Source organism: Vipera ursinii (genome assembly GCF_947247035.1).
Source record: "Vipera ursinii genome assembly, chromosome: 6".
Classification (NCBI taxonomy): Eukaryota; Metazoa; Chordata; class Lepidosauria; order Squamata; family Viperidae; genus Vipera; species Vipera ursinii.
The window spans coordinates 62,369,011-62,441,099 of NC_139515.1; the positions used below are offsets into that span (position 1 = coordinate 62,369,011).

Consider the following 72,089-nt stretch of genomic DNA (forward strand, 5'->3'; position numbering starts at 1 on the left):
ATGAGGAAGTTTTCAGTCTTCTTTGGAGCTGTTGTTCTCCTTCCTTTTTTGTGTAGAAGCATAATAACCTAATCCTTCCTTGCAATTCATCCATATCAGTTTTGGTCCTCTGCTCTTCTGCCCCACCAGGAGAGTCTCAGTCACTTCTCTTTCCCTTCTTAGGGTCCCTTCAGTTCTCTCCTCTTCTCCATGACATCCCAGCCTGATTTCTGGTGGCTCCGGGACAGCAGCTCTTTCTGCTAACAGTAGGACCCTTGAGTGGTGAACATGGACTGGGATGGTGGTGATGGGAATGGGCCAGCTGGGAAGATGTCTCTTCCTAGGCTTTCTTTCTGGGTTGGGCACTTTGGAGTACCTCTTCCAAAGGGGTTTGATTTATAAAACAATGCAAGTTTTATGGTGGTCCCCGCCTCCAGAAATGAAAAACAGTGTTGTTTTTTTACTGTTTGCTGTGGATTGAGAATTAGGCTGTGTTCACACGAATGGTTTAAAAAATGTGCTTCAATGTTCTTTAACTCTGACATGAAGAAAGCAACATTTGAATTATCTATTCTACACTCCATTATTGCTGGAAGCCACAGAGAGTAGAAAGCTTGTTGGTTTCTCAACTTTGGCAGCTTGAAGATGTAGGGACTTCAACTCCTAGCATGCTGGCTGGAGAATTCTGGGAGTTGGAGTCCATACATCTTCAAGTTGCTAAGGTTGAGAAACACTGGGATATTGATAGGAAACATCCTCAAAGCTTTTCCTTCTAAAAAACAGTTTATGACTGATCCCACTGATGGCTACTGTGTAAATGGGCAACTCCACTCCACCTAGGATGTGATCATAAAATACATCCTGGGTTCCTCAAAGTTTGGGTACCTGTTATGTATTGGGCTCATTAGTAATACCATGTGGGTTGCTGGAGCAGCTAACGGCTCTCCAGCAACCCAGACTACAAGTCTCCAGTACTGCTATTGGCTATCCCTAGGCGGCAATGGTTGCTTCAAACCTATTGGCTGCTGCTTAGGGGCTAGACTATATATTGCGGCTAGTTACAGCCATTTTCTCAGTTCAGATTCTGCAACCATGAGTTTTTCTGAACTCACTTGCCTCGTCTTCATTCCTGCGCCAAAGAACCCGCTACACAACAGTACCCACTTTTTGTTTACATTGCCCACATTGAGCGCTTTTCTCCAGGACTTGCAAGTGCTTCTGTAGGTATTTTTTCTTGGGATCACAAGAAAGGCCACACCTCACCCATCATGGGCTCTGTCATCCTTCACACCTGCTGTTTAGAATTCAGCACTGATCTATGGATCTGAAGTGATGCATTTAGACTCATATGCAGTTTGACCCCATGGATATGCTCATCTGCTCATTAAAAGAATTCTGTGGTTACTTCAGATAACTTCATCTGACTTGTATGATGGGAGGGAACACATCAAACTTTTCCCTTTCCATCTTAGCATATGTGAACGCTCCATAGACAAGCGCTTCTCTCTTAAAAATGAAAAGGTCATCTTTCCTGTTCAGACATCACAGCGAACACATTTTAAAACTTTGCAAGTTCTGAAAAGAGGATTTATGTTTCTTTATCCAGCTTTTTAGTCAAGGAATATCTATTAAAAGACACGCCAGCAGCAGAGCTGGAAAACACTGCAGCTGTAAGACCTTGAAAATCAGTTGCCCAAGAAGGAGCAATCTGATTAAAACCACCCATTCTTCTGGAATGGGCCGCTTTCAATGTATTTAAATAAAAATAGGTTTTATAGGTCCATAACATACTTAAGCACAAAAAGTATTACACTACACACATTATGTATATTGTATAAAATTGAAAGAAGCCCCAAATCTTCAGTGCACACATTGGAAAAGCCATTACCAAAGTATCCAGTGCTGTTCATGTGAACACATCCTTGGGTGCAGTGAGTTTTTCTGAAGTGTGTATATGCATCTCAACAAAGCGAAACAAGAAGGAAGTTGCTCACATAACCAAATCTCTCCACATGGCAAGCTGGTATTTATGGCTCACCCGTGTTGTATGTGAAACCATCCTTAATTTAATCTGTCATTTTAAACATACCAAGCCCAGGTGAAGGTTGCACCCCATCCAGAAATTCCTGCTTTACTGTCCACATGTCTTTCAAAGAGAAAGGGTCCTTTATGCCTTTGTATTCCCCTTGTAAGAACAGCTGGGGTTTTTCTTTGATTTGCCAGATGTACACAAAACAAGAAAAGGGACCGGGCAGGTGTGTCCAAGTAATTCTTTTTATTTCCTTCTTCCATATGATGGTTGTGGAAGTGGCCTTAGAAAATGAAAGAGCAGTTTCCTCCTTCCTTTAAAAAATGCTCTACATCTTTCCAAAGATGAGGAAGGTCACCTTTCTACTCGAGAAAGGTCCTGTGGTCCTAAAGCTGGCCTTTAGGTGGATTGGAGATGTGGGCTGTTCATGTGCCAGACAGCTGGGAATGAAGATGGCTTGAGCAAAGTGTGTGATTAAATCAGTCCAGGGACACAGAGTCACATTGCGGATCCTTTGAGCCAGAAATAGACTGGCCTCCTAGGAAAGCAGTTCTGGAGTCATATGCGTGTATGCATTTGCTTTTTTTTCTCTTCTGAATATTTATAAGGGGATTTCCTCCCAGCTTTACCATACTTTTGATTTATTGCAGAAGCCAGCAAGATGGGATCATCCTCCAGAGCTCTTCCCCAGGTACATTTTCCTCTAAATTTGAGCGTGAATCAATGCTGTCCATTTTTTCTTGAGTCATTTATTAAGACTCAAGAAATAAAAGCCACCTTCCTAAATGCACTTTTTATATCTGATGATGGTTAAAAATTCTGCCTTCATACTATTTGCAAATGCAATTACTTTGAAGTAAACCAGGATTTAGATCATTCTAAATGATTATTTATTTAGTTAAAGTCGGTTTAATATCTTGGCTTGTTTCAAAAGGGGAGGAATGGAGAGATTGAGTACATATGCAGAAGACTTATTCAGGTCAGCCAAATTGCACTAATGTCTATTTAATGAAAAACCTTAGCTTCATTTTGCAAACTAATTTTATGTTAGTTTTTAAGAACTATTTCAGAGCTTGATTGGTGCAAGTCATTTTGCTATTTGCAAGTGAAGCAAAAGATTGGGCTATGATCCAAGGCAGCCAAGAGGCAAAAAATAAAATTAAAAATTAAAAATTCCACATGTCTTTCTCCCTTCATCTAGCAACAACATTTTATTAAGAATAAATGAAAAATCTCACAAACATACTGTCTTTTAAGTAAAGGTCGCCTGCTCTGGAGTGCTAAAACCTGGATGGCAATTAGAATGAAGCCAACATTTTTCTGTAATTCTCTGCTGCCACCTCGTGGCTGTCTAGTCTTTGGTAGCTGGAAGCACCTATATCTTGCTGCCTGAAATAGCTGCTAACGAGAGAGCTGGCTCTGTCCCAGCCTTATAATACTATCGGCACGTCACAATTCGTACAACATCCAAACCCTTCATGGATCCCCTCTCCCTACATCCTCCTGTTCATCCTGATCTACTGAAGATTGTCTCCAAGTTCCTTCTAAAATGAAAGCGCCCTGCAACAGAACAATTAGCCTCATACTTCATTTAGGGATCACCCTCCTCTTAAACATAAGTGTCCTAGTCCCACTTTCAGTCTTTGTGGATTGTATTAAGTGTTAAGTTGTGGGCTCTTGGGTGCAGGAATGATGACACGAGGCTGAGTACAGGATAACTCATACTTTATTCTTGCTGGAACTGTACTGAAACTTGGGCTGCAACCAGCCACAATATATAGTCTAGCCCCTAGGTGGCAGCCAATGGGTTGGAACCTACTCTTGCTGCCTGGGGCTAGCCAATTGCAGGACAGGAGACAGCCAGTCTGGGTTGCTGGAGAGCCGTTGTGAGTTTTTTTAAAAAAAATCAGCCTGCTCAGACTTAGCCTGTTGCATATTTTTATCTTCTGTCCTATTAAGGCTATGGTTTTGCTGGTGATTTTAATAATTCTTGGCATAACTATTTATTATATTTTTTTACTCTCTTAGAAGCTGCTGGGTGAAGGGTACTGTACGATGGCTATAGGATTGCATTGTAAAAGATTGATATGTCATGTTTTGCACTCCATTGAAAGAATAGGCCAGATCATATGTACCATTGTTTTGTATCTGTATATGCTATAATTTTATGTTGTGGGTTTTCTTTTAAAAAACAAACAAACAACCAGAACCACTTTCACCTGTTTTCTAAACAATTGTATGGCTTGCGTCTTGCTTGGTAAGAGCATCGGTTGTTGTTAGATCATTCTCTAGTCTAAGAACTTTGGGGTGTTGAAAAGAGACATGGTTGACATGATAGCAATGTTGCAATATTTGAGAGGCTGCCACAAAAAAAGAGGTCAATCTATTCTCCAAAGCACCTGAAGGCAGGACAAGAAGTAACAGATGGGAGCGTAATAGAGAACCAATCTAGAAATAAGGAGAAATTTCCTATCAGTGAGAACAATTAATCAGTGGAATGGTTTGCCTTCAGAAGTCGTGGGTGCTCCATCACTGGAGGTTGTTAACACAACAACATTTGTCTGAAATAGTATAAGGTCCTGCTTGAGCAAGGGGTTGGACTAGAAGATCTCCAGGGTCCCTTTCAACTCTGTTATTTTATTCTAAATATGCACCAGGAAAACCTTGAGCACTTATGAGCATTTCACAGCCAGCTGGTTTATAAAAGCTACAGCGGTCTCCACGAGGACTGGGTAACTGATACATTTCTTACACTTTAGTGCAGCATTTTTCAAACTTGACAACCTGAAGGTGTGACATTATCTTCTGTTTTAAGATGGCCCCAGTGATTGAATTTATTTCCTTTTTATCCTTTTAGAGGTACCAACCCATTTGCCACCGTCAAGCTGCGTCCGACTGTGACCAATGATCGATCAGGACCAATCATCCGATGAAGATAACTTCATCACAAGACTTATGCAACCATAAAATTATTTGTTTTTACTGTTATTCTTTCTTCTAAAAGATTTCACTTTGTTTTCCAAGTTTTTTTGCTTTTTTGCAGACATTTCATTACCCTAATTAGGTAACATCATCAGTGCTGGTAGGAAGTGCTGTTTTGCTGTCTGTTTATATTCTTTTATCTTGCCTGTCTCCTCTCACAAGAGAAAGCCAACACTCCATAACTCTCCACTACAGTGTCTTCAAACAATGAGGGATGTGACTATAGATGAGGATGAAATCGTGGTCTCATTTGATATCACAACCTTGTTCACATCTATAGATCCAGAATTAGCCAAAGAATCCATGACTGCATTGCTTCACAGCACACCTAACTTAATTGAATACACAAAGATCAAAACACCCAGGATTATAAATCTCATAAACCTCTGCTTAACTACATACTTCCAATTTGATGGCCAAATTTACCAACAAATTAAAGGGATACCTATGGGATCATCGCATTCAGGACTTATAGTGGCGGTCGTCATGCAACGTCTAGAAGCCATAGCACTTCCACAAATGCAACTGAAAATATGGATCAGATATGTAGATGACACCTTCACCATAATAAAAAAGGAACAATTAAATAACACCCACAGAACCATCAATAACATTTTAAAGGAATCCAGAGAAGAAGAAAACAACTCGCTATCCTTCCTGAACATCCTGATCAGCAGAGACCACAATGGCAAACTAGAAACGCAAGTCTACAGAAAAACCACCCATACTAACCAGGTGCTCCACTACCAAAACAACAACCCAACCTCCCACAAGAGAAGCTATATAAGGACTTTATTTAAACGAGCCCAAACACACTGCAACAACTCAGAACAGCAGAAAAAGGAAATGGAGCATCTATACAACACATTCCAACAAAATGGATACCCACGCAACTTTATCAAAAAGTCCTTGACCACTCAACCCAATACAGCACAACCAACACAAACCCTAAAAATAATTGCACTGCCATACATCCAAGAATATCTCAGAAACTGCAAATAGACTGCTACAACCACATGGAATCAGCGTAGCACATAAACCAACTAAAGCCCTCCAAAACATCCTAAGGAAACCAAAAGACCCAGCAACCCCAGAAGAAAAAAACAGGAGTCATCTATGTACAACATACAATGTAAAAACTGCAACAACCACTAAGTAGGACAAACAGGCAGAAGACTGGCAGAATGCATCCATGAACACCAACAGGCAGTCAAAAGGCACGATGAAAATTTTTTAATTTCACAACATATAGACAGATTTAATTATAGTTTCAATTGGGAAAATGTGACAATCCTAGACCAGGCCAAATCCAAAAATGCCAGGGAATATCTAGAAGCCTGGCACTCTGACAAATCAGCCATCAATAGACACATAGACATTAACAACATCTATCGACTATGCGAAAGAGACAAATCAACCAGCCAAAAGGGGAAAGGACTCCAGCACCTCTCCACAGCACTCAGATCAGCATAGATTAGCTCCAAGGTCAACTTCAGACAACAATCAAGTAAGCAATAGCCCAATCAAGAAACTGCCAAACAGCCATTAGTAAACAGCCCAACCAAAGAATCCCTCAGACCACCCCCACCAACCCAGATAGGCAAGACCCCAGAATATAAACTGACAGCAGACAGCACTCCCTACTAGCACTGATGATGTTATCTAGTTAGGGTAATGAAACGTCTGCAAGAAAACAAGCAAGCTCAGAGAGCACCAAGGATCCCTCATTTCAACCCTGAGCTACAAATATTCTCCTTCATTAATTTGTTTTTCAATTGAATTGTACAGCTTACCGTATATCTTATATTAAAGATGAAAAAAATCTGAAATGATTTCTCTTAGTTGGATTTTGTTTTTACATCTCAAAAATGTGGCAGCAGGAGACACTGTCTAGAATAGATCAATCCACCCTAACTCTTCTTTTCACTTCCTCTATTATTTTGGGTTGTATTTTTTTTTTCAAGACAATTACTACATTCCCAATCTGGCATCCTCCCAAATTTGATATTCCAACTTGTACTTGCAAATCTATTTAAGGATTAGTACAAGGGGAAATAACTAAAGGCATTTTATACCACTACGGTTTACACTTCCCAACTCATTAGATTCAAATTTACAAACCAACCTGGTTGCCCAAAAGCTGCAGGTTGAACAAGGAGTGGGTAGCCAATACTCTTGCTGATGCTGCCCCCCCCCCCGCCGCCTGTCCTTGCTGGCTTCCTTGTCGCACAGGGCAAATGGTCACAGGCCACCCTGAACCCTAATTAATAGGTAACCAGCTCCAGGGAGCAGGAGGAGAGCCGAGGAACTGGAAAACATGGTTTGGTGAGAGTTTTAGTCAACAAGAATCTAGGCTACACCCAAGTTTCAAGGAACTCTGGCATCTCTAATGCAAAATAGACGTTTTGTTATCATTTTGTTTAGTGAAGCTGAAGGAACCTGGCTTGGTTGCTCAACCTGGTACTAATGTGGGAATCCAATGGACTGATGCACCTTTGAGATCACTTAAATCCCCATGTGGATGGATCCTGCCTTTCTGGGGGTGAATCTTTCTAGTCAGTGCTGTGGATTTCCTGTCTATATGTTGCTGCGGGGAAGCTTGGCCCTTATGACTGGAAATAATTTTATGTTTTAAAGATACCTAAAGAATCAAAATTGTGCAAATGCATGGGACAAAAATCTGTTTGCCAAACAGACTCATCTTACTAGTGATTTTCATTTTACCATAATTTAATTCTGTATTGACAATTCTGATTTTTTCATGCTTGTGTGAATTTAACTAACACTGCACCAGCCACACTGTGGTACAACTTCAAGGTTTGTATGAATATGAAAAATGAGGGCATTTTTCCATGGAAAACCTAAGTTGAAAATTTCACCCAATATTATCAAAGTAATATTTCAACATTTCATCATGATAATTTTAATGTCAGTAATGTTGGTATATGTTTGGAAAAGAGGTGCCATATCTGACCATTGCCTAGCAGAGCTGACTTCCACGTTCCTTGTCTGGTGTTCAAGCTAATAGCCACCAGGTGGCAGCACAGGCTAGCAGCCAAAGGGTCTTGCAGTTGAGGGATTTTTTTTTGTTTTTTGTAAATCTCCTGCCTGAGCCCCATTGCTGGAGTGGATGAGTTGGCAACTATAACAGTGATGGCGAACCTTTTAGAGACCAAGTGCCCTAAAACTGCCCCGACCCCCTGCTCTGACTGCCCTGCCCCCACCCCCTGCCCCTGCCCCCGCTTGCCCACAGTGCCACCCACTGCCTCCACGGCCCGCCACAGCGCCATGGAGGCCACGCCCTCCGCCCATGCCCGGCATCATCTGCATGTGACGGGGACCGAGGGTAGAGTCTTGTCCCCGCTGCCCAGCTGCCATGTCCTTTTCTGTGCTGCTCTGTGTGGACCACGCCTGGGGGCGACTCTCCTCTGGGGGGGGCTACTGGGGGGACGGCAGACGTGCCCACTGAGAGGACTCTGAGTGCCACCTCTGGCACGTGTGCCATAGGTTCACCACCGCTGCCCTAGAATGTTGCCCTGAGTCAGTTCAGACTCTTCAGTTAAAATAACTATTGGCTTTTCTCTGGTATACAGTTTAAGTGCTGTTCGTGCCTTCTCTCCATGAGACAGTCCTCACCTAGTATTTTCTATCTCCCTGGCTAATTCTTGCCCTGCCTCAAAGTAATTGCCATGTATGGTTGCCATGACTGGTGCAAGTGTGCCACTGATTATAGGCAAGAGAAGTGCTGAGTTTTCTCCTCCAGTTTTGCTACCATCCATCTTCAGCACACCAGGGAAAACCTCCACTGTTGCCAGAAATAGGAGAGTCTGACTTTATGGCCTCTGTTTGGAGTTCCCTAGGCTTAAACATTCTATTGGGCATCTCCTAAGTTAAAATAATGTGAACTACAAATAGATATGCGAAGACATTGGGCAGAAATAGCTTCAGAGAGGTGAGAGAGCCACGTTCTGCCTCTTCCATCTGTTATTTCATTGCTCTAGACTTAAAAAATGTTCCGGCCCCTTTTGCCTAAGTAACAGTCCTCACATACTTTTGTATTCCTCTCTCTCTACAAAGCCACACTGAGGCCACAAATTTAGAAAAAAAGATAAATGGATGATGGAGCATCTCTCTCCCAAGTGCTCTTATGATAGGATGGCATTAGTGCTCTGGCATAATAAAAATATGTATCCAGACACGTAGCAAAGTATTGGTCTTATCTATGTCCCTAAACCAAGGGTGTCAAACTAGCAACATCATGTGACTTGTCACGATGTATTGTGACTTTTTCCCTATTGCCAACTCGGGTGGGCGCGGTTTCGGCGTGACGCATCCGGCCAGCAGTTTGATACCCCTGCCCTAAACTGTAAGCTTAGTCTTTCACAGTCAGTACAATCCTAACCAAAACCAGGTATAAATAGTCATCCATTCAGCTCAGCAGTCTTCCTAACCCACCATTGTTTTCATACCTAGGTTAACTTCTCTTACAGATAGTCCTTGACTTACAACCATTTGAAGTTGCAACAGCTCTGAAAAAGTGACTTACAACTGGTCTTTGCACTTAAGATCGTCACAACATCTGCATGGTCACATGATCAGAATTTGGGTGCTTGGCAACCAGCATGTATTTACAATGGTTGCAGCATTCCAGAGTCATGTGATCTTCCTCTGCAACATTCCTAGTTAGTTTCTGACAAACAAAGTCAATGGGAGAAGCTGGATTCAGTTAATGTTCGTGTGATTCAATTATCAGCTGCAGTGATTCACTTAACCACAGCAAAAATGTTATAAAATCAGACTGACACACTTAACTGCCTTGCTTAGTGATGGAAATTCTGGTCCTAATTGTGGTCATAAATTGAGGACTACCTGTATTCACTCCCACCCATCCAAAACCCTGCAGCAGAATTTCCACTGTTTTCTATTAATTGCAAGCAGAGAAGGGGCAATGCTTGTTGGGAATTTCTCACAACAAATTCATAGATACTTAGACATGACACAAGAGACCCTCCAGTCCCCTTGTCTGACACTGCCCCTCCAGAAATGGTCTGAATCACCAGAAACATCATGTCCTAGCTGCAGGAGAAGTTCAAAAGTATCTTAAAGGATCCAGCAGCGTCAGCTAAAGTGCATTTTCCCATTCTTCCACCAAAGTGGGACACACTATCCAAATTGACAGTTCAGATGGTGAACCTATTTACATTGGAAAAGACTATGGTAGGGACAGCAAAGCTATTTTAATCTGAAAAGATGGTTGGAAACTAGGGAGCCATAAATCCAAATATTATTTCCAATATTTCAGAGACCACCCCTTTCTCAAACGACGATGCTCAAAAATGCTATATTAGAGTGAGAAAATTAACCAAAACAATAAAAGACCTAACTCGATTAGCAGCTATTTTCTTCAAAGGAAATTAGATAGATAATAGATGGATAAATGATAAATAGATGGATAGCCAGATAGATGATAGAGATAGATGATAGTCAGACAGATGTGTGTGTTGTGTGTGAAGAGAGACAGAAAGATGGCATTTACCTCCCTCTGCCCTCTCTCTTGTCACACGAGCATGTCCCTTGTCCATCCACCTGAATGGAGTTTGGTTTCTACTTCAATTGGGTAGAGTAAAACACCTGTCAGTCACCTTTTAAACCTAGTTTAATTGAAAATATGCCTGGCTTTTATGGTCAGGGGTTGCTCATTTTCATCAGGAAAGCTTGTTTTGCCTTCCCCAGAAAAGTCTGCATTTCAAGGCCTCATGTGGGCCTCCACATAAATGCAGCATTGTTTCAGGAGCTTGCATAGGTGGGAGGGAAGAGGGGAGGCAGAGAGACCTCTTGTGGCTCTTTCAGCCGATTAGCCTTATTAAGAGAAATTAAGCCCAGTTTCCAGGCTGCCTTCCCTACCTGGGCTCTTAGTCCTTTTCTGTGACAGGAATGTTTGGATAAAAGAAGGGGGTGAAGGTGAGGATGAAGTTAAGAAGCTTAGCAGCTTAAAAGCCAAGACCTTTCACTTCTGGGAGGGCAGGTATTGAAAGTCCCCGGGCTCACCGGTGCCAGGAGTGCCAGTTTATAGGAGAGATCTAGTCTCACTCCCACTATTTACTTTCCCACTACTTTTCCCTTTTAATATTGTGCCCTCAGAGTCCTTTCCTAAGTATTTACTTGAGGAATAGAGCTCTCCCTCCTGTCGGCTCAATTGATTACGTACCATCAAATTGGTATCAACTCTTAGTGATCATATAAATAGATTTCCTCCATAGTGATTTGTCCCTAGCCTTCCACTAGTACACCCTCTATGGTTTTATTTGATTCTGTCCCTGTCAATGCTGGTCATCCACACCTCTTAAAGTTGTCAAGACTGAGAAGCACTGGGACCGATTAAGGCCTGCATGAGTCACAAGCTAAGAGAAAATGAAGAGAAGTTGGGGCAGAACAGGACAATCTTTCTGCCCCAATCAAAACAGTCTCTTCTGTGATGTTGTTCTTGGAAAGAGGTGAAGATTTTCGTCTTTCACCAGACTTAAGGAATGCAAATGGTTGCATAGGATGCTACTGCACCTTGGACCAGGTCATTACTCTTTTGCTGAGCCTCTGTTAAATTTTATGGTTTTTAGGTTGATTTTATGGTTCTTATGTTTGGAGACATTGTTTTCAATTACCCAGGGGAAGGAAGGAAGGAAGGAAGGAAGGAAGGAAGGAAGGAAGGAAGGAAGGAAGGAAGGAAGGAAGGAAGGAAGGAAGGAAGAAAGAAAGAAAGAAAGAAAGAAAGAAGAAAAAAGAGGGAAAAATAATTTAACAATTCTCAAAAGTGAAGCATGACTAGTGTGCTTGAGCCTAATTAAATTTAAAAAATCCTCTAAATTTATTATCAGTCTTATAAATTTCTTGTGATTGTTTTCATTAATAGGATCTTTAAGTAAATTTAATTATCTAGCATAGCAAGGTGCACTGTCCTATAATATGAAAGAGTTTATGTGTTGGTAGAATCATTACTTTACTTGCCTTGGCTTTAGCCTTTAGTTAAATGGGGAAAATCAGACTAAAAATGTTTAGAATTATTATTTTACTTATCTTTCTTTTAATTGAAGGGGCAGGGAGGAAGGAATGGAATAGAGCTGGAAGGGACCTAGCCCAGCCCCCTGCTCAAGCAGGAGAACCTATACCAGGGGTAGGCAACCTTGGCTCTTTTATGACTCGTGGACTTCAACTCCCAGAATTCCTGAGCCAACCAAGCTGGCTCAGGAATTCTGGGAGTTGAAGTCCACGAGTCATAAAAGAGCCAAGGTTGCCTACCCCTGACCTATACCATTTCAGACAAGGGGCTGTCCAGGCTCTTCTTAAAAACCTTCAGTGATGGAGCACCCACAATTTCTGAGGGCAAGCTGTTCCACTGCTTAATTGTCCTCACTGTTAGGAAGTTCCTGCTTAATTCCAGGTTGCTTCTCTCTTTGATCAGTTTCCAACCATTGTTTCTTGTCCTGGCCTCTGGTGCTTTGGAGAATAATTTGACCCCCTCTTCTTTGTGGCAGCCCCTCAAATACTGGAATACTGCTATCATGTCACCCCTAGTCCTTCTTTTCTCTAGAGTAGCCCAAATCCTGCAATTGTTCTTCATATGTTTTAGTCTCCAGGCCTTTGATCATTTTAGTTGCTCTTCTCTGAACCTTTTTCAAAGTTTCAAGGAAATCAATGGTTTGGAAGTGGAGTTGTGCCTTGGGGTGATTATCTGATGTTTCCTGTAATCAGCTAATAGATATGAATTCCTTTGGTAATTCAACAGAGCACTGAATTTGAGTTCCACATCCTGCCCTTATTTCCATTTCTTTTACTCTGGGTTTATAGCTTGTTGTTTCCTTTCAGCACCATATTTACTGCATCATATTAGCAGCGCTAGTGCAACTTCATTGTATTTCATTAGTTTATCCTAGTCTGATGAACCCAAACCAATCCCCTTCCTCAAATATTGCAGGAAGTCTTCCAGAGCAGAAATCTTTAATGGGTCCTTGCACCTTCTCCTGCTTCGTCTTTTTGGGGAGAAACAGAATTCCTCAGAGGATTCTGGCCCAATTATAAATCTTTTCATTCCTGTTGGCTGGGAAAGCCTCTTAAAATAATGAAGTTGTTTCTTTCTGCTAAAGCAACTTCTTTAGCACTTTCACAACATACCGGTAAGCAGCTGCTGACCCACATCCATGCACTTTGAACAGCTTGGTCCTTGAACTCCAGGGCAATCTGGAGGATCCAGACTAGAAAGCATGATTGCTACTTTTGGCCATTGAAACTTTGAGATCCCACCTTGAAGAAAACCTTTTTCTGGCTAGGAAACTGTAAACAGAAGGCTTCTTCCATGAGTTATATTGTCATGGTCTGAGCCAGTTAAAGAAACATCCTTTCCTTCCTTCCTCAAACTGTACCTGGCCGAAAGAGGGGATTCTCAAAGGTGTTCGTCTCCTTGGAAAGGAAAGCCACAGAGTATCCAGGTCTGTATATTATATGGACAACACTGTATTATTTCACTGTAAGATGAATGTACTTATCTGTTGTCTTGTTAATTTTGATTTTTTTAAAAATTGATTATGTGGCATCAAGTTGGTGTCAACTCTTAGTGACCACATAGATAGATGTCCCTACCCTGGCCTTTCAGGACTTACAGCTGTGCACTTACAGCCACAATAACTGAGTCCATTTCACCTTGCTGAGCAATGGAAGATGCCCAACTAGTATTTATTAAGGCTAAGTACTGATCTGATACCTTAGTAAACTGTTCAAAGTATGTCAGGAAGGGCCAAATTAATTTACCCTAAAAGCTTTTGAATCTAGTTGTTGTTGCCTTATTAAACTTAGAAAAAGAAAATAATTTAATAACAGCTCGCCCCAAATTAGTTTTACATATTGCTGCTGTATGACTTCAAATGCAGAGCTCTCTAATTTTCTTGGGAGTAAGAATGAAGAACTTCTTTAGCTTGTGGATTCTGGTGTACAGAAATGTGTACATATATCATTTATTGATCTGAGACTAAATTCTCTAACTTTTGAATCCATTCATTTTTAGATCATTTAACCTTTTATCTACAAGCAAACCATGTAGGTACAAGCCAGCAGCAAAGAGAAGCCATGCAAACCATGCACTCCCTAAAACTATAGCTATGTGCCCATTAATCAATCCTGTTGTTCTGAATTAGTGTCACTAAGCTCAGAATCTTCTTTATCTGCTTATTCTGATGATTTGCCTTCTAGTTGATTTTATAAATTGTACATATATATAAATGCAGTAACAGGTTTAGCAGTGGAAAAAACCTCTGTGCACTGATATTTGAAGTTATTGAAAATATATGACTTACAGCCCGAAAGAAAAGCTTGTATATGTGCTTGTGTGTATTTGTTTAGAAAGATGATATAGGGAAGGAACATAGCTCAGTAGTAGGATCTACACTACTCCCAGGTAGTAAATATTGAAAAAGGTTATTGAGAAATAGACGGACAAATGGATTGATGTTGTATAATGAGATCTGTTTTCTGAAAATGCCAGGCTAACTATCTAGTTACATTCCTGCATTATGCCAGTATATGGAGCAATCTCCCTATTTATACGGCTAATTCTCGACTTACAACAGTTCATTTAGTGGCCATTCAAAGTTACAATGGCACTGAAAAAAGTGACTTATGATGGTTTTTCACACTTATGACCATTGCAGCATCCCCCCCGGTCACATGATCAAAGTTTGGATGCTTTGACTATTGTAGTGTCCCTGGGGGTGTGTCATGTGATGACCTTTTATGAACTTCTGACAAACAAAATCAATGGGGAAGCCAGATTCACTTAACAACCGTGTTACCAAGTTAATAACTGTGGTGATTCACTTAACAACAGAGGCAAGAAAGGTCATAAAATGGGACAAAACTTATTTATCAAATGTTTCACTTAGCAACAGAAATTTGGGGCTGAATTGTGGTTGTAAGTCGAGGACTACCTGTATTTATGTTCAATTGGTTTTTATTGTTTTAGATTTGTTTTTAACTGTATGTTTAATGTATATTCATCCAGAGTCAAGCCTGTGAGATGGGTGGCTATATAAATTTGATAAATAAAATATCAAGACGAAGTCCAATGCAGGCATCAGAAAGGAAGGCAAACAAAAAAAAAACAACTAACAAAACCCCCAGAATCTAAATGGCTGCTGTTTTTCTTCTCCAGATACTGCCCTGTTTAAAAAAAGACTACGCGTGATAGAATTTTGTCTTCGGGGTCAGCTCCATAAGTATTGGAGCAACTTAATACTTAAAAGTCGCTGGAAATCAAGTTTGAAGATCTGAACATCCACTGTCAAAAGAAAAAAAAAACCCAAAGGCCATTTAAAATAGTACTAATGGAGCCAGGAATGTTTCTCAAGACCAATTTCCATGACAGACAGACTGTCACTGAGAAGATTCTATCTTTACTGTGGGCAGCATTACTAATTTAATTTTTATGTCTATTTTTTCAGTCTATTGGTCTTGATTTAGAATCAGTTCAGGAAAAGGCAAACACACAATAAGAAAAAAAAGAAAAAAATAAGCAAGCAGACAAAACAACACCCAACAGAAAAAACTAGTATGTAACTGAGGGCTTTTTGTACTATGGGTAACCCGTGATTTATGTTCACAATTGAGTCCAAAATTTATGTTGCTAAGCAAGACGTCGTGAGTTTTGCCCCATTTTAAAATCTTTTTTTTTGTCATGGTTGTTAAGTGAATCCCTGCTGTTGTTAAATTAGTAACATGGTTGTTAAGTGAATCTGGAGTCCCCATTGATTTTGCTTGTCAGAAAGTCACAAAAGCTGATGACATGACTCAGGGACACTGCAACCATCCTAAATACATGCCAGTTGCCAAGCGTCCAAATTTTGATCACATGACCTTCGGGATGTTGCAACCGTCATAAGTGTAAACATCAGAAGTCACTTTTTTTTTTAGTGCCATTGTAACTTTGAACGATCACTAAACAAATGGTTCTTAAGTCAAGGACTACCTGTACAATAATCTTGATAGTGGTCAGCAAGGTTTGTGATATAATTAGATACAGATTGACCATGTCAGATTATTTAAAGTACTAGTGAGTAATCTGTGGCTCTTGTAGGAGTTTTCTTGTAAGCCAACTGATCAGGAGAAAACAAGCAGTCAAGCTCAGTTGACCAAGTGATCAATCAGATAGAAAAAAATCACCCAGGCCCAGTGATGGGATTCAGCCAGTTCGCACCAGTTTGGCAGAACTGGTAGCTAATTTTTTGTTGCCCAGGCCCATAATGGACTTCCGGAAGCAGCATCCACACAGAGAACCGGTTGTCACATATTTGAATCCCACCACTGCCGAGGCCTAAAATCACTTTTAAGCCTCTGTACTTAGCACTGGAAGCCTGACACAAAGTCAACATTCTGTGAGTCATACAATCCACTGAACCACTGGTTCGTCTTCATGCCTAAGTAGAGACAGGTAATCTGAAGAAAAGGTTCTGAAACCTCCAAGAGGTTTGTTTTGGGGCAATGACGCACACAAAGGTCCTCAGCTGGAGTATTTTGGAGCTTCTTATTGATAACCAGAGTATGAACAATTAAAGGATTAAGGTAAATATCTTTGCAATCAGACCCTTTAACTGGGCATGCTGTTACATTGGTGATAGGTACGGTCATTTGTATTTACACAGGCTATGGCATAGAACAGGGGTCGGCAACCTGAAAAAGCAAAAGAGCCACTGGGAACCGGTTCCATCACACATAAAAAAAAGGAGCTGCGCACGTGCATCCACGCACGCGCATGCGCATAAAACAAAATGTTTTGCGCATGCGCAAAATGTTTTTTGCACATGCGCACACGTGGATACATGTGCGCGTTTCCACTTTTTTTATGTGGACGCACCTGCACGCCAGCGGCGACGGGTCTCCGTGGTGACGGGCGCTGGGTTGCGGCGCCACCCCCGGGACCTCCAAACTGCCGCCCAACCTCCACCCGAACACCAGCAGGTCTCGACACGGGTGTTCGGGCGGAGCTGCGCGCGCACCTCTCCAAAGGTTTGGAGAGGTGCGTGCGCAGCTCCGCCCGAACAGCAGTTTGGAGACCTGCTGGTGCCGGTTTAGAAAGCTGCTGCGGGTCGCGGCAGCTTTCTAAACCGGCACCAGCAGGTCTCCAAACCGCACCTCTGCCCGAACACCAGCAGGTCTCCAAACGGGTGTTCGGGCGGAGGTGCGAGAGACGTGCGCGCGCAGCTCTCCAAACCTTTGGAGTGGTGCGCGCGCACCTCCTCCCGTTCGGAGTGGTGCGCGCGTACCTCCTCCCGTTCAGAGAGGTGCGCGCGCAGCTCCTCCCGTTCGGAGAGGTGCGTGCGCACCTCCTCCCGTTCGGACAGGTGCGCGCGCAGCTCTCCAAACCTTTGGAGTGGTGTGCATGCACCTCCTCCCGTTCGGAGTGGTGCGTGCGCACCTCCTCCCGTTCGGAGAGGTACGTGCACACCGGGCGACTGGGAGCCGCAGGAAACGGCTCAAAGAGCCACATCCGGCTCCGGAACCGCGGGATGCCGACCCGTGGCATAGAAGGATATGGCCAGAACACCGTTTGGGGGCTATCATTAGCTCAGTGGCACCTTACGGAGCTGTTTGACACATTTTTATATCCTATCCCCGACGCAGATTCCCCCCTCCCCTATTGCACTCAATGCCCCTTCCCTAGTCATCCGATAAACTGTCCGGACCGCCTAAAACCACTGTCCTTCCCATGTTCCAGGAAGCCCCTTTGTACACATCCTATCTATCACCATCTAATTTTCTGTTAACAAAGCTCGGCTCCTATAGTTATTTCTGTATTTCCTTTGCTTGCGGTTTAGGTTAGCTAGCGTTTTCAGCTTGTCACATTTGTACTTGTCAACTTTTAGATGAGATAGAGACACAATCGTTATTACTTAGGATTTTCTGGTGGCTATTTCTAATGTGCTTTAGACTCATTAGAAATTTCTGAATAATATTTTATTATTTTTATTCACAGCGGGTCTTCTTTGGGAATTATTTTCCACTCTTTTGGCTCCACCCTTTTTCTTTCTTTTGAACTGCTGTTTCAGTTGTTAGGAGGACTTGGTAGGGACCACCCCAGGCTGAAGTAAGTTTTTCTTCACACTAGCTTTCTATCAGGACCCAATCACCAATCTGAAACTTGTGGGCAGCAAACTCCAGTGGAGGTGTCTGGGTTAGCAATCCTTGCTTGCTGAGAAAAGACAAAGCAGAAAACAGCCCCAGTATCTAATTCTTTATAAACATGTCATTAGTTTCATATTGTGGAATTTCCCACTTGAGGTAATTTAAAATCAACTAGACTGCACTGAAATAGCCTCACCACTAGATATTATAGAGCATTTTATGCATTTGTTTACATATCATACTTATCATATAACCAACCATATATTAACCATAGAAAAGTATCAACCATCCCTCCTTCAGTGGCTGCTTCTGTGTCCGAGTTATTGCTTTATTCCCCCCAACTACTTTGCTATGAACAAGTGTTTACACCAGACATGTCAAACACAAGGCCCGGGGGCCGGATCCGGCCCGCGAAGTGGTTTCATGCGGCCCACGAAGCCATCCTGGAAACAGTGAGGGAACGGCCCCCACTGCCTTGGCCCTGGCCCAGAGACCCTCCTTCTGCCAGAGACCCTCAGATCCGTCCCAGTCCTGCCCAGGCCCCCATAGGCACCTTTGATGCGAATGAGGTAGAGCTGGTCACGCCCACCCAGTAGGCCATATGCACTCTAGCCACGCCTACCCAGTAGGCCACGCCCACCCTGGCCATACCCACCCGGCCCCCTGAGGGCAACCGCAATGCTGATGTGGCCCTCAGTGAAATTGAGTTTGACACCCCTGGTTTACACACACTTGATAAGAAATGCTAACCACCAAGACTTCCCCAAATGTCAATTTTAGACAAAAATGCCACTGGATGCCTCTTTTCCTCCACTTCTGGGTAAAAAACCCCTTTCCCCTAGCCATTCCTTTGTCCGTATTTACAAACAAATTGCTTAGTAAAGAGCCAACAAAGGAATGCTCACCAAACTCTGCTTGAGTTTGTTTGCACTCAAATCTTTACTCAAAACAACATAGCTCATATATAATCCCCAAAATTTTCTCAACTCCTCTCTTTTAAACAAGGGTTGAATTACAATTCCTTCAATTCTCTTAGGTATTATTTTCTATCAGTGTGTCTGCACACAGACATAAAAAATAAAAATAAAAACAACAACAACAACAAAAAGCAACTCTACAAAAATAAATAAATAAACGAGCTTAATAAGATATTGAGTTACTGAAATAGTTTTGTATCAAACTCATCAGCTCTTTGCTCTTAATATATAAATTTAGTCAAATTCCAATTTAATCAGATTCCATTCAGATGGAAACACATTTCCATTAAGTAGGTTTAAATTTTACATCCACCCCACCTTCCTCAAACCAGAATTCTAAGCAGAAAAAAAAAGTTAAAAAGATCAGAGCCCCCCTCCCCTTTTCCTTTCTGCCTCTCTTGCTCTTAAAGCAACACAGCCAGCTGGGGGGGGGGGTTAGAGAAAGGAAAAGAAGAAGAAATTACACAAAAATCTCACCACTAACAAAATAGTTTTCTCTTTTTCACTTGCATTTTCCATGAATTCTCTCACACATCCTCCATGGGATTCTTCTCATGCAAATGCTTACTATTGCTTTTCCATTTCACTTTTACAGCAACAAGCAAACAAACAAACAAAAATCTGAAGTTTACTGTTTCTTTGACAGTCGGGGTGGGGAGAACTCAGAGAGAGAGAGAGAGAGAGAGAGAGAGAGAGAGAGAGAGAGAGGAGAGAGAGAGAGAGAGAGAGAGAGAGAGTGGGGATCAGCATATCCACACATTCACTTCCATTCAAACTGCTTGCATAAACACTTTCACATACAGACATTTCATTTCATACTTTCTCCTGACAAACACAGTGCTAGGCTGCATTAACAGAGGGATAGAATCAAGATCAAGTGAAGTACTAATACCACTTTACAATGCTTTGGTAAGGCCACACCTGGAATACTGCATCCAGTTTTGGTCACCACGATGTAAAAAAGATGTTGAGACTCTAGAAAGGGTACAGAGAAGAGCAACCAAGATGATTAGGGGGCTGGAGGCTAAAACATATAGGGAACGGTTGCTGGAATTGGGTATGTGTAGTTTAATGAAGAGAAGGGTGAGGGGTGACATGATAGCAGTGTTCCAATATCTCAGGGGCTACCACAAAGAAGAGGGAGTCAAGCTGTTCTCCAAAGCGCCTGAAGGCAGGACAAGAAGCAACGGATGGAGATTAACCAAAGAGAGAAGCAACCTAGAACTAAGGAGAAACTTCCTGACAGTTAGAACAATTAACCAGTGGAACAACCTGCCTCCAGAGGTGGTGAATGCTCCAACACTGGAAGTTTTTAAGAAGAGACTGGACAGCCATTTGCCTGAAATGGTATAAGGTTTCCTGCCTGAGCAGGGGGTTGGACTAGATGACCTCCAAGGTCCCTTCCAACATTATTATTATTATTATTATTATTATTATTATTATTATTATTATTATTATTATTATTATTATTATTATTATTATTATTATTATTATTATTATTTTATTATTATTATTATTATTATTATTATTATTATTATTATTATTATTATTATTATACCAATAACTATTATTATAATTTCAAGGAGCTGTTCAAAAGCCAATGGGTTCTTCTTCTTTTTAGCAACAAATCTCTTTCTTTGTTTTAAAGTAAGGCCTTTTTATTAATTATTATTATTAGACACAACACAGACAGACACACATACTCTACCTCCACACTCCTCTAACAAAAATGGACTATATATTGCCTGGGATCCAACAGGCATATAAACTTCTTTTATTAACCTATATGTTTAGTGCTTGACATAGCCAATTTTTAAAACTTCCATATTTTGAGCAAAATACACTAGTGCTTTTAATAGGATTTCTTGGCCACTCAAAATAACAATATTGAGTCATGGTACCTTTACTCTTATCCCAGGTTTATTTTCCAGATGAATCCATCCCATCCTGCTAGCATTTAAAACAGCAATACTTTATCATAATACTTTTACTTTTACCTCAAGTATATAGTTTATTCTGCCAACCTTGCCCTCAAATGAAGTAATTAAAACTACCTAACTGTGGCCACTGAGTTCCCTCATCTATTTGTTTTTGTCCCCAAATAAAATAACAATATTTAATCATCAGGTCTTTATCTAAATCTTTTACCATTCTACTATAAGGAGGATGATTCCATCCAGCCAGGATCTTCCCCAGGGGACTGTGAGGAGGGATGAATACATTTTCTCCCTTTCCCTAGTCTAGGGAGTCCCCTTTTTTATCCTTTTGTGGTCTTTTGGAAGGTTTATTTCCCATCACTGGTTACCGTCTGGATCTTCTATCATTACAGACCTAATAAGACCACATTATGCTTCACCAAGTCACTTCCTCCTTTTCCGGCCAATCTCCTCGCGGAGGAATGGAAACACGTACTCAGGAGTCTGCACTCACTTCGCCTTGCCAGTCTTTATGACTCTCAGGGTGTCTCATTCACCTCTCACAGTTCTCAGATTCACACCAGCCTACCCACCCAGCCGCCCAGGTAACTATGAAAATGCCCTGATTTTCTTACCTGGGTCTGTGCACAGAGTTTCCTGGCAATTGGTACTTCACCCTCCTCCTTGCCTTGCCAGTCCTTTCAGACCCTCGGGACATTCACACCTTGCTGGGTGTGTATGTCTTGCCAGTCTCCCAGGAACCTTGGGGCATTAAAAAAAAAATGACCTGACTTCTTTTGTTCCTAGCATCTGGTTCTTCATGGGTACCAGGCCGGGGGTGGTCACCTTTCAGGAAACTGTCAAAATCGACGTGGCACATGTCCCCTTAGGGGTGACCACTCCCGGGGGTCCGGGGATGGTTTGGATATCCCAGGACGAGCCCCCAAGTTGTTTGGAACGTGGCTCAATATCCCAAAACAAACAAAATCACTTGGGATTCCAGCAACAAAGTTTTATTTAAAAAGAAGCGTTTGCAAAGGCTTGGTGAACTGAAACACACACAGGAGTTCAGTCACACCTTACAGAACTGTTTGACACATTTTTATATCCTATCCCCGACGCAGATTCCCCCCTCCCCTATCGCACTCAACGTCCCTTCCCTAATCATCCGATAAACTATCCAGACCGCCTAAAACCACTGTCCCTCCCAGGTTCCAGGAAGCCCCTTTGTACACATCCTACCTATCAACTCTTAATTTTCTGTTAACAAAGCTCGGCTCCTATAGTTATTTCTGTATTTCCTTTGCTTGCGGTTTAGGTTAGCTAGCGTTTTCAGCTTGTCACATTTGTACTTGTCAACATTTAGATGAGATAGAGACACAATCGTTATTACTTAGGATTTTCAGGTGGCTACTTCTAATGTCCTTTAGACTCATTAGAAATTTCTGAATAATATTTTATTCCTTTCATTACTATCCATGATTATTAAGATTAGCCAGGACTGAACTTTTTAGTCTGGACCGCTGAGATGACCAAGGCATTTTCCAAGATGAATTTTACTACCTGAGGAAGACATTTATAAAGGCTGATTCATCCATTCATTCCCAATATTTGGTTTTAAAAAGCAAAATTTTAAAAATGAAATTGTTTTGTCTGTGCTCTGCTTTTTAAAAAACAACTATATTATCAATTAATAATACTAATACCCAACCTCTCGGGGGGGGCAACAGGTTGGAAAATACTGTCCTAAATTTAAGTGGCAAGAAAATGATGTACATAGACAAAAAAGGATGCTCCTGTAATCATTCTTGTTCTGTTTTTGCTCTGTTTGCTTTCAGGTTTCTTCTCTTTGTTTGGGCAATGGACAGAGATGATGTGGAACAAGGGCAACTGCCTGAGAAAGCAAAGGCTCCTGATGGTGGCTGGGGCTGGATCGTCTTACTAGGCTGTTTCATCATCACTGGCTTTTCTTATGGGTTTCCAAAGGCAGTGAGCATTTACTTCAAGGACCTGATGCATGATTTCCACGTGGGATACAGTGACACAGCTTGGATCTCATCCATCATGCTAGCCATGCTGTATGGAACAGGTAGGAATTCCACAGGTATCTCCATATCTTTGGAAGAAAATTTCATACTGCCACACTAATGTCATCAAAGATTTAGCTATTTATTGAGAATGGCTGTGCAAAAGTCAGTCCTTCCCATCTCTCTTCCCTCATTCCCATTCACAGGCCATTGCTACTGTTACCTCAAGCTTGGCAAAGACCTATGGTATCCACTGAGCTTTTTAGAAGTCTTCAATCCCGATATTTATTCATTTTTTGTGGGGGAGGTGGGAAATGTTAAGAAAGAAAATCCCTACACCCACCAACATTGCATATACTACATATATATATATATATATATATATATATATATATATATATATATATATATATATATGTGTGTGTGTGTGTGTGTGTGTGTGTGTGTGTGTGTGTGTGTGTGTGTGTAAATTTTAGATTGCTAACAAAGAATTAAAGGGAGACTGATATAGATAGATAGATAGAGAGAGAGAGAGAGAGAGAGAGAGAGAAGTTCAACTCTATTTATTCTACACAGTGCATGCACACACAGACGCACGCATGTGCGCGCACGCATGCGCACGCACACACACACAGAGTGAACCCCATAAACTAAAAATAGCTTCCCGAACCATGCCTTAGATCATGGGTGAGGAAGGCTACAATCAAACCGATAGCGAAATCACATTGTCCTTTCCCTAGAATGTATGTGTAGAAAGAAAATGAAAAGGAAGACTATTTCAGCAAAATAGAGTGAAAAAGAAAAGTGTGTGACATAAGTGTTTAGGTGGCTGTACCCATTGCCACATTCAATGCAGCTCCTAACAATTTTTTCTGTTGGAATGCAGCCCACGACAAACAAAGCTGACATTCTTTATCACAATTTAAATATATCCAAGAAGTTGGATAAGATACAATCAAACATTCCAGGAAGCTCTGTAACAAACTAGACCCTTTTGCAGTTCTCCAAAATGTCTTACTTTTTAATATTTTAGCACAACACTACATTTTAAAGCTTGTAGTTTTTCACTCTTCCTGAACTGATTGACCTGCAATGATGCCAGTCTGCAACACCCAGGCAGCTGGGACTTAGAATCCCTCTGGCAGCACCTGGTTGGGGAAAACTCTTACCCACAATCATTGCTAATCATGAAAGCAAAAATCTGTATCTGTTACACAGTCATTCCCTCCCCACCCCATTTGTCAATCTCCAGAAAAAACTTGTAATGGCAAAGGTACCTTAATAATTTTTAATTATTTTGGGGCTATTTAATTTAATTTTATTTTAACCTGTATATATTGTATTGTTTTAATTTGCCCTGTAAACTGCCCTGAGTCCCTCAGGAAAAGGGCGGTATATAAATCGAAATAAATTAAATTAAATTAAATTACCTTCACTCCTCACAAATCCAAGCCAGCTTAAGATCATCTGCCATTTGGCATTAGGATGTTGCTGCAGTTTTGCATTCATTTCATATCATTCTGATCCTACCTCCTTTCTGATTTCTTGGATCCCCTGCAGGACCTTTGAGCAGCATTATGGTGAACCAGTTTGGGTGTCGGCCTGTGATGCTTGTTGGGGGGCTCCTGGCTTCCTCTGGAATGATCCTGGCCTCCTTCACCACCAACATCATTGAACTGTATTTGTCTGCTGGAGTGCTGACAGGTGAGCATTTGCAAAATGGGAAGAAGCGCCATTGTGCAAGTCTACTTCAGAAAATGATAGGTAGCATGACGTTGCTGAAATATTGTCAGGATGATGTATGCCATAAAATGTTGCCTTTGAGAGAAGCTCCTATGTGCTCCTACTGATTGTAAAGAGAAATTGCTTTAAGTAAGTGTGGAAAGCAGACATGGGGACTTATGGTTCCCTAGATATTTCTAATACTGCATACAGTTCTCAGAAGGTTTGGTATGATTAGTGAGAAATGATTCTGAGAATTGTAATTCAGCATCAGACACTGGACTGTACAGGCAGTCCTCAACTTATAACAGTTCTTTTAGTGACCGTTTGAAGTTACAGTGGCACTGGAAAACATGACTTAGGAATGTTTTTCACACTTACAACCACTGCAGCATCTCCATGTCACATGACCAAAATTCAGATGCTTGGCAACTGGTTCACAATTATGACGATTGTCGTGTCCCGAGGTCATGTAATCCCCTTTTGCAGCCTTCTGACAAGCAAAGGCAATGGGGAAGCCTGATTCACTTAACAACCAGGCTATTAACTTAACAACTGCAGTGGTTCACTTAACAACTGTGGCAAGAAAGGTTGTAAAATGCCGCAAAATTCACTTATCAAATGCCTCGCTTAGCAACCAAAATTTGGGGCTCAGTTGTGGTCGCAAGTCGAGGAGTACCTATGGTTTTTTCTGTGTCCATGTGTTAAAGGACAACTTGCACTGATTAAGTTAGATTAAATAGCATATTTTCCTGGGTGGCGGGGAGAGAACCTTTCCTTCAAATATAGGAACCTTGAAATCTTTGCGTCTGTTGAGAGCCGATGTCTTTGCATCAATTGCTCCCCTTGTAATTTTTTTCAGGTTTAGGAATGGCTCTGAATTTCCAGCCTTCTTTGATTATGTTAGGATCCTATTTTGACAAGCGCAGGCCACTAGCCAATGGGCTAGCTGCAGCTGGAAGCCCAGTCTTCCTTTCAGCGCTTTCTCCACTGGGTCAAGTCTTGCTGGAAAAGTTTGGCTGGCGAGGGGGATTCCTCATCATGGGGGGGCTCCTCCTGAACTGCTGCACATGTGGAGCACTCATGAGACCCTTGGCAATTGGCATTAAGAAGACAAGGGAGAAAGCCACAGACACCTATGAAACTAAAGAGATGCTGCCAATGGGAGGAAGAGCAGAAGAGGTAGATGGCACCCTGGACAATGTTAAGAACCCCAAGAAACTCAAGAAGAAAAAGGCCAAGAAAACGAAAAGCTTATTAAATTTTTCTATCTTCAAAATCCGGGGTTTTATCATTTACACCATCGCCAAGTTCATAATGGTTTTGGGCCTCTTTGTGCCCACAATTCTATTAGTCAACTATGCCAAAGACATGGGAATACCTGACAAAGAGGCAGCATTTCTTTTGTCCATCATCGGCTTCATAGATATTTTTGCCCGTCCATCCTGTGGGATGTTTGCTGGGATGAAGAAGATACGACCACATATAATCTACTTGTTCAGTTTTGCAATGCTCTTCAATGGCCTGACGGATATCTTTAGTGCCAGAGCCAACACCTACACATCCCTGGTTATCTTCTGCATTTTCTTTGGTATTTCCTACGGAATGGTGGGAGCTCTGCAGTTTGAAGTTCTCATGACTATTGTTGGATCTCAGAAATTCTCTAGCGCAATTGGGCTTAACTTGCTCATTGAGGCCATTGCTGTGCTCATTGGACCACCCTCAGCAGGTAAGTGTAACCACCTTTCTTTTGTAGAGCTTACTTTGAATAGGGCATATCAAGGCTTAGTCCTATGTATTTGTTTTGTTTCTCACCTATAGAGCTACCCATCTCACAGTAAAGGTGACTTACAATAAAATCAACCATATATTTCAAATTTAAAAACTACAATTAAAAACATTAGCAATATTATTATTATTAACAAGAGAGTGAAGAGAATGTTAAAAATAATGCAGCCATCCCATCTCTAGTGTACCTCTTCTGCCAGACCTAATGGGATGGGCAGATGTCAGTGGGTGGACATGGCCCTCAAATAATGTGGAAGTCAAAGCCAACACCTTGAATTGGACCTGGAAACAAACTGGCAACCAATGCAGTTTGCAGAGCAAAGATGTGGCATGTGCCACTCTAGGAACACACATAACTCTCATTAGCTCAGGTTAATGCCCACGGTTACCTGAGGTCAACATGATTTTGAAAGCCCCATACAATATTTAGTGGGAGAGAAGGCACCAGGCTAGAAAGCAGAGGCTGTAAGTTCAAGTTCTGCCTTAGCCATGCAAGCTAGCTGGGTTAGTCATTCTCTCTCAGTCCAATCCACCTCACAGAATTGTTGTAGAGAAAACAGGAGGAGGGAGGTCTTGTTAGATATGTTCACATATATTCATATGTTGAATTATTTGTAAAACTAATAAAGGCAGGATACAAATAAATAAACAAATCTCCATGTTACAGAAATGCTATTTTTATCTCTTCTATAGTAATTCCAGTGCAGCCCTGTTAGTAATTCTGTGACTGAAAAGGGGGATGTATGAAAAGGTGTTTATGTGCATGTTTGGAATTCATACTAACTGCAGGCCATATGGAAGTTCTACATTTATAAAACTGAAAACTTACAAGCTGCGAGTTTAAGCAGCTTATATGACATCCATAGGAAACTGTTGGAACAGATTACAATGCAACTATGCTATGCCTTGTTTCAAAATCGCAGGGCGACTGGTGGATGCACTCAAGAAATATGAAATTATATTCTATTTGGCTGGCTCAGAAGTCGTGTTATCTGCTGTCTTCCTGGCTGTTGCTTCATACTGCTGCCTGAACATGAAAAAAGAAACTACTTCTCAGCTAGACAATCCTACAGTTAGAAGTAACAGTGAAACGGAAGAAGCCGAAGCAGATCTACAGGAAGTAAAGGATAGCCTTGACAATGATCAGCATCTGGCCCACAGCACTGACATTGTTGGAAGTGACAGAGCGAATCATATTGCGACATACAAGAATGGTGGACAGCCTAAAGGGGAGAATATAGCTCTGGTTCCAGATGGCTGCAGTATTGATCAGGTAGGAAAAAAAGAGCTTTAGCAACACAGAGATCCAAAAAGAAACCAAAAAGATCCAAAGACACAGTGACATCAGCACATGGGATCTGATTTACTCAAGAGGACGATATGGAAAGTATAAATTCTGGAATGGTATGAGGGCAGGGAGAGAATCCTGAGGAGTTTTATTTTATTTTATTTTTTGAATACACATAGTCAGAATGGTACTATAAGCAAAGTTATGGAATCCAAACACAGTATACCTCTTCCATGAATAAAGAATTGTATAATTCTCTTCAATATTATATGGGTTTGCACTCATGCATATATCAGCACTTACATTACCTTACATCTACATTAGTCTTAATGACCAGCTGGCTGCTAATTCAATTTAACTTTTTTATCAATCTACCTCTACAGACCTGGTGTTCAGCAAAACTAAATCTATATAATATCAAAGATGTAGAACAGAAGAAGCCTTGTAGCTAGAATTGAAGAAGGAATATTACAAACTGGCATGCAGGGATTTTAAAAGTGTGGCCAAATATCATATTCTCATTACTGATAGTAAGTAGATGATTGCATTTCTGTTGGTCAAAACTAGAAGCTTTTATCCCTTCTAAATTAGTATTAGATGACAGATGTGTTGGCCAGATTCTGTAAATTTCAGAATAAGCCTGTTCAATAAACATGAGAGGAAATTAGAAACAATTTTAGCTATGCCTTAAATAGGAGCTGGCATAATGGTGCTTACAGAAATTAGAATTTTTCTAAGCCCATTGCAAATAGATCAGATAATTTATGCTATGACTCAAGCAATAAACTGCAAATTACTATCCTTTGTGGGAACAATTTGCTACTAGAAGCTAAGAAACTATCTTCATCATCTAGATCTTCATTGGCAATATGATGCAGGACTTGGGGAACAGAAGCAAAGTAAATACTCATATTTATTGTTCACAACAGAGATCACAGGACTTGTATGCCTAATATATTTTCAGAGTTGTAAAACTGTAAGCATTTGTGACAAGCATGTGTCTAAAAGTAAAAATATGCCATAAGTATTTATCTTATTAACAGACCCAGTTTTGTATGTTTTGCTTGCATTTGGCTGGAAAAATTAGTCTTGGAATCTTTAAAAGTCTATACACAACGAAGGATTCATTTTTTAAAAAAATAAACCTTATCTGATTCATGTGTTGTTCATATATTGTATATGTTATGTGTATGTGTGTGTGTACAGACACACATAGGCATGCACGCGCGCGCACACACACACACACACACACACACACACACACACACACACACACACACACAGAAATAGTCTGAGCCGCCTTAGACTAAGGGCCATGGATTGGCTAGACTGAGATTTCTAGGACTATCTAGATGTGAATTTGGAAGGCAACATATTTTTTAAGGTTTTTTTTATAGTCTGGATTTATAGATGCTTTTAAATTATTGCAGACTTTGCAGGTCAGGTCTTTTTGGTTTGGTTTACAAAACAAAATCAGGGATAGTCTGATAGCAGCTTTTCCAATTAACAAATTTTATTAAAAGCCATAAGCTTTTGTGATCTGTTGCTCAGTTCATCACACAGGGCCACAAGATCAATGTAGGATTTTAGTTCAAACAATGCTGGGGGATGGGGGAGAGGGAGGCTGAGACAGGTTGTTTGGCAGATGTCTCCCCCTCCTGGGAGGTGATTTGAGGGGAAATGTTAAAGGGAAAATGTTAAAGGCAGAAAGGAAATGAAGAAGTAAGACGGCAGAGCATTGAATATTTTAAACCAGTAATATTTTTCTAGTCAAGCAGAAATTTATGAGTTCAAGAAGTGCCCACATGACTTTATGACTACCCATAACAACCATCTAATTTGAACTGTTATTTCCATATATTCTGAACAGTCAATGTTAATCTTCCACAATTTGGTGTCCTTCAGATTACAATAATGCCAATGTGGTTGGAGAAGGCTAGGAGCTGTAGTTCAACAGATTAGGAGTACTTTAGGTTGCACACGAGATGATGACAGAATTCCAGAGAGCAACTTTCAAGCAAGGCAATAGGCGCAGAAACTTATTTATCTGCTCTGATGGCCAGTTTTTTTTTCCTGTAATAATTTTGCACAGAAAGCAGACAGCCTGATTTGTAGGCATAAAACTGTACTGAATTTACAAATGCCACATTCGATGTGAATCCAAGAGAGAAATTCAATTGGGAAAGAATCTGCTTTTTGATCACGCAGATTCAGGATATAGCTACCTATAGCCTTATCCAACGTTGAAACATTTAATGGGGTATTGATGGAGAGCAACTGTCAGAAGGGGTCAAGCAGGAAAGTAGTCTGGGATCATCACATAAACAATAGGGAGTAGAGTCTGACCCCCTCTTGAATGCCTTTGGGCCTGATCTGTTCTTTCTCAGGCCAAAGCTACCAGCTGGGGCATTCCTCTGGAATAGACGTAGAACAATAGCTTGTTTGAACTCTAAAAGTGTGGGTCTGGTTGTTTACACCTGACAGGTGCCTATCAATAGAAGTTATTTTTGCACTTCTAGCACATTTGAGGATTTGCTGATCAAGATAGTATAGGAAACTCCACCTGTGTTCGTTTTATGGGTTTGATTTTTAGTTTGGGAACATTTCTCTTTTGGAACCAAATTATTCCTGCAATCTGGAAGGAATTTGATTCTTCCATTATTCAATTTTTTTACTATGGTGCAAACAGTAGGATTAAGGAGACACAAACCTAAAGCCTAAGTTGGAAGGAAGAAGAATAGATGCTTCACACTCTTATGAGAGAGTAAGGTAGGGTAGGGTAGGGTAGAATAGAATAGAACCAAAACAGAAATAGAATCATGGGGCTAGGGCAGGGGTAGACAACCTTGGCTCTTTTATGACTCGTGGACTTCAACTGCCACAATTCCTGAGCCAGCCATGCTGAGGGAAAAGGGAGAGGTTTCCATGCTGAGCCACGCTGGCTCAGGAATTCTGGGAGTTGAAGTCCACAAGTCATAAAAGAGCCAAGCTTGCCTACCCCGGGGCTAGGGCTTTGAGATCTCATAATTCAACCCCCTGGTCAAGGCAGGAGTTCTTATTGCATCCCTGACAAATGGTTGTCCAATCTTTTCTTGAAAACCCCCACAATGGAGCCTCCACAAATCCAGGAGACAAGCTGATTGTTCTCAATCTCAGGAAATTTCTCTTTAGGTTGGATCTCATTCTGAGTGGCTTCTGCCCAGTTTCTTGTCCAGCCTTCAGGTGATTTGGAGAATAGATACAAGCCCTCTTCCCTGTGGCAAACCTTCAAGTATTGGAAGACAGCTATCATGTCACCCCTAAGACATCTCTTCATTAGTCATTAGTTTGACCTGTAAAATCCCACTAAGATCATTCTGACCCTACCTTGTCTTTCTTTTGGTGTGTGGGGGGGGGGAGGGAGGACAGGAAGCAAAAGCAAAAACTATAGTTTTTCTTCTTGGCACAAATTGCACCATTTTAAGAAGGCACAAAAGGCCCTTTCTTCTCAGAGGCAATGCTTTATAATTAGACTATTTTATTTGAAAACTCAACAAAAGTTTGAGCATCATTCAACTTTGTTACTATGTGGGGGATGGGACTTGCAATGGAAACTGTAATATAGGATGGGGAAGATTTTTTTTCTCTCAGAGTATTAGTGACAGTGTCAAAAATATTACATTACTAACCATCATGTACAGGTAATCCTCAAGTTACAAATGTAATGGACCTGCTAATTACATTCATAACCTGAGGATTCGTAGGAGTGAATCACATACCTTGAACATGATTACTTCCTGCTTTTGTCCATGCATTTGCTGATCGAATGTGCGGTTAATTAGGTGCCCAAGGTATCTCAGGGTGGGGAAGGCTATGGGGGGGCCTAGTGCTTCTGACTACCCAAGGCCTTCACCAACCCACTATCTCAGGCTTCCTCCTTCTCCCCATCCTGCCTGACCGAGTCACTTACCTTACATAGATCTTGATGATCAAGGGAGCTGTCTCCTCTACAGCCTCTCTGCCACGGTTTCACGTTGAGCAAAGGCTTACCAAGGCCTGCAGGGACCCATGTGCCTCCCGGCCTCTGTTCTCAGTGGCAAAGATGGCAAAAGGCTTTGCAAATGGAGGGAAGGATTTGGTGCTTCAGGCATTCCCTCCGTTTGCAAAGCCTTTTGCCACATATCTCATCCAGGCCTCCTTTTGCAGAGAACAGACCAGACTAAGAAACCGAAGGCTCGCTAGATCTTCGCAAGGGCGAGTATCCACAGGCCTAGTGCCTGTGGAGACCCGGCGGGGGAAGGGGATTAGGCAGGGCAAAAGTTGCAGTGCCTCTGTGGTCGTTCATAAGGGTGAATGATCGCTATGGTGATGCAACATTTGTAACTTTGTGTCGTAAGTACTTGGGGAGGGTTATACCGTAGCTTTGAACGGTCACTTAGTGAACTGTAACTCAAGGATTACCTGCAATATATTCTATCAATGATTTCTGATAGATTGTCCCCATTGGCATAAATGTTATTGTAGACAATTTTCTTCTTTTTAATTTTATTTCTGGCTTATTTTTGTAATTGTTTTTAAATCGTATCTGAATATTGTGCTTATTCAACAAAGTATGAGAAATATTAGTAATTCTCCCCATTTACTTTGACAGTTTATTTATTCTCATTTCTAAGGCTGCCGAACTGATGATTAATGAGGGGGAAAGGGGCGCTAGGGGGATGCACATAATAGTCTTTCTGCCACAAAGGCAACATTCAAAAGGAAAAAAAATGTGTAGATGTAATGGTAGTGACTTTCTGTTAACTTCAATAATCTTATGTCTCCCTTTTAAGGGTCTTGATAATGCAGAGAAACAGCAATGTCATTCAAGATTAAAAATGTCAGAAAAGTGTGTGTGTGTGTGTGTGTGAGAGAGAGAGAGAGAGAGAGAGAGAAGAATATTTAATCACAGTCCATCTGCGCAGGAAGCCATATTGGGGAGATGCCTGAAGGCTACTTAAAAGTAATTTCAATCTCACCAGCTCTGGAGGAGGTCAGTGAGATTTTGAGAAAAGCACAAATGGACAGAGATTTTGTGTTGTTGTTTTTTTTTTTGCAAGATTACCCAAACGCCCCTATTCAACACAGAATCTTGATTCCCTACTTGGATTTGTACAAACAGAAGAGTCACTGTGGACAAGGTGTCTAGAGAAATAGAATTTATCAGTCTCTGAAGGGATTTTAACAGGATTCAGAAATTCAGGCATCATCAATGAGTTTCTCTCCATTTTCTTCCTGTTTTTTATGACATTCTCTACTTCCACCAGCTTCCTCTTCCTCCTCCTCTTCTGCTCCATCCGTGAAGACATCCTTTTGGCCGTAACTCAGTGTGGTACGTGCTAGGTCCACTTCAATTGGGAAAACATCTGCATGCCTTAGCACAGCATAACAATCATCATAGTACTTGGAAAGCGTGGACACAAAACGCTGGAGTTGGAATACAATATCTTGCACTGCAAAGGAGGGAAATTATTGAACAAAGAGGAACAAAAATATACATTATCCCCAGTTTATAGCCTAAAATGTGCTTGCCTTTCTATGCATGGCAATAATCCAGCATTTTACAAATGGCTATGATGATACTTTGGCTCTTTCAGGGTCAAACATACCGGTATTTTCTTTTCATCCAGTATTCTTGTTTCTAAGGAGCTTGATTGATTTTCTTGATAGTTTTCATCTGCAGATCTACATCACTCAACTTTCTGGGAGGTCATTTGAATCTAAAGAAAAGGCAACCACACTTACCATGTTTCTGGTCTAGCAGCTCCATCTTTTCTAGCACATCCTTCCTCATTTTGGCAAAACGTGAACGTGCCTCCTGGCGGCAGCGCAGGATTAAACGATATTCATAGTTCCCAGTTCCAACCCGGTAGAGAGGTTCTCCCATAGCCTACCAAAAATACTGTGTTACTATAACAACCGATGGGGTAGACTAGGCAACATCTCATATATGTATTAAAGCTTCTTTCATGCAAACTGTGAGCTCCTCACATGATGGTGCTACATCTTTACTTGGCCAACAGACATTAAAGCAACTTTTACTGAAGGAGCAGACGCCTAGAACCCTGAGGGTAAGAAAATAAACATTTAAGGAAGCAGAAACTCATCACAAGGTCATCACATAGTAAATGAGATCAAGGAACAAATCAGGAAGATTGTCACGTTTTTCCATTCCAAATTAATGATGAATCTATCCCATATAGAAGCTTTAATGCAAATCAATATTGTCAGACTTTTTTCAACACTCCTGGAGTCATTTGCTTGAAACTTTAATTTTAATCTTTAAACTTTAAACTTTAATTTGCATCAACTATATTTTTTCAGTTCCTGACTATATGTTTTTTCAATAAAAAAAGAAAAGTCTGCTATGAATTTGGTCCTCAAAATTTCAACTTTAGACAGCTTTTCTTTTGCTCAAATAAAAATAATGGCATACCAGATGCTTATCAGACGTTTTGGCCTTTCCATCTAAGTCTGAGAGGGGATGATGTGCTGGAAATCATAGTCATCATTATGGGAAACAAAAGTCACCAAATACATCTCTGTATTGAGTCACTAGGATATTATCTATCCCACTTCTATCCAGTGGCAATCAAACATTTCGCCTCTCTTCAGTAGAACTCATTAATACGTAAACAATCTATGTTCGTGGAATGCAAGAGAATCAATTTTGTGTTACTGCACTCAAAATTCCAATCTGATGCAATGTTTCTGGAAGGCATCAAGATGGAAAAGCTACCCTGAAAGCATGCCAGATGAAAATGATAGCTGACATAAAACATTTCAGTTTGAAAATTTGAAATAAGGTATAAGCTTAATTCGTAAGCACCTTAAGAGTTAGGGGAAATGGAGGCATCTAGAAGGTTCATTTGATAAGACTTGGCAACACGATGCAAGATTCAATACAGAATGTACACAATAAACTTCCCTAAATTTAAATCTTTGAAAACAAGCAAGTATCTGAGTATGTCTATGAACAAATCTGGGATTTCAGTAGAAATTAGAATCTCGGTACTTACACTGCAGCTGTATTCTTCATCATCCATCTCTTTCACCTTTAAACAATACGACTAAAAGGGAACAACAAGCGCAGTGTTACAGGTTACACAATAACCAACCAGCTGTAACAAAGACAAAAATAAAATGCTCCACAGTCCATTCCATTAAATTGTTAGATATATACACACACAAAATAAAAAGCAGAAGTTTGATCAGTATTCTTTGAGTGTAAATTCAAAGCATAAAAAGATTGGAATTCTCTTTCAAAGAACATGCATTTTAAGCCTCTTGTTTTTTCTAGAGGAATAATTAAAACAAAAAGAACAGCTCACCAAATACTCAAACTTGACATCCAAATACTTCTTGATAGTTAACCTGGTATCAGGAATTGCTTTGTTTAGATAGGTGTTCAAGTCAGTCAACATCTGTAAGGAAATACTGGGAGTGAAAAATGAAGATAAAGCAAAATAAAATAGACAAGCTTTTGCATACGAGAAGGCTCATCATCCAACATTAACTAGTGTATGATTTGGGGACATTTCTGCTGACTCCCAAGAGTAGTTAAGCCATTTGACACATAATAGATTAACTTTCTCATTATATGGACTAGATGACAATCTTATTTCTGAGCTAGCTCCAAGTACCAGTGCTGTATTGTTCCAATCCAAAACAATATTATTTCTACCCTGCTATCTCCATATGCTGTCCTGTCTCAATTCAAGACAAGGCAGACTAATGAAATTTATCTCAAGTTTGATATGAGAAAGTGCCTTGTCCTTATTTCTTGCTTAGCTTGTAAAGAATTGAGAAGAGGAAGCTGAATTAATAGGTCATGTGGAAAGCCTCAGATTAATAAACAAAGAGGCCATATAAAGCAAAGAGTTGTAGCTCACTGGTGTAGTCAGATGAAACCATCTCACATTCTTATGCCTTTTATCATGAATTTGCATGAATTGGCCATAAAATGCGCTCTAAACTTCATGTAAGTCACAACAATAGAAAAACACAGTCTGCTTAAAATAATACTACACAAACATTAGCTGTTGTCATGTTTTAATTGAACATAAGATGGAAACAGTCACAGTGCAGGGTGGAAAAAGTATGTGAACCTTTGGACTTAATAACTCGTTGACCCTCCTTTGGCAGCAATAACCTCAACCAAATGTTTCCTGTAGTTGCAGATCAGACCTGCACAACGATCCGGAGTAATTTTGGACCACTCCTCTTCACAAAACTGTTTCAGTGTACCAATATTCTTGGGATGTCTGGTGTGAATCGCTCTCTTAAGGTCAGCCACAGCATTTCAATCGGTTTGAGGTCAGGACTCTGACTGGGCCACTCCAGAAGGTGTATTCTGTTCTGTTGAAGCCATTGTTTTGTTGAATTACTTGTATGCTTTGGGTCATTGTCCTGTTGCATCACCCATCCTCTGCGGAGCTTCAGTTGGCGGACAGATGGTCGTACGTTTTCCTGCAAAATGTCCTGATAAACTCTGGAATTCATTTTCCCATCAATGACAACAATCCGTCCAGGCCCTGAGGCAGCAAAGCAGTCCAAAACCATGATGCTCCCTCTGCCATGTTTTACAGTGGGGATGAGGTTTTGATGTTGGTGTGCTGTGCCTTTTTTTCTCCACACATAGTGTTGTGTGTTTTTCCCAAACAACTCAATTTGGGTTTCATCTGTCCACAGTATATTTTGCCAGTAGTGCTGTGGAACATCAAGGTGCTCTTTTGCAAACTTCAAACGTGCTGCAATATTTTTTTGGACAGCAATGGCTTCCTCCGTGGTGTCCTCCCATGTACTCCATTCTTGTTTAATGTTTTCCTTATTGTAGATGTGTCAACAAAAATGTTAGCATGTGCCAGAGATTTCTGTAGGTCTTTAGCTGACACTCTAGGATTCTTCTTTACCTCATTAAGCATTATGCGCTGTGCTCTTGCAGTCATTTTTACAGGACGACCACGCCTAGGGAGAGTAGCAACAGTGCTAAACTTTCTCCATTTGTAGACAGTCTGTCTTACCGTGGACACATGAACATCAAGGCTTTTGGAGATACTTTTGTAACCCTTTCCAGCTTCATGCAAGTCAACAATTCTTGATCGTAGGTCTTCTGAGAGCTCTTTTCTGCGAGGCATGGTTCACATCAGACAGTGCTTCTTGAGACCAGTAAACCCAAAACAGGTGTGTGTTTTTAAAGGGCAGGACAGCTGTCAGCAACACATCCAATATCATCACACTGATTGGAGTCAAGGTTGGCTCACTCCTGGCTCCAATTAGCTCTTGGAGAAGTCATTAGGCTAGGGGTTCACATACTTTTTCCACTCTGCACTGTGAATGTTTACATGTTATGTTCAATTAAAACATGACAACAGCTAATGTTTGTGTAGTATTATTTTAAGCAGACTGTGTTTTTCTATTGTTGTGACTTACATGACGTTTAGAGCGCATTTTATGGCCAATTCATGCAAAACTCCACGTAATCCCAAAGGGTTCACATACTTTTTCTTGCAACTGTAAGTCAAGTACTACCTGTATCTCAGACGTAGTGATATAAAACTTCTCAACTCTCAGTTGTGTTACCTACCTAGATTATCATATTAAAATGATACCTTATCTATTTTATTTAGTAAATATGTATGGCCATCCATCTCACATGAAATGACTCCAGGCAGCATACAACCATTACTATAAAACAACAAATAGATATTTAAATTATCAATTATAGTTACTAATTGTTTTTATTAAAAATATAGTCTCTAAGCATGCATGTGAGAAACTCCATGTACAGTTTTTATATAAAGAATTATTGTTTTGAGCATAATAAAGATAAAACACATATTCTTACTGGTTTAATGGTTTTTAAAAGATGGATTCCAAACTTCTCAATACTGCGATGAGCATCAGCAAATTTTACAAAAGCTTCACTGGCTGCTGGCTGAGGTTCCCGTACACCAATAACCGAAAAAACATCACCAAATGCTGGTCATCATACAGCAAAAACATGCAATAGAAACTGGAGTCAAAAATCATAGATGTATTTTCTAGCATATATTACTCAATTTTTCACCACTTCAGACAATGACTGATACCATGAGGATTATGGAACCTGAAACCTGACATGTCAGGAGGGCACCAGAATGCAAACAGCTGATTTAGACTTTATGCTGTTCCACTTTAAATCTCATTCTAGTCAGTAAGCTAGTTCTCCAATAATTTATTATTATTATTATTATTAAATTTTTATACCGCCCTTCTCCCGAAGGACTCAGGGCGGTGTACAGGGCAATAAATATCAAAATATGAATACAAAAGTTAAAAGAAGTTAAAAAGAATTAAATAGTTATGCCCAATCTAATACAATAATTAAAACTGTGTTAAAACTAAATCCAACCCCAAACCCATCAGACCAGGCCAGATTGTTCAAATAGATAAGTTTTTAAATCGCGCCGGAAGGAGCGAAGGTCGGGGGCCATCCAGAGCTCAACCGGCAAGCGGTTCCATAGGTCTGGCGCGCCCACAGAGAACGCCCTCCCCCTGGGGGCCACCAATCGACATTCTCTGATCGGAGGCACCCTGAGGAGGCCCACTCTGTGGAAGCGCACTGGACAGAGGGAGGTTGATGCCGGCAGCAGGTACTGCCATAGGTAATCCGGACCCATGCCATGTAGGGCTTTATAGGTCATTATCAGCACCTTGAATCTCACCCGGAGGGCAACTGGCAGCCAATGCAGCTCACGGAGCAGAGGTGTAACACGGGAGTATCGGGAGACCCCCAGCACCACTCGCGCGGCTGCATTCTGCACCAGTTGAAGCCTCCGCGTGGTCCTCAAGGGCAGCCCCATGTAGAGAGCGTTGCAGTAGTCCAAACGAGAGGTCACGAGCGCATGAGTGACTGTACGCAAGGCATCCCGGTCTAGATAGGGCCGCAACTGGCGCACCAGGCGAACCTGGGCAAAGGCCCCCCTAGTCACAGCTCCTATATGATCTTCTAAGGAGAGCTGTGAATCTAGAAGGACCCCCAAGTTCCGAGCCCGATCTACAGGGGGTAATAACTCACCCCCCATATTAAGAGGTGGAATATTCTGTGTTTCCCGAGATGCACAGCCACTCAGTCTTGTCAGGGTTGAGCTGAAGCCTGTTCCTCCCCATCCAGACCCGGACCACCTCCAGGCAACGGGACATCACGTCGAGGGCATCATTGGGGTGGTTTGGAGTTGAAATAAAAAGCTGGAGAGGACCGATCCCTGAGGAACTCCACAAACAAGGGGCCTCAAGGTCGATCTCTGCCCTGCCAACACCGACTGCGAATGCCCCAGAAGGTAGGAGAACCACTGCAGAACTGTGCCTCCCACTCCCAACCCCGAGGCGCCGCAGCAGGATACCATGGTCGACGGTATCGAAAGCCGCTGAGAGGTCTAATAGGACTAGGACAGAGGAACAACCCGTCCCGAGCCCGCCAGAGATCATTCACCAGCGCGACCAATGCCGTCTCCGTGCTGTACCCGGGCCTGAAACCCGATTGGTATGGGTCTAGATAATCAGCTTCCTCCAAGAACAAAGGGAGCTGATGCGCCACCACGCTATCAACAACCTTCGCAATAAAGCGAAGGTTGGAGACCGGATGAAAGTTATTTAATACAGCTGCATCCAGGGCAGGCTTCTTGAGGAGGGGTCTCATCACCGCCTCCTTCAAGGCGGCGGGAAAACTACCCTCCCTCAAAGAAGCAGTTATCACTACCTGGAGCCAGCCTCGTGTCCCATCCCGGGCTGCATAGACCAGCCAGGAGGAGCACGGGTCCAACAAACACGTGGTGGAGCTCAGCTTCCCCACGATCCTGTCCACATCTTCAGGAGTCACAGGATCAAACTCCTCCCAGATAATATTGACAAGACTGCCCTCGTCCTCATCGTTAGACTCTGCCCAGTCGGAGTCCAAACCGGTCCGAATCTGAGCGATTTTGTCCGACAGATGTTGACTAAACTCCTCAGCACGACCCTGCAAGGGCTCCTCCCTCACCTCCTGATTAAGGAGGGAGCGAGTTACCCTAAACAGGGCGGCCGGGCGATTATATGCGGACGCAATGAGGGCGGCAAAGTGATTAGACCTTGCCGTCCTCATTGCCGCGAGATAAGATCTCGTGAAAGACCTTAGTCGCAACCGGTCGGATTCAGATCAGCTGGATCTCCAACAGCTCTCTAGGCCCCGTCTCCGACGCTTCATCTCCCGGAGCTCCATGGAAAACCATGGTGCCCATTGGGATCTGCACCGGGTCAAGGGCCGCATGGGTACAACTCAGTCGAGTGCCTCCATGGCTTCCACTAGGGCATCGGCCGAGCTGTGAGCAAAGGAGGCAGGTGGGGGCCCAAGCGCCGCCTGGAACCGCTCAGGGTCCATTAAGCGCCTAGAGCGGAACCATCTCGTTGGTTCAATCACCCCACGACGGGGAGTGGCAAAACGGAAGACCAACCGCAGGAGGTGATGATCGGTCCATGACAGGGGTATAACAATTTGAGAACCCCCACTTAGATCATGTAACCACCGTCCAGATAGGAAAACCAAATCGAGCGTGTGACCACCACCCCATGAGCTGGACCCTGAATAACTTGCGTCAGGTCCATGGCCGTCATGGAAGCCATGAACTCCCGAGCTAACTCAGATGATCCCCCCAGGGATGGTAGATTAAAGTCACCCAAAACCATAAGTTTGGGGAACTCAATCACCAACCCTGAGAGGATGTCGAGAAGCTCAGGCAGGGCTGCTGCTGCGCGACTAGGCGAAAGGTACACCAGCAGCAAGCCCAACTGAGCTCTAGGGCCACATCTCAGGAGGAGGGACTCACACCCGACTATTTGGACAACGGTGGCCTCCTGCGGACATAAGGTCTCCCTCACGACTACAGAAACTCCTCTACCCCTACCCTGAGCTCGAGGCTGGTGCAGCACCCGGAAACCCGATGGACAAAGATCAACCAGAGGGACACCACCCTCTGGGCCCAACCAGGTCTCCGTGATGCAAGCCAGGTCCTCATGCTCCTCCTCGATCAAATCACGTATAAGAGGAGACTTGTTGGCTACGGACCTGGCATTAAGATACACGAGCCTGAGCTCAGGTGGCTGCTCATCCTCGCTCCCGGAACCATAGGCTGAAACCAGGGGATCGGAGCGCATCACCGCTCGAAGACAGCGGGGACGCACTCCCGGATATTGATATGGCCCCCTGTTCATACACCTGCTGCCATTCCCTACCGCCGTGGGAATAGACAAACCCACACCCCGCTCCAGGGCCCCGGAGGCACCCAACCCAAGCCTCGTCACGGCGCGATCAATCCCAGGCCTGGTCTGAGAAACGGTTGGTGGAAACCCCCCAGTCTCCAACCAAACCTTTTGAGAACCCTCCCCCCTCCCTAACCCCACAAAAAATTGAGCTAAAAAGTGCACCAGGGGCCTCTTATTAAATTTATGACGGAGGCTCCTGTCCTTTGGAAAGAATATTATGGCCATTCTCACAAAATTGGTGCTATGATGGTTATGGCCAATCATAAACCTGAGATAGATCCCCACAAGGTTCTCTGTTTCCTTAGTTTTCTTCTGTTTTTTCTTCTAGGTAACTATGCGTGCTTCCAAAACACCATTGCAGATTCCTATTAGTTTTTTCTTATGAATACCTCTCAGACATTAGCAGGGCCCAGAAGAATCTTGGCTGTTACTTGGCTGTTTATTTTGTAGCATGCTAGTTGCATATTTATTTTAATTTCAATGAACTAAAAAATAAATTAAGTCAGGTTGGCAGAGTCAGACTAGAAACTGCGAGTCTGGGAGTTCTAGTCCCACCTTAGGCACAAAACCAGTCAATTTATCTCAGCCCTAGGAAGGAGACAATGGCAAACCACTACTGAAAAACCTTGCCCAGAAAACTTCAGGGATTTGTCCAGGCAGTCTCCAAGAATTGGACATGACTGAACAGAAGGGGGAAAAAAGGTGGAGCACACATTAGCATCTCAATTCAAACTGCTATGTGATTTTTAAAGAGGTTATGGCCATAATTGGCAAATCCTCTACCCATTTACCTCTGTGAGTCTGAGACAGTTCAAAGAAGGCTCTGAGAAGACTCTTGGTATGTTCTGTCATCCCTAGGCAAAGAGGAAGGGAAAAAAATACTAGCCATTCACTAAAATCCCATTTATTTAGGAACTTTTGTTACTTTTTAGTCTACATTTTAACACTAAACCAGATGTTTGGTAAAAGAAAACAAAATCAAAATATGGTTGGGGACAAGTCAACACTGATATGTTTTTATTCTGAGATTGTCTGCAGAAGTAACTGAATGGTGAAAGTTGTACAGACTGAATGCAAATGTCATTCTTTGCTCTTCACTGATCATGCTCTGTTTTGTGCTTCTGGGAATAATTTGCTTGCCACAACTGACGTATTCATTATAAACCACACAAAAGCATCAACTCTTTCCATGGCCCTCTGATGAAAGAAATCTGCTTGGGGCTCTAGGGAAGGAGCTCTACCTACAGACCAAATAACTTGTCAATGAGACTGAAAATAAGCCATGCTGAAGATTTTACTGATAATAAGCCACGTTGTCAATATATCAAGCAAAATAATGCTTCAAGATGCTTTTGTATGGTAAACAGAATGGGCAATTCCACCAGTCACATACGATCCTGATCTCAAGATCTACGTGTAGCTCCAAGATATTTACTTTTTTCTACTACTGCTTGTTTCCTTCTAAACAGCTGAGAAACACTCACTCTCAAATTCACAAACTGTTATTGTACTAATTTGCAAGATAGCAGAAGGGGGCAGACAATGCAATGTCAGCCCATAAGAGGAGAGTTTGTGTGTTAATGGAGTGGGAGAGATTTACAGTATCTTCACAGCATCATCAGCCACTGTTGAAATGATATAAAGTCTGTCATAATTATTATTTGGCACAATAATGGTTAGAATGTTCTTGAAGATGCTGTAAGTCACTAGTGGGGAATTACCTAATTCTGGGTGTTTGCGTAAGAGGGGGTTTATCTTAAAAAGGCAGTGGGTGGAAAAAAGCTTTGTAGATGTGAAAGAGGGACAGTCCACATCTACTCATCCAATGTTCCAGATGCAAGTAGGTCTAACCTGCCACTGCACGCATATCATTAAGGGCTGAAAGCCTGCATGTGTGTACAATGTACTTACTCAAATCAATTGATCTTCCAAGAAATCATCATTGATATGAGCTGTAAGATGACATTTCCAGACCACAAAGAAAAAAGTGTGATTACCTTTATATAGTTCTGCAGTCCTCTCTAGCTCTTCTAATCGCTTTACCAACCCATCTATAACATTAAAGAAAATGAGTTGACTACAATAGTAAATTATTTTAGGAGCATAAAGCGTTACATCTATTATTTCACATCCTGCAGTCTGTAACGATGGAGGCCAAACATTGACCTTCTTTCTAGGTAGTTGCCATTGTATCTCTCAGTATTTTCTCTTCTCAAGGTTAAACATGTCCAGTTTTTTTCAATACCTTTTCATTGGGCCTCCGTTCCTAGTGCCCTGATTACTTTCATGCTTTTTGTGAACCTGTTTCATTTTTCCTGAAAAGATTAATGTTTGCTTGAGGTGGGCTAGGTCTATGGCATAATAAAGTGGAACCATTGTTTTCCATGATTTGGAAACAAATTATTTCATTGATGCAGCCTAAAAATGTTCCATGTTTTTGCATCATCCTCATACTGCTGACTCATACTAACTTTGCAATCAAGCCAGATGCCCTTGTGTATTTCATACCTTATTCCTAAGCGAATCAGATATCCTTTTGCATTTATGGCCTTTAAATTTCATTGTTATTTTTCAACCGATTTCTCTAGAGAACCAGCTTCATTTTATTTTGTTTGCTCAGATATTATCACACCCAGTTTCCACAATCTGGTAAGGATCCTCTTCACGTTCTTTATAACAACAACATTGAAGAATAGATTTAGGACCATTATCGTCCACTTCATAACTTCTTTTCAATGTTGTGAAGCACTGATGAGCACTCTGTATGATTTATTAAAATTGTCTTCTGACATAAAGTGATATATGACTAGTCCAAAACAACTTATTCTTGTCAAATCCATGTTGACTTCTGCAAATTACCACACTGCTTTCAAAGTAGTTTTGAATCAACATCTTTATGATACATTCTAGAATATTCCAGGAAATAATACAAAATTTTAATTCTCTGGAATCCTTCACCCTCTCATTTTTAAAAGGAAGATTTGCTTTCTTTCACCAAATTGACTCTTCATCTCTTCTTCATAATTTCTCAAAGACAATACATAAAGTTTTAATAAGACTATCATCTAATTTCTACATTGATGTAGAAAGCCATTCACTTGATGCTACAGATTTAATCTCAAAATAAACAGGCATTTTTTGGCCATCTCAATATCCCAATTCTTTCTCAGGGCCCTTTCTATGGGTTAAATGACATGATGGGAATAGTGCGAAGTTTAAGCCCATGCTGCCCACAGATGTCATTTCTCCTGACACAGCCATGCTTTTATGCACTTGTCAGACCTTTGGAGAGGGTAAAAAGCTTGACAAAGGTAACAGAATTTCATTCTGAGACCACAGATAAGCTTGGCAGATCACTATAAAGAATGGCTACTGCCCTGCCTTACAACTGGAGGGCTAGGATAGAGATATAGTAGCTCATCTGAGGATCACCCTAAAGCGGTGAGGTTTGAAGCGGGCATCTCTGGTATTTAACAAGTATATTACATTGGCTCTCAACCCCACAGTTATGAGCCAAGTATCAACATCATCAACTGAACGAGATTCAATTTCAGGAAAAGGCATACTTGTTGAGAATGTTTAATCTGTGATGGCACTTGGCTCAACCAGCACCAATGGTCACACTGCTTCTTGCATATTACTTACCATTGCAGAGGATAGCTCGGGTCAGTCCTAAGGCATCTGCTGTCCCTGAGCTCATGTTCTCTACCAGGCGGTGCTTCACTTTCTTTAGCACTGCATTCCAGGAAAGAGACGTTACAATCCATAAGCAGCATTTTCCAACATGTAGCATAATCCCTGCATTTCACAGAAACAGGCTAATTTTTTTTAAAGAGTCAGTTTTTCCTACCAATGTCTAAACTTTTTCCTTGCTTTGGATCAGCCTGGAGCTTGTTGTAATGAATTGTCACCTCTCCCTAGAAGACCAAAACCAAATATTACGGTTTTGTAATAGAAAGGCACAACTATGTGAGTGAGCAAAAATCCACAATTTACATTCCAGCAAGCCTTAAAGTATCTCACCTTCACCACCTGTATCATTTTGGCTACTTCTACTTTGGTTTTTCCTTTGACTGATTTCCCATTCACGCCTGTGATTTCATCACCAGCTGCCAACGTTCCATCGAGAACTGCAGGAGTATTGTCAAATACCTGAGGAGGAATACATAGTGATGGTGGAAGAGCCAAGGTGGTGCAGTGGTTAGAATGCAGGCTAATTCTGCCCACTGCCAGGAGTTCAATTCTGACCGGTTCAAGGTTGACTCAGCCTTCCATCCTTCTGAAGTTGGTAAAACGAGGACCCAAATTGTTGGGAGTAATATGCTGACTCTGTAAACTACTTAGAGAAGGCTGTAAAGCACTGTGAAGTGGTATATAAGTCTAAGTGTGACGGCTATGATGAAAGAAGCCAAAGAGAAAGAACTAAAGTTTCCATGCATAATTGCTAATTTTCTTGCCACTTTTGTTACTTATAAAGTGTCTTAATTTTCAGAAATATCATGACACGACCTTCATAAACACTTGTTGCTTATCTATACTATGTGGTGCTGAAGCCATCCAAAAACTAGTGTTCCCAGTTGAAATATGCCATGCTACTGAAGGTTTATTTGATATCCATTCTTCTATAATAAAAGCTGTTAGCTGACCTGAAGTGTTTTTTAGTTCAGAGATTTCAAACCAGTTAAATTTTTTCACTTTCCATAGTTCACTCACCATTTGGGCAGCTTCCCATATCACACTTCATTAGACACTGAAAGAAATCTTACTGCCACTTGTGAGAAGGTTCATAGACTAACCTTTTGAAATTAGAGTACATTCAAAACTACGACTGAATTTTCCCTGAACTCCTCTTGTTTAACATCTGTGGCAGGATTTCTTTTAAATTTTGAGCTCACATATAAGAACCAAGGAATTTGAAGTATCTTTCAATTCCAGGCCACGAACTTATTTTTATGAAAGAGAAATTAGCTATACCAGATAAGAAAATACATCAGTTCAGTTGTTTATCTCATTGACATATAGACTGATAGTCCATTAAAAAAATAAACTATTTATTATCCCATAAAGCTTCATGCACTGTGGTCCACCTTTCTTTGTTGCTGTTACTATTGTTGTTCCTATTGCTACAGGCTACAAGGCTGGATCCTCAAAAATGTTCCCACAATCAAAACTCTACTCCCAAGATGTTGCACGCAATTTTTATTCTAAGAATATATTCCTCTTCCCTAACACTAACCTGGACGATATACAGGCAGGGACAATATTGGGCTCCTCCACCTAAACTAATCCCAATCAGATTCTGAGAGTCTTTCTTCAAGGTCACTGTTCCAGGTACTGTAGGAATCCCCCTAAAACAGACATAGAAACAAAAACACCTGCCAACTGCTCCTTTTACCACAACAGAGATATAGATAAAAGGAATCAAAATTGTGTTAGATATTTATTTCCTAAATATCAAGGTTCAGACTAAGAAGATAAATTCAACAATAAAATACAATCTGAGAGTGAGATGGGTGGCCTCTAAATTATATATATATATATATATATATATATATATATATATATATATATATATATATATATATGTATATGTATATGTATATGTATATGTATATGTATATGTATATGTATATGTATATGTATATGTATATGTATATGTATATGTATATGTATATGTATATGTATATGTATATGTGTGTATATATATATGTGTGTGTGTGTATATATATATATATATGTGTGTGTGTGTGTGTGTGTGTGTGTGTATATATATATAAAATGTGAACAAAATCTTTGTTCATCTTGATTCAACCATGTAAATTATTTTCAGAAGTATAGCAAGAGCCAAAATGTCTTGCATGATTAAACCGTAGTCACTTGGTGATAGTTTTTAGCCTCAGATTACCAGCCTTAACTTCCAGTCAGCGCTTCTTAGATTTTAAATTAGTTTCATAGCGACATAAAAACCAGATGTAAATTTACAAAGTTCATTCTATTATTTTCTAACACAAATCACTGTTGCACTGATTTTTACTTCTAGGACTTACTCTCTTTAAAATAAAAACTGATTATTTTTCCTGCAGGCATTAAAATTTGACACTTTCAGACATGTATATCACAAGCTTCTCCTGTAATTTTGACAGTATATATCTATATTCTTATTGTAATTTATTATTTTCTCACTCAGTTCTCTCCAAATCTGTTAGATTCTGAATTCACAATCTATGTAATACGTCTGCCAGGAGAATATAAATTCAATCAAGTAAAATCTGAAAAAGAGCAATCTCCTAATAACAACAGAGAAATTAATCTACACTATATCCATAAGTGCCCAGTTTACATGTTTTTCCCAGTCATTTAACCAAGGAAATACTGAAGATTTTCACTTAGCTTCTATAGAATGCTCTTTCCCAATCCAAACTGGAGAAAAAGATCTGTAACTGAATAAAGCTCCAGAACTAAGGCATTTTGATTTAGCTCTAAATCTACTAGGCTTTGAGTGTGTTTTGCTATTTTTTAAATTCTTATTACAATTTTTTTTCTCAGTCAAGTAATTATTGTTGTGTGCTTTCCAAACAATTCTAATTCCAGTTTCATGTTTCCCCCAAATCAAATACAAAGATACACACTACTAGCAGGAAACAGGGAAAAAGAAAAAAAAACTTACAGCTTGTCTTCCTCAATGTCATACTCCAGGTCTGCAAACATTGTTTTAAACTACTAATGACTTTGTAAAGAATCTGATTTTTCCAGACTACCTAAAAGGAAAAAAAAGGTCATCAATGGAGAGTACTAATCTCGTCTTTTCATATGCCCAGCAAAATCTTTGTCATTGCTTTTCTAACTTCTATCTGCTGAACAGTAAGAAAAACTGTCTGCCTTCTCTCAGGTTAGTATTATTAAACAATCTGTGAAGTTATTCATAATATAAGAAGCATATCACAAAACAATGTAAAGGCCTCATTCCTAACTTTGAAACATTTACAGCTAAAAGAGTATACATTATAACAAATGCTAAATTATAATATTTCTCAAGTCCAGTCTTCAAGTAATGATTCTGCTTGGCTGATATCTGACATCATTAAGCAAATCACTGTGGTCATTAAGCAAATCTACAGTCATTAAGCAAATGTTATAGTGGCAAAGATGAACCCATTCTTCCCAAATGAGTGTTTTTGCCATAAACCAGGAAAAAAGTTGCAAATCATGGTCACATGACTGCAGGCATTGCAACCAGTTGTAAAGGTGAGCCTGTCGCCAAGCTTCCAAAATGTGGTCACATGACCGTGCTGGGCAGTTGTGGCACAACACTCTATAATTGCTAGTGCTTTATGGGCCATTTAATAGGAAATTTAATAATGGTTCATTTATGGGCCATTTAATAGGACATTTAATAATGGTTCAAAGTTATGGCAGTCTCAGAAAAAGTGACCTGTCCTCAAAGTTATAATCAACTACCCTTGTGGTCACATGATTGCAATTTGAGCACTTCACAGCCACAAGCGGTTGCAGGATTCTATTATCACAATGATCACAATTTGTGACCTTCCAGCAGTTTCCAACAAGTAACATCAACTGGGGAAGACAGACTACATGATTTTCTTAACTACCATGGTAAAAATGGTAATAAAATCACGTGATGACTTATTTAATGACATCGCTTAGCAGCCAAAATTTCGATCCTAATTGGGGTTGTAGTATATCAAATATTTTTCATGGATAAAGCATCAGACCAAAAATACCAATATTATTTTATTGGATTCACCAGTCTAACTCTGTATTGTCTGATCTGGCTGGCAGTAACTCTCAATCTCAAGCAGCCTTAATTTCCTAGTCCTGCTTCTTGACTTTTCAACTGGAAACTACTTCAAGTGGAGCTGTCAAAGCTTAAATCTGTCTTTTAACTATCAACATTTGTGCTAGCTACTGAACACATATCTCATTTTAAGATAAACACACACACACACACACACACACATATATATATGCATAATAGCTGCAGCACTATGTCTTAAGACATGTGCATTCTCAAAAATCAATGTGATTTGTAATGAGAGAAATCTGCTACACAAGTTCAAATGGGTTAACTGTTGATCTTTGAGAACCGTTATCTCTTCTCTTCCTATTTTGCCATTTCTCGGAAACATCACTGTGACCTGTATTTTGGAAAATCGGTGTAAGTTTTTTAAGAATGGCCTTAAAAACCTTAATGTCAATTGCTTTCAATATCCCCTAGATAGGTAAATACAAACTGGTGCTAAATCGTCTTTCTGAGGGTGCAGTCACTTATTTTTAGAAGATGATGACGATGATACTGGTATAATATGTGACATAGTGGTTAAGGTGCTGGATTAGAGCTGGAGAGATTCTGGTTCATCCTCAGCCACAAATACAGTATTCATTGAATAACCTTGGGCCAGTTGCTTTATGTCAGCCTAACCTACTTCAAGGAGTTTTGCGAAGAATTGGAAGAGGCAGAGCTATGTATCCCACCCTGATCTTCTGGAGGAAAGAAGATATAAATCTAATAAATAACTGTTAGTTGTGAGAACCGAAAAAACTGAATTTAGCCACCAGGCTGCAAAATTGACTTGGGCTGAAAAATCACCTGCAGACAGACATGTCCATAGAACACGTTGTTGCAAGGTAAAGGTAAAGGTTCCCCCGCACATGCGTGCTAGTTGTTTCCGACTCTAGGGGCCGGTGCTCATCTCCGTTTCAAAGCCAAAGAGCCAGCGCTTGTCCGAGGACGTCTCTGTGGTCATGTGGCCAGGATGACTAGACGCCAAAGGCGCACGGAATGCTGTTACCTTCCCACCGTAGTGGTCCCTATTTTTCCACTTGCATTTTTACGTGCTTTCGAACTGCTAGGTTGGCAGAAGCTGGGACGAGTAACAGGCGCTCACTCTGTTGCGGCACTTGGGATTCGACCCGCCAAACTGCTGACCTTCTGATCGACAAGCTCAGCATCCTAACCCACTAAGCCACCGCATCCCTGTTTTTGCAAGGTACAGATGGGTTAATAAAAAAAAAATCCAAGCTGCCTCCCCTGCTTTCTCTCTCTCTCTCATTCAGCAAAGCAACAATGAACTATGCAAGTAAGCAAGCGGGGCACATTTTTCCCATTGGAAGTCTTAGCCATAGGAATCACTTGAGCCATAGGAATCACTTGAGCCTGAAGAGGGAATCTGGACCAGAAACACTACTACCCTTTTCAGTTGCAGAACTAGGAAGAGGCGGGACTCCAACCTTCCCCGTCCCACGAATGTCAAGATTTACCCACGAAGCCAATAGGGAACCCCCTCCTCCCCAAAATCATCATTCTCTTCCCTCTTGGCCCCTTCCCAGAGGAATCCCGAAGGTGCCTTTTTTCACGAGGCAACTGGACTTCAAGAACGTCCAGCTGCCTCGTGAAAAAGCACCTTTGGGATAACTGCGACCTGGATAAATGAGAATCTCCATAGATATTCCCAGAGGAAGCACAACGCTCTCACCAGGGAAATGGAGCCTTTCAACCACTGCCTCGCCGGAAGCCTGTCTCGAACTCCGTGCCCACCTACCCGTCTTCTCTTTCCGTAAAAGCAGCGGGACCCGGGGGTGGGGGGGGGAGAAAGAGAAAGTCTCCCACGTCACTGTCAAACCTGCCCGGAGGACTCCGCCCCCAACCTGCATAGATCCAGGAGGCTCTGAGTTAAGGAAGGTATAGGAGACACACGGGAGGGGGGGGGGGAAAACAGCACCTTAATAACATCTCGCGATACTAAGCTTGATCTAGCGTTAGAAGTGAGCCGTCTCGGTACTGTAGTAAGATGCTCTCTTGACGTCACAAAGGCGGGGCGGGGCAACTGAGGGGAGACGTCTACTTTCACTAGTTAAGGCAGGGGTAGGCAACCTCGGCTCTTTTATGACTCATGGACTTCAACTCCCAGAATTCCTGAGCCAGCTTGGCTGGCTCAGGAATTCTGGGAGTTGAAGTCCATGAGTCATAAAAGAGCCGAGGTTGCCTACCTCTGAGTTAAGGTGAGCAGGTGGAAAGTGGAGGGCAACATTTTCAGTAAAACGGCGGAAAGACGTGGAGGATTGGTTGTAGCAAACGTTTTCACGGGTTTTCAAATTGGCAAGTGGCTGAAACACAGTGTTGCCCTCTTGGTCCCATTATTTCCTGCAAAAGAAAGATGGGAGTTATTTTACAAGTAGGAATCATGCTGGGAATTCTGGGACTTGGAGTCCACATGTTTTAAGTTGCCAAGTTTAAGAAACACTAACACGTTTTAAGACACCAGGATGGGGAAAAAAACAGGCAGATGAAATATACTAGCATTGGGAAGCTAATTAACATCTGTGATTATTTATTTAGCGTACGGCGTATCATACATAGACTAGCAATATATATATATAAACATTTAATCTAGATTAGTAGAACCCAATAAAATATAAATGTTATATGTTAAAAAGCTCCTAGACATTGATATCTGCCATGAGATAAAAGGCAAATATATTATTTTCTATGTTCAAGTTCAACATTTAGGGCAGCTGAAAGCAAAGACCTTCTTTATCTCTTACTTGCATTTCCTCGCTTGGTTTAACAAACTCAGAAGTTTGTTCATTAGGTTTTGTTCTAATAGAAGCAGAAACATGGTCACACTATGAGTTTAGGCCTTTTTTTAAAGTACTTCATGGCTACTAGCAAATGACAAGATTTAATTATATAGCACTGCTGGAATTTATGTACTGACAATACCACTAAGCAAGTATACAGACAAGTGTGAGGTGTAGCTTAATAGAGAAAATATTGCATATATTTTTACCTCTGCAAAAGAATTCAAGTCTTAAAAGGAGGATTTGATTTAGGGAATCGAGAGGAAATCTTACTGCATCATGTGCCATTTTTCCCCCAGCAGCTGTTAAAATGTCTGAAAAACCAAGGGTCTTCTGACCTGACTTTTGACATGAAGAAGAGGGCCGTTCTTTTATTCAAAAATGTGTCTGTGTGGAACATGACTTTGTTAACAATTACTTCTCTTTCCCTTGCTGCTTTAGATTTTAAGTTCACAGTTAAGTGATATGAATGGGTGTACTGATCAAAGCATCTGACAGTGAAGCCACCCATGTTGAAAGGCAGTACGTCATGCGTAGGAAGGAGTTTGATGTTCATATATGTGAGACACGTAATAGATTCTTCCAACTAATTGAATTATGGTGAAGGACCCATTATAAGCAACAGTACTGTGAGAAAATAATCACCATATGTTATAACTATATCTGTTTTGTATGCAGAGTTCCAAATTCAAACTTTGATATCTTCTAGCTAAAAAAAAGAAAAAAAGAAAGTGGCTGGTGATGGGAAAGATCCCACCTGAAATCCAGGTGATGCCTTGGAGCTCCTGCAAATCAGAGTAGACAACACTAGACTAAATGGATTAACCATTTCATCTGGAATAAAGTGTGATTATTTAACTAGATTGGCTAGTTGGACATATTTTCTACAGGAAATGTTTTACCTGAATAGAAATCACTAGATAAGTAACACTGCATGCAGATGACCAAAAGAAATGGCTAAATCACATATCTCCGAAATCTATTTTCCCATCCAAGAATTATTATTTCTTCTATTGCTAGAGCACAAAAAAATTCCATGTTTGTTCTGAGCATGCTAAATCTCAAGTAATCAGTATATAATTCACTATAATATAAAATACATATCTGAACCAGTTTGGCCTAGTGGTTAAGGCATCAGGTTAGAAAACAGGTGACTATAAGCCTTAGCCATGAAGGCCAGCTGCATAACTTTGGGCTGGCCACTCTCTGTCACCCCAAGCCATCTCGTAGGGGTGGTGTAGTGGGGAAAATGGGAGGTGTGCTGGATATGTTCATTGCCTTGAATTATTTGTAAATACAAATAACTAAATACAAATAAATAAAAAATAAAGTCACAGTTTTCTGAATTTTATCAACATATTGTATAACTTTACTCCAAAAAGGGTGTAAAGAAGATTGTGAACATGCAGCCATTCCATTGCAGTTGAATTTTAACTTTCATAGTAGCATAAGAGAAAATGCTTCGTTACATGCAGAGTACAGATAATCCTTACTAACCGTAATTGGAATAGGTGACTCTGTTTCTAGGTGAATTGGCTTAAAATGGCAAATCATGTGACGCTCCTGACAACAGTGGTTGTCAGTTCCAACTGCAGTCATTAACCAAATTACTGTGGGTTGTTAAGCATGATGTCATATGACTGCAATCTGTGACTTCCTGCTGGCTTCCCTATTAACTTTGTTCATTGGTTGTAAAGATCACAAATGGTGATCATGTGACCATAGGAAGCACTATGACTTGTAAATGCACACCAGTTGCCAAGTGACTGAATCATGATCAAGTGAGTTCAGGGATGCAGTGACAGCCACAATTTCAAGGACTGGTCGTAAGTTTCATTATTCAGCATGATCGTAACTTTGAATGGTTGCTGAACAAATCATTAAGTGAGGACTAGCTGTAATGTATTTAAAAATATATGTAATGTTGCCATGGCCCCATCGATTTTTTGGAGTTCAGCCCCCATTATGCAAATCAAGGAATTGGATCTCACTTCACAGCATCCCAACGTCCCTGAACTTCTGAATATGCAGGGAAAACAGTACAAGAGCCCCATCGTGTGGTTAAGTATCAATATTGCTTTTCAGTCATCTGACCACAAGGAGGAAAATATAAAATGTAAACCATAGCCATGCATAATTCTTTTTAATGAAGTAACTAACATGTTTATGGTTCTTTTCATACCAATAGTATAAGTAGAAAATAGGAACTGGAGATTGCAAAGGCTGCACTGGAGTATGGGCTTTAGTCCCTGATTGACAGTGCAAGCCCAAATATTCTTTATATAAGCCCTTTTAATTTGCCCAAGGCTTCCAAATGAAACCCATCCCATTACGAAAATGTTTAATTCTTTGTTTTTCCTGGACGTTAATGAATATATTTTGGGGGGGGTTGAAATTTTACTGATCAGCTACAGCTGTTATAATCAAGAATTTATTCTATGAGAATATGTTCTTATTATTATAACATATAAATGCAGTTTTATGCGTAATTGAAGGAAATACGATTACTTATCACCTTAACCATAGTCAGAGAAGCATGAATTGGACTCTTCTATTGCAACATCTTTATTGATGAGGTTCAAATGGCATCTCTAGATTAATTCCAATTTAATTTAGTCTGTATCAAGGAGGAATTAAAAGTTAACTTTCATAACTTTTCACTTAAAACCTAAACTTCATATGCTTTTGACAGGTCATATTTGAGATATTTTCAGCATTAATACTTGGACTTGGAATTTAAGCAGGGTCAGACCTAGTTAGCACTCAGACAGGAGTTCATCAGGAAATACTAGGGCTAGAGGCTAAATTGAGAGGGTGAGAATCACAATGGAAGAAGATAATGGCAAACCACATTATTATGAACATGAAAATTGTCTGGATACATTCATGAAGTCACTACAGATTAAGCTTGACTCTAGGGCATTTTTTATGTGAAAAGGCTTTTATAAGAGTGATTGAAATTGTACATTGATAAATGCTGACCATTTATGCAAGTTATTAGGAATTACAGTGTAGATCTAACAGATCAGCATAAGCACACTAGTCTCAACCCTCAAGGCTCATTAGTATAAGTGGCATCCTCAGGAAAAAGCTCAAATTTGTGAAATAAATATCTGAATCAGCATATGATGAAAAATCAGAAAAATGGAGCTCATGGTTGATGCCAGAGATCCAAATATCTCTAAATTAGGTATTTTGTTAATATTACAGTTGTTCACCTGTTATTCTAATTTCTCTGTGTAAAAAAAATTAAAAAAAATAATTTGCAATTTTCCTTATTGATCCAGTTTTGTAAGCAGGTTTCCCAAATAAATGTAAATTCTGTACACAACTTTTTTTTTTTTACTAATTACGGAGCTATGTATGTACTACTATTATTTATTTACAACATACACACTTTTTAAAAGGAAGAATTGCCCCAGCCCCCCTTTTAAATTGCAACTGGAGGTCCCTTCAAATAATCATTCTGGATAGTTAGGACCAAAAAAATAGTCCAATAATTGTTACTGGACACAAAGTGACAAATACTAGAAAACAACTGCCTATCCCTATCCCTATCCAGCGATCATCCCTGAGAAGATCCTCACATTTAAACCTATGGAAGATTTCTTCCACATTTCTATTCACTACAGACATTGAGAGAAAGTTATCTAGGGTCACACAGCAGAATCAGCCAGATGATTCTCAGATGCAGGTAAACAGCCTTGCCATATAAGAAATACAATAATGCACAAAAACAGTTTTAAAGGGTAGGGGTTGTGAAAGCAATATATATAAATTTTAAAAGATAGTTAATGGCCTGAGACAGGTGTATCACTTGTCCCCAGAGTTTTCTACATGGAAATGCCTCAGTTTTTCTGCATACAAAACCTATATGCTACCATTGGATTATAGCTTTATTTGTGAATATGAAGGCCAACAGCATCTAAAGTGGCAGCTGTGATTTCACATTTTTGTTTATATAGTATTACAATAATGATTTTATTTATTAAATTTCTATGATGCCTATCTCACTCATATAGCAACTCTGGGTGGCTTGCAATCTAATAAAAGGTTAAAAAGTACTAAAAATAAATTTTGAATAAAAAAGATTAAGAAGTTAAGAATCAAGATGATGGGCAGTCTACCCCATCAGCCACCCATCATGTAGCAGGCCCTTTCGGGGCCCAAGGCCAAATGGCAGAGCCAAGTTTTTAGGCTCTTCCAAAGGCCAGTAGTGTGAGAGCAGATCTCATCTCTGAGGGGAGAATATTCCAGAGGATGGGGACCACAGCAGACAAGGCTCTTCTCCTGGACCCGGCCAGCTGAAATTCTTTCGTTGATGGAATCTGAAATAGGTCCTTTCTCTTGAGGTGCGTTAGTCCCATCAGGGTAAGGTGGTTCCTCAGATACCTTGGATTTAATGAATAAAAATTTAATTGTGTCCTCTAAATTTGTTGTAGTCTTTCCAGTTTTGTACCTGGAAATTTGAGTTCGTGCAGTCCACTTCAAAGGTATCCTCTGGGTCAAGATGGCAGCCATGACAATGTGATCCTACATTAAAAAACAGGGAGAGCTTTGATCACCCCATCATGGCTGCCATTTTAATTTTTTTTCACCATACCCTCTGGACATCCCTGTTTTACTCTTTCCTTCCAGTTACTGAAAATGCCACCAAACAGTTTATTGCAGTGTGATACTCTTCTAAAATTTCAACTTTGTAGTGTGTAATGTCAAATATCTCTATTCCATGAATCCATAAGGAATGGCTGGGCTTAGAACTCTGAACAGAAGAACAGTTTGAGATCTAGGACTTCTCAGGCGTTCTAGGTATTTGTTAAGAGTGTTGTGAGCCAAAGAACCCCTTGATAATATTTGTGGATCACAAAACTGATGAAACTGAAATAGACAGCAGTCACTCTTGTTCTTTATGGATCAATGTATCATGTTATCAACTCACAAATGTAAAATGCTTCTTGTTAAAAGCAGCTGTTATTCACAATAACATCATTCTTTTATTTAATTAATAAGGGGAATATGTAGCTGATTTTTTTTTAAAAAAGTGATTTATTCAAAAATTCCCTTCATAAAATAGGGACCCCTACCCAGGGTTAGCCCTTGTCACTTCCCCGACTCTATTTCTGGTTAAAAATCTTGAGTTTAAGCAGGATGACCTCATGACCTGGCTGCCCCTAAGGGTCATGGATGAAAGCAGATGGAAGTTTCACAGCCAGGTCCCTTGTGTGTGAGCCTTTTGTTCAGGGGGATGGGATGCAATGGTCGGGGACAGTGCTGAATTGTTCAGAAGCATTGCTCTACCCATCAGAATTTCCCTCTGTGGCTCCCATACCCATTTCATCCTTCATAGGAAGGAGGCAGCTTTTCTATCCACACTCAGAAAGGAATTCCCTCTCTGTCCATATAATTATAAACCATTTATCAAACATGGACTAGTTACCCATGCCCCCAAGGTTCCAGAAGCTGTGTAGTTTAATGTGTAGTTTATGTGTAGTTTAATGAAGAGAAGGGTGAGGGGTGACATGATAGCAGTGTTCCAATATCTCAGGGGCTACCACAAAGAAGAGGGAGTCAAGCTATTCTCCAAAGCACCTGAAAGCAGGACAAGAAGCAATGGATGGAAACTAGTCAAGGAGAGAAGCAACCTAGAACTAAGGAGAAACTTCCTGACAGAACAATTAACCAGTGGAACAACCTGCCTCCAGAGGTGGTGAATGCTCCAACACTGGAGGTTTTTAAGAAGAGACTGGACAGCCATTTGCCTGAAATGGTATAGGGTTTCCTGCCTGAGCAGGGGGTTGGACTAGATGACCTCCAAGGTCCCTTCCAACTTTATTATTATTATTATTATTATTATTATTATTATTATTATTATTATTATTATTATTATTATTATGCTAAAATTTCTGCAGCTTTGTTCACCTTGAGCTTCATAATAAAACTCCTCCTATTTGTTCTCCCACGTTTGTCTCGGAAGGAAATAAATCCATGTGTGTTCTCATGACCAGATATTGCCCACTGTGACATAGTTATGAATAAACTGAGGAGGGAATTTATAAACCAGCTTAAATCAAATCACACATTCTTTCTCTTATTGTATTTGAAGGTGATTATTGCATCCAAGGAACTTATAACATCACTCCTGAAAAAAATCATTCATTGATGGGTAGTTTGCAAACATGCCATTTGGCAAGAAGAGCTCCAGTTGCGTTGTAGCCAAAACCTGGTTGGTAATAGTTGTATAATGTAATGAAAATCAATAAAGAAAAAAATAATGATTTTATGCCAAGTCAAACCGTTGATTGGCTGACTAGGAAGCTAGTAACCTTTACAAATAGAGACTGGATAGACCAGGGGTAGGCAACCTCGTCTCTTTTATGATTCATGGACTTCAACTCCCAGAATTCCTGAGTCAGCATAGCTGACTCAGGAATTCTGGGAGTTGAAGTCCATGAGTCATAAAAGAGACGAGGTTGCCTATCCCTGGGATAAACATTGACCACAGGTACTTTAATTCAGAATCCCACAATGAGAAAAAGGTTGAACTCAGTAGTCTAAATCAATGGTTCTCAAACTGCGTTCCATGGACCCCTGGGGGTTCTATATTTCTATAAGACGCTAAATATAGTGCTGAATTGTTCAGAAGCATTGCTCTACCCATCAGAATTTCCCTCTGTGGCTCCCATACCCATTTCATCCTTCATAGGAAGGAGGCAGCTTTTCTATCCACACTCAGAAAGGAATTCCCTCTCTGTCCATATAATTATAAACCATTTATCAAACATGGACTAGTTACCCATGCCCCCAAGGTTCCAGAAGCTGTGTAGTTTAATGTGTAGTTTATGTGTAGTTTAATGAAGAGAAGGGTGAGGGGTGACATGATAGCAGTGTTCCAATATCTCAGGGGCTACCACAAAGAAGAGGGAGTCAAGCTATTCTCCAAAGCACCTGAAAGCAGGACAAGAAGTAATGGATGGAAACTAGTCAAGGAGAGAAGCAACCTAGAACTAAGGAGAAACTTCCTGACAGAACAATTAACCAGTGGAACAACCTGCCTCCAGAGGTGGTGAATGCTCCAACACTGGAGGTTTTTAAGAAGAGACTGGACAGCCATTTGCCTGAAATGGTATAGGGTTTCCTGCCTGAGCAGGGGGTTGGACTAGATGACCTCCAAGGTCCCTTCCAACTTTATTATTATTATTATTATTATTATTATTATTATTATTATTATTATTATTATTATTATTATTACTATTATTCTAAAATTTCTGCAGCTTTGTTCACCTTGAGCTTCATAATAAAACTCCTCCTATTTGTTCTCCCACGTTTGTCTCGGAAGGAAATAAATCCATGTGTGTTCTCATGACCAGATATTGCGCACTGTGGCATAGTTATGAATAAACTGAGGAGGGAATTTATAAACCAGCTTAAATCAAATCACACATTCTTTCTCTTATTGTATTTGAAGGTGATTATTGCATCCAAGGAACTTATAACATCACTCCTGAAAAAAATCATTCATTGATGGGTAGTTTGCAAACATGCCATTTGGCAAGAAGAGCTCCAGTTGCGTTGTAGCCAAAACCTGGTTGGTAATAGTTGTATAATGTAATGAAAATCAATAAAGAAAAAAATAATGATTTTATGCCAAGTCAAACCGTTGATTGGCTGACTAGGAAGCTAGTAACCTTTACAAATAGAGACTGGATAGACCAGGGGTAGGCAACCTCGTCTCTTTTATGATTCATGGACTTCAACTCCCAGAATTCCTGAGTCAGCATAGCTGACTCAGGAATTCTGGGAGTTGAAGTCCATGAGTCATAAAAGAGACGAGGTTGCCTATCCCTGGGATAAACATTGACCACAGGTACTTTAATTCAGAATCCCACAATGAGAAAAAGGTTGAACTCAGTAGTCTAAATCAATGGTTCTCAAACTGCGTTCCATGGACCCCTGGGGGTTCTATATTTCTATAAGACGCTAAATATAGGAAATGTCATGTATTCATTGCCTTTACATGTTACATTTATAGTAGGACTGAAAAGAAAAAGGAAATAGAACAGAACAGAATAATGGAAGGGATCTTGGAGGTCTTCTAATTCAACCCTCTGCTCAGTCAGGAAACCCTATACCATTTCAGAAAAATGGCTGTCCAATCTCTTCTTAAAAACTTCCAGTGCTAGAGCATTCAGAACTTTTGGAGGCAAATTGTTCCGCTGATTAATTGTTCTGTCAGGAAATTTCTCCTTAGTTCTAGGTTGCTTCTCTCCTTGATTAGTTTCCATCCATTGCTTCTTGTCTTGCCTTCAGGTGCTTTGGAGAATAGCTTGGCTCCCTCTTCTTTGTGGCAACCCCTGAGATATTGGAACACTGCTATCATGTCACCCCTCACCCTTCTCTTCATTAAACTAGACATACCCAATTCCAGAAACTGTTTTTTATATGTTTTAGCTTCCAGTCTCCTTAGCTTTTGGGTCTTCTGTCTGAGGCTATTTGCCTGAAAATATACATCAAAAAGAAACTTCCCTGAGGAGTCAATTGCCCCATTCCTCAGGAAGTTTACCTGTGTGTATCAAAAGAAAGCTGGAAAGAATGATTTCATTTAATCCCAACAGAATAATATGAGAGGTGAAGAGTCTGCCTTTTAAAATAAAGACCACTCAGAATTAGTTCTAAATGAGCTAATCTCTTACTTTACAATAAGGAGAGGATTGAATGAAATAAATTAAGAGAGAGAAACAAATAAATTTTTAATTTTTTAATTTAATTTTATTAATATTTCTATACCGCCCTTCTCCCGAAGGACTCAGGGCGGTGTACAGGGCAAGAATAAAACACAAAGCTACAAAAATTAAAAAGTAATTAAATACATGCCCATAAAAAAACAATAAATACATTAATAAAACCCCAATAAAATGATAGTAAAAACCCCATAAGGAACAAAAGCCCAGTCAACATGACTCATTATTTTCTGGATGTCGCAATGCAGAAAAATGGAGTTGTTAGACCTAAAGGTAAAAGACTAGTGCAAACATACATCCTCTTTTTCTCTAACTAATGTAGCAAAGCAGTTCCTTCTCTCTTCTTAGAAGTTCAGAGGTATGTTGGTATCAAAAATGGGGATGAGCATGAGAGGTAGAGTTCTCATGGTCAAAGGATGAGAGAGAAATGACTGTAGTGGATGCTGGTTCGGGAGGGAACATGCCCACATCTCCCAACACCTTCTTGGCGGATCTCACCTCCAAGATAATAAGTGACAAGGTATTTCAATTTTACATACCTTAAAGCTGTGCCTGGATTGTTTTAGCTTTGAAAGGAAAAGATCACCTTGATATAGATATACCTAATGATGATTTAAAACCACTGATGGGCTTGGCCATGAAAGCAGTGCAGGAGACTGATCTTGTCAAGTTACTGTGCCATGTCAAGGTACAACTGGTGACAAGGCCAGATAGAAGAGGATGAGAAAGAAGAGAAACCTGCATTATTTTCAGTATTTGTGCTGAATTTGACAATGAATTGGCAGAAATACCCCAAATCTGTTTTGGAAACCTATTTCCCCCCATGTCTTCATGACTTGGCCTTGATTTCATCCTGAACCCATACCTGACGAAGCTGTTCCATATGTAGCGGTTCCACTGCAGTAGTATTTTCCCATTTAAGCAGGCAAGAACTCATGATTTTTTCACCAAATGCAGTCTAGTTCATTGATTATACTGATGATACAAAGGGTGAAATCACCCAACACATATTGGTCACTTTAGGCCAGTGTTTCTCAACCTTGAGAACTTAAAGAAGTGTGGAGAGAGAGGGGAGGATGGAGAGAAAGAGTTTGCTTTCTGTGAAATAGCTATTTTGTGCTTCGTACAAATATTCTGCTGGAACAGAAAACTAGAATCAAATGAATTGCTTTGTGTTTGGAGCTTCTGTCCTACCTCTACTTCGTAATTGACTCTTAGAGTCAATTAGTTTACAGCTTTCCTTCTGTGCTGATTGCTGCCAGTCTTGTCCAACTGCCACTTGGGAATGGAAGAGATCCCAGATTTAAGGTGGTAGCGCATTTAATCCTTCTTTAAGAACCCATGTGGTTCTATGGGTTGTCAAACACATAAAGGTTAAATGGTTATCTATAATCCTAGCATGATCATGAATCACAATTTGACCCAAGTGGAATGCCATCAGTTCCAACATAGCAAGGAATTTTGAAAAGCAGCGGTGGACATGTCCATCTTCTGGTAGTTGCAGCAAATGTGGGGAAAGGCATAATTGAGAACTTTGCTGCTGCCTAGCGTTAAGGAAGATTGAGTGGCAATCACTCTTAAAAACCCTCTGCAAATGAAGAGGCCAGACGTTTGGCAAAAGTAATTTGTCCCTTAGCAGGCACTAGTAGCGAGACAGAAAGAGAGGGCTATGCTTCCCCTATCCATCCCAGCCACATTGGCTTGCAGTTCTTTGCAGCTTATCCCCAAAGGTATGTGGCCCTGAACAGAAAAAGAGGTTTTATTTTTGGTAGAATATTATTTCTGATGGAATAACTACAGGTCTGTAATATATTACGTGGAGCCTGATTGAAGGAATAGATATTTGAAAAAAAAGTAGAATCTCCTGAAGTGCAGTCAGGATCATGGCAACTAAAACTGTAACTGATCTCTGGCATCCATACCCAGAAATGAAAATTACCAGAAAAATAAAGTGGGGAAAATGGAAAGCTTTTAGACTTAGTGATGTGGGATGTCAAGAATTTTTGCTGCATTCTCAAAGAAATAGCCTTTATGACTCTTTTTGCCTTCCTTGCTAAACTTTCTGTATTAATTAAATAGTAAAAATATATAAGAAAGTTCCTTCCCTCCTTCCCATTATGGAGAAACTACTGTACTGAGAATATAGGTATAAAAGAGTAAAGGGTCAGAGCTTAATTGCTCTACTGTATTCTCAGTTAAATGATAGAAAATTTGTCAGAAGGACATCTAATAGTTGTTGCACCAAATAGCTCTGGAGAAAGACATTCTGTTAATCAAGCATGGTTTACTATCGTGTTTCCCCAAAAATAAGGCTGGGTCTTATATTAATTTTTGCTCCAAAAGACCCATTAGGGCAGGGGTCTTCAAACTTGGCCCTTTTATGACTTGTGGACTTCAACTCCCAGAATTCCTCAGCCAGCTTTGCTGGCTGAGGAATTCTGGGAGTTGAAGTCCACAAGTCATAAAAGGGCCAAGTTTGAAGACCCCTGCATTAGGGCTTATTTTCTGGTTAGGTCTTATTTTCAGGGAAATATGGTACTAAATGTCTCTGTCTGGTTGATTACCTTAACTGGGGCTTATTTTTGGGGTAGGGCTTATATTAAGAGCGTCCTGAAAAATCATGCTAGGGCTTATTTTCTGTTTGGGTCTTATTTTTTGGGAAAACATGGTATGCAGCCATGTTTGGGCTGCAAAAATCAAACAACCAGTAGATGACAGCAAAGAGTTAATGTTTCTTTGTCTCTTTGTTGCCATCTAGTGGTCTTCAGAATTTTTATTGCCCAGATATGCTAAGCCTAGATTTAGGCAAGGGTAAGCAACCTAAGAGCCCATTACTACCCTATATTTGTGCCCCTCCAAACTATAGGAGAAAAAGAAAGTGAAGCGAATAACAGATATGAATATGAATAACAGATTCAGTTTCTGATGTTACTATTCCATGCTACTTCAAATGTTCCTTAGAAGAATTTGTAGTTTCTAGTTTTACCCTACTGCCTAATAAGGCTGGAACTGATATTTTCATTCTTTATAACAAATGAGCATGGACATTTAGCAAAATTAATACAATTAATGCAAAGTGTTTTATGAAATACAATTTTACATTGGGCAATGCCAAAAATGACTATATGTCTCTCTCACACACAAACCAATGTTGCGTCATTTTGAGAAGCTTCAAAAAAAGTTAGTCACTCAAACAGTGACTAATGGCCTCCCCAGTACATCCTTGTATCACAATTCTCACATAATTATTCATTAAAAAAAATCTAATAATTGCTAGACAATAATTTGAAGCTTGTTAAGAGCAACTTTTGCCAGATTATCCTTAGTCTGCTTCTTCATCTTTCATAGATTAGATTAGTGGCCCCCAATCTTTTGGGCGCCAGGAACTGGTTCCATGGAGAGACTTTTTCTGTAGACAGGAGAGGGTGTGTTTTCACATGCTGCCTGCAGATGGGGCTTTGCTTGTTTGTGTGGCCTGGTTTCTGGCATGCCACGGACCAGTGCTGGTCTATGGACCAGGGGTTGGGGGGCCCCTGGGTTAGACAATGCTTTATTAATAATATATTTTGATTTTACCAAAGCATTTAACAATGTATCCCTTTGATGCTTTGATTAGCAAGCTAGATAAATGTGAACTAAATTATGGCATGACCGTTCAGTGGATATATGGGGGGAGGGGGCTGAAAATCATATACAAAGAGAACCAGCAGTATGATATAGTTGGAAAAAAAGGCAATTGCAATTGTAAATTGTAAAGACAGATAGTTTTTAAAACATAGGAAGCAATAGTCTCACTTTATTCAACTTTGGTAAGATTTCATCTAGAGTATTTTGCCTCATCCCAGGCATGAGATTTTATGAAAGATTGGAATCATTGGGAAGAGTTTCAGAGAAAAGCAACAAAGAACATCCAGGAGTTAGTAACAAAGTCTTATGAAAAGAGAATGACGGAACTCAATGCTTAGCCTTGAGAAGGGAAAATGAAAAGGGATATGATAGCACTCTTCTAGCATCAGAACGGATGTCATATAGAAGGTCAAGACATTTTCCCAATAATTCCGGAGGGCAAGCCATTGAATAAGTACATTTAAATTACAGGAAGGCAAAATCCCACTCAATATTTGGAAAAATTCCTAATAGTAAAATAAGTTTGACAGTGGAACCAATTAGTAAGGGAAGTGGCAGGTTCCCCTTCACTGGGTGTCTTCAAGCAAAAGCTGGACAGCCATCTGTCATGGATGCTTTCATTTGGAACTGAGGATTGGAGTCAGTGGTTTAGATGGCCCCTTCCAAAATTAGGAAATAAAAAAAAAACCAAACCTGGGGGACAAATCAAATCAACTTAGAGTCAAAGACCAGCATAAGGAAGGCAAGGTACAAGAAATTTAAATACATAAAAATGCAAGTCCTTCTCTGCTTAAATTAGAGCAATTTACAAAGATGATATTCTATATATGAGTTCTAAAAATAATTTATCTAAAACATTATGTCTATTCCCCTGTCTATTTTACTCCTTGGATTTATTATCTAAAAAGTAGAAAACAAGATAGAGCTGTTCTGAGACTTTGGATGCAGGGTGGATCTTTATTAACAGTATGGATTTCTGTGTGGCTCTGCAAGTCTCTAATCTTCTTTCTTAGTCTGCCAGCAAGCTGTCCAAATCTTTCCACTTGTCCGTGTATCTCATTTTCCCCATTTGTCATCACAAGGATCTCTCCTTTTGTTCCTTTTTTCACTCTACTGCTCCCTGTGATCTACCTGTCACTAATTCTGGAAATTTGCCCTTCTGCCTATACACCTGTCCCTTTTCACTCACTTTCCTCCTCCTCCTCCTCTTCTTTCTTTCTTTCTTTCTTTCTTTCTTCTTTCTTTCTTTCTTTCTTTCTTTCTTTCTTTCTTTCTCTCATTTTTAAAGTCTACTTCTCTCTTCATCTCTTGGATTTTTGCATGAATCAGTTTTGAAATCATGAGATCATTCTGTTTTTCAGCCTCATTGTGTTGATGGGAACATCACATTAAGGAGCGTGGAGAAGTGACCGGGGGCCATTGGGGTGACACTGACACCCCCTTTCCTCTGCCCTCCCTGTTCCTTTCCAACTTAGTATCAATGGAGGCCTTGTTGTCCAAAAGGGGAATGAGAGAAGCAAATAAAAAGGCGGAACATGTGATCTCATTGGCTTTATTTAGCCCTCCTGCCTGCCTTTCCTTATCCATCTACAGCCATCTAAATAAGAATCCATAATCTGCCTTCCTTTGCTCTAAGATGAGAGGATGTCACTTTTAAATTTGTTTAAACATTTGGGCAATGAAGGCATTTTTTTATTCCATTAATTAACAAATTACTATTGAAAGACATATTTTTTTATACCTCTACATTCATTATGTGATACCACTCAATGTAAATAAACCAGAACCCTATCGACATTCTGATTCCTGAATAATAAGGGCAACAATTCAAATATATCTAACTTACTTTTACTGCAAAGTGGAAACAAAATCTTAAATACTATTCTGATAGTAAGGAAATTTCACTCCATCTCAGATGTGCTCCATGCCCGTCAGAGGACAGATATAACTCTATTACTCCTCCAGATTTATTTTTGGCTAAATCAGTCTTGGTAAGAAATGCATCACCAAATAGTAGGAGATGAGGTTGCTAATTTGGATATTTTCTTGGACTTTTTTTATTAAGAATAAATGAGTAATTTTAATGAGAAATACAATATATCTCATTGGAGGTGAGAGTATGGTCAGGAGTAAAGTCAGGGTTGATTCTTCCTTTAGAAAGGATAAAGTAGCAGTTTTAGATGCATGGGGAAGAACAACAGTCAGTGCCCATTCCTGCAGCCTGCATATCAGCCTGTCTGTGTGTCTGTCTCTACCCTTGTCTTACTCAGAGTTAGGCATTTGGGGAGTGTTGAAGAAGTAATGCTTTTATGGCAGCCAGCCAGTCAGATTAGAAACTTATGTGCAGGTGGACTGAGAACAGGGCCAGGCACAGATGCAGGTATAATAGTACCTGCACGTTTGTCTACCTCTAACAAGGATTCCTCTAGTCACACTTGTTGATGGCCAAGTTCAAAGTTCTCAATCTCCTTTCCTAATATGGGTCTTTAATCTGGATTCTCTAAAGTGGATTTGGATTGGAAAGCCCCCAAACAGAGGAAAATGGTTCAAACGATGCTTTCCTTTTACAATTCTTACATCGTTGATTGTCTTCTTCAAGTTGTTACCACAAAACTGGGGACAGGGAAACAAATGGAACTCTCTTCTGGTAATTTCAGACTGCTTGCGGTTTCCTTATCAATATTTTGCACACAATCGTGCCTAAAGTGTAATCCATTCTGCATTCTGCATGGATAACAGTAGACAGTTGGTAATGCCAATCCATTACTATTGCATTTTTAAGAAAAAAATATTTGTAATCCTGAATGGCAGTAGACAGTGGTGCACAAACTGCAACCTTAGGCCTCCAAGATAGCTTTGGCTGTGGCTCTTAGAGCCATTCCAAAAGTTGCCACAAAGCAGAACAGAAAGGAGTCATTACTGATATATGGGAAATAACCAACAAATAATTATTTAGGGTTTTTTTCCCCCTGTCCCTTTATATTCATATAGGTCCACTAACCAGTATACTACTTAAAGAAGTTGAGCTTATTCACAACGTAAAAGGATTTAGTTGAGATTTCTCAGTGTACAGTGCAGACAAAATACAAATGTCAGATTCAAAGGGTTGAACAATAAGGTGTGATGTAGGCAGAAGCATCTGCAAAACTAAACACTTTTCTCACAATGACAAAAACCATGTCACAACACCACCTTCATCCTGTGTCATCCCCTGGCCAGTTCCTGCAGGTGTTTCTGTATCCAAGCATTAATAAAAACAAATTCTATAGATGTCAATCAGAAGATTTGCCCTCAGAATTAGCACTAATCCATGTTTCAACCAGACGTTTTTACACAGAAAACTAGCCTCTATGAGAAACTAGCTGGTGCTAATTATTTTGAATCAGAACACAGGACTACTAGAAGGAACTCCTATTTTTTCAAGTATACGGCCTTGAACTCAGACACTCCTTTGTCTTTCTGTACTTTGGTTCCCCGATCCATTGCTTTTTCTGTGGACTAAAAGAATATCTTGACTGAGATCTATGAGGAAGCCCAGTTTTCAGGATCAGGTCGAGCAACCTGATCTTCATATTTTAAAAGCAGTTTGGAATCTAGGATTTCCAATCTCAGTCTGCTTTTGGAAAGAAAGTCCCATAAGCCTTACCAGCTGCCTGCAATTAGTGCAGGTTCGCATCCCACCAGGCTCAAGGTTGACTCAGCCTTCCATCCTTCCGAGGTAGGTAAAATGAGGACCCAGATTGTTGGGGGCAATTAAGCTGACTTTGTAATAATGCCGCTTGGGGTGTGTGTGAAAGCCCTAATAAGCAGGCATATACATAGAATGAAGGCTACTGCTAAGCTTGTAAGCCGCCCTGAGTCTTCGGAGAAGGGCGGGATATAAATGGAATTAAAATAAAATAAATAAATAAATAATAGCCTGGTGTTGGGACCATTTGTCCAAAGCATCCAAAACTCACAGACTGGTTCAATTTTTTTACCCAGTTCTGGAGGCTTATTTGTTTGCTCTCTCTAGGAAAGATATCACATGCATATATTGGATTGAGTAAATATGTTTCCATTTTGACTTATCCACTAATGGGACACTCCCATTGCAGAAATCCTCAAGATCCCACTCAAATAATAACCAGAGAAATACTTGCCATGACTATGGTTTGGTCTTTTTTTTTTTGCCATTCCATAGCTAGTTGGCAGCCAAGAGGGGGAGAAGCCAGAGCTGGAGGATGGGGGTGAGGAAAGGAGTCTGGGAGGAGGGAACAAAAGATTCCTTTGTCGTACAAGAAGAGAGGGAAAAAGGGAAAGCATCACCAAATGCCCAGAAGCCATATTTGTAACAAGAGAACTATTCTCTTTGATTCTTAAAAAACAATTCCGAGCAAAAAGAGCCTGGCTGAATTAACCCTTCATTAGGGCAATGTAGTAGGGCGTAAGTGGAAGGCGCCATAGTCCAAGGCTTTTCATATTTTTATTGTTAAGAATATTATTTGAGAATGAGGAGAAGCAATGATTGTTTCCATCATGTCTGACCTCAATCGGGATGTGGAGGTTTATTAAAGCAAGTTTTAAAGCTGATTCCACAACTATGAGTACCCCAGGACATGATGTTTTGTCTTATTGTTGCCCTAAACTCAGATGGCGGATTGTTCTTAGCCAACCTGAGGATTTCATTACTGGCTAATTGTCATTAGTGTTACCACTCAAAGCTTCCAAACATTACCTGGAAGGAAGTTGGCCAGTCTATAAAATAATGCATTCTGAATATATCTATATCTAGAACTATCTGGGAGGAAAGTCACTGGAGAAGTGGTAGCATTAAATTATGGAAAATACATAGGCAAGAAATCCTCAATAAGCCTCTCTCCACAAAAAATCCTGTTTTTTCACTGCTACCACTACCTGTTCACTTGCTTTGCTCTCCTGCTGGGCCGAATCACACCCCCATTGCCAGAAAGAGATGGCAAGGCAATTCAATGTTGCTTCTCCATCCCTGAGCCATGTCATTATTTCTATGGTTGGCAAGGGAAGATAAAAAGTTCAAATCAGGCTCTCATTCATTTAGACATATTTGGCAAATGCCAAACTTGCAGACCCCAATCCTGAATACTAAATTGTACTTGCCTCTGGAATATTGAATGCTGGTGTTGTTGTTGTTGTTGTTAGTTGGAAGGGACCTTGGAGGTCATCTAGTTCAACACCCTGCTCAGGCAGGAAACCTTATACCATTTCGGACAAACGGCTGCCCAGTCTCTTCTTAAAAACTTCCTGTGTTGGAGCATTCACAGCTTCTGGAGGCAGGTTGTTCCACTGATTAATTGTTCTAACTGTCAGGAAATTTCTCTTTAGTTCTAGGTTGCTTCTCTCTTTGGTTAGTTTCCATCCATTGCTTCTTGTCCTGCTTTCAGGTGCTTTGGAGAATAGTTTGACTCCCTCTTCTTTGTGGCAGCCCCTGAGATATTAGAACACTGCTATCATGCTAGTCCTTCTCTTGATTATAGACATACCCAATTCCAACAACCATTCCTTATATGTTTTAGCTTCCAGTCCCCTAATCACCTTTGTTGCTCTTCTCTGTACTCTTTCTAGAGTCTCAACATATTTTTTACATTGTGGTGATGCAGTATTCCCAGTGTGGCCTTACCAAGGCATTGTAAAGTGGTATTAATATTTCACATGATCTTGATTCTATCCCTCTGTTAATACAGCCTAGCACTGTGTTGGCTTTTTTGGCAGCTGCAGCACACTGCTAGCTCATATTAAAGTGATTGTCCACTAGGACTGAAAGATCCCTCTCACAGTTGCTATTGTGTACTGGGTCCGACGCAAGGAAGAGACGCCAGCCGGAGTACAAGTTCAGCTCTTTATTGGAAGGGGGTACCATACTGAGGAATGAGGGTTACCTGGCCTCCTTAAATACCTAGCCAGGTAAGTGGGCAGCCAATGGGGTTGGTCCTAGGTTTCCCGCCGAAACTGGGTTTCCCGCCAAAACCGTTCAGGCCAACGCCCCCTGGTGGCTGTTGCTATGCAGGTGCCTGCATACATCACACCCCTCCCCCCTTAGAGAAGAACCACATAACAACGACAACAATTTGCAACTAGCTACAACTATGTACACTGTATGTCAACAACAAAAAAAACCCAATGTAACTGTGTGGAGGTCACTTGCACACATAGTCCGCCAGGTAGGCAGGTGTCCTGTGGGGCCGGGTGGACCGTCTGGGTGTGGCTTGGCCCTGGGCTTGGACAGCTGGTTCTTGGGGCCTTTGTGCTGGGTTGAACATAGCTGGGTTCAGGAGGCCCTCCTCCTCTGGTTCCTGCTCTGTGTTGTTTCTGGTTGGGCTGACCTCTCCTGGGGTGTGGCTCTCCTGTTGGATGTGTGTGGTGCGCTCAGGGACCCTTCCTCTGAGCTGGTCGATGTGTCGCCTTATGTGTCTGTCCCCCTCCACCCCCATGATGTAAGAGAGGGGTCCAGTTTTCTCAACCACTGTCCCTGGAACCCATGGATGTCCTGCCCCGTAGTTCCTTGCCCAGACCAGGTCCCCCACGTTGAGAACTCTGTGCGCTGGTGATGATTGCGATGAAGATGCTGCTGCTGATGATGATGGTGATGGTGGCCTAACCGCCTCGGCTGCTACTCGGTCTGGGTGTAAATGGTCCAGCTTGGTGATGAGACGCCGTCCCCACCGCAGTTCTGCTGGGCTCTTCCCAGTAGCAACGCATGGTGTAGTGTGTTGGGCGAGTAGGAATTTCGCCAGTCTGTGATGCCAGTCCCCGCTAATGATGCGCCGGACTGCATCTTTGGTCGTCCTTACCATCCGTTCCGCTTGCCCGTTGGTCAATGGATGGAAGGGCACGGAGGTGGTGTGCCTAATCCAGTTCGCCTTCAAGAATGCCTGGAAATCATTAGCGGTAAACTGAGGCCTGTTATCAGACACAATTACGTCGGGGAGGCCGTGTGTGGCAAAGAGAGCTCTGAGCACCTGGATTGTCCTCCCCAAGGTCATGTTGGGAACAGGGACTACCTCCAGCCATTTGGAATGGCTGTCCACTACTACCAAGAACAGTTGGCCCTGAAATGGCCCTGCATAGTCAATGTGGATGCGGGACCAGGGAGTGTGTGTGGCCTCCCACCTGTGCACGGGTGCGTGTGGCATCTCTGGCCTGGATCTCTGGCACGTGTAACAGACCTTGACCCGTTCCTCAATTTCCTTGTCCAGCCCTGGCCACCAGAGGTAGCTTCTGGCCAGAGCCTTCATCCTAACCACCCCCGGGTGTCGCTCGTGTAGGGAGTCCAATATCCTGCCCCGTACTGTGGTGGGAATGATGACCCTGCTTCCCCAGAGGAGGCAACCCCTGTGCGTGGAGATCTCATTGCGCCTGGTGAAGAAGGCCTGGAACTCAGGCCCCGGGGACTTGTCCTGCCACCCTGTGCAAACCCATAAGTGTACCCTGCTCATGATGTTGTCGGTGGCTGTGTTGCTGGCAATGTCCTTGGCGTGGAGTGGGCATTCTGGTAGCTCCTGCAGGGCGAGGATCTGTGTTGCTGGTGCTGGGTCTGGTTCGGGGGTGTCAATGGGTAACCTACTTAGGCCGTCTGCGTGGCCCATCTCCTTCCCTGGCTTCTGGGGGACAGGATTTGGGGGTCTGCCTGTCCATTGTGAACAGGCCTAGGAGTGGTTTGTGGTCTGTGTAGACAGTGAACTCCCTGCCATACAGATAATCGTGGAATTTTTTGATTCCTGCCACGATTGCCAGGGCTTCCCTGTCGATTTGGGCGTAGTTTCTTTCTGCTCCAGACAGCGTCCTGGAATAGTAGGCTATGGGGATTTGTGCCCCATTGGGCTCGAGGTGGCTGAGTACTGCGCCTACACCGTAAGGGGATGTGTCGCATGCGATGCATATGGGCTTTGTCTCGATGAAATGGGTTACTGTGGACTTATCCGACAGTAGTGCTTTTAAAGCC

General features: G+C 41.0%; 3 protein-coding genes across 5 annotated transcripts in view; 2 read left to right on the top strand and 1 right to left on the bottom strand.

Annotated features, from left to right (window-relative positions):
• The window catches only part of BAIAP2L2 (BAR/IMD domain containing adaptor protein 2 like 2), a gene marked incomplete at its 5' end in the record, with an annotated part of 23,592 nt that extends 18,596 nt beyond the window's left edge, over positions 1-4,996 (top strand). The window contains 2 exons of the mRNA XM_083365371.1: positions 2,659-2,699; positions 4,866-4,996. Coding sequence (XP_083221497.1) covers positions 2,659-2,699; positions 4,866-4,941 — 117 coding nt within the window. The 3' untranslated portion in view covers positions 4,942-4,996. The remainder of the gene's footprint in view (positions 1-2,658; positions 2,700-4,865) is intronic.
• Positions 4,997-22,425: 17,429 nt separating this feature from the next.
• Positions 22,426-30,292, top strand: SLC16A8 (solute carrier family 16 member 8; the record flags this gene model as incomplete). Its single annotated transcript, XM_083365372.1, has 6 exons — positions 22,426-22,450; positions 22,883-23,133; positions 24,632-24,775; positions 25,656-26,522; positions 27,505-27,854; positions 30,257-30,292. Exons 2-6 carry the CDS (start codon positions 22,905-22,907, stop codon positions 30,290-30,292), a joined length of 1,626 nt encoding a protein of 541 aa, XP_083221498.1. The 5' UTR covers positions 22,426-22,450; positions 22,883-22,904.
• A 2,739-nt stretch (positions 30,293-33,031) lies between these two features.
• Positions 33,032-50,871, bottom strand: PICK1 (protein interacting with PRKCA 1). Of its 3 annotated transcripts, none has more exons than XM_083365461.1 (13): positions 50,660-50,871; positions 47,833-47,923; positions 46,402-46,513; positions 45,189-45,317; positions 45,016-45,082; positions 44,811-44,900; positions 43,163-43,216; positions 41,957-42,019; positions 37,735-37,868; positions 35,219-35,311; positions 34,907-34,957; positions 33,633-33,777; positions 33,032-33,340 (listed from the first exon to the last, which is right to left on the bottom strand). In XM_083365461.1, the coding sequence occupies exons 2-13, from the start codon at positions 47,871-47,873 to the stop codon at positions 33,087-33,089; spliced, it is 1,233 nt and encodes a 410-aa protein (XP_083221587.1). In that variant the 5' UTR covers positions 47,874-47,923; positions 50,660-50,871; the 3' UTR covers positions 33,032-33,086. The 3 variants fall into 3 exon arrangements, with proteins under 3 accessions (XP_083221587.1, XP_083221588.1, XP_083221589.1); XM_083365462.1 differs by having other exon boundaries at positions 47,833-47,919; positions 50,722-50,860; XM_083365463.1 differs by having other exon boundaries at positions 47,833-47,919; positions 50,660-50,836.
• Positions 50,872-72,089: the final 21,218 nt, after the last annotated feature.

Coding starts and splice junctions, on each gene's coding strand:
- PICK1 (XM_083365461.1), bottom strand. CDS start 47,873: ATGTTTGCAGACCTGGAGTATGACATTGAGGAAGACAAGCT. Junction 45,083..45,188: donor AAATGATACAGGTGGTGAAG/GTGAGATACTTT, acceptor TTGGTCTTCTAG/GGAGAGGTGACAATTCATTA. Junction 42,020..43,162: donor GACTGCAGAACTATATAAAG/GTAATCACACTT, acceptor CTCTTTGCCTAG/GGATGACAGAACATACCAAG.